Source organism: Hyaena hyaena, unplaced genomic scaffold, assembly GCF_003009895.1.
Source record: "Hyaena hyaena isolate Hyena2069 unplaced genomic scaffold, ASM300989v1 scaffold_157, whole genome shotgun sequence".
Lineage (NCBI taxonomy): Eukaryota > Metazoa > Chordata > Mammalia > Carnivora > Hyaenidae > Hyaena > Hyaena hyaena.
In genome coordinates this window covers 992467-1063952 of record NW_024080789.1, presented here as the reverse complement: position 1 = coordinate 1063952, position 71486 = coordinate 992467, and the positions used below count along the sequence as shown (strand labels likewise).

At 42.2% G+C, this 71486-nt stretch overlaps 3 protein-coding genes across 3 annotated transcripts in view; 1 reads left to right on the top strand and 2 right to left on the bottom strand.

Moving 5' to 3' along the window:
- The window catches only part of MYOZ3 (myozenin 3), a 12142-nt gene extending 4514 nt beyond the window's left edge, over positions 1-7628 (top strand). Inside the window, exons 2-6 of the mRNA XM_039239486.1 lie at positions 2227-2381; positions 3246-3314; positions 3427-3562; positions 3989-4151; positions 7460-7628. Coding sequence (XP_039095417.1) covers positions 2227-2381; positions 3246-3314; positions 3427-3562; positions 3989-4151; positions 7460-7628 — 692 coding nt within the window. The remainder of the gene's footprint in view (positions 1-2226; positions 2382-3245; positions 3315-3426; positions 3563-3988; positions 4152-7459) is intronic.
- Positions 7629-18767: 11139 nt separating this feature from the next.
- On the bottom strand, positions 18768-29192 carry RBM22 (RNA binding motif protein 22). Its single transcript, XM_039239485.1, has 11 exons — positions 29055-29192; positions 28560-28613; positions 27556-27585; positions 26576-26708; positions 25234-25334; positions 24960-25132; positions 23687-23887; positions 22029-22193; positions 21195-21283; positions 20861-20992; positions 18768-20011 (listed from the first exon to the last, which is right to left on the bottom strand). The coding sequence occupies exons 1-11, from the start codon at positions 29106-29108 to the stop codon at positions 19881-19883; spliced, it is 1263 nt and encodes a 420-aa protein (XP_039095416.1). The 5' UTR covers positions 29109-29192; the 3' UTR covers positions 18768-19880.
- Positions 29193-36469: 7277 nt separating this feature from the next.
- On the bottom strand, positions 36470-69714 carry DCTN4 (dynactin subunit 4). Its single transcript, XM_039239461.1, has 13 exons — positions 69555-69714; positions 66834-66904; positions 64106-64284; positions 58613-58656; positions 56244-56351; positions 54602-54675; positions 54283-54395; positions 53223-53332; positions 46942-47015; positions 44692-44746; positions 43593-43700; positions 41268-41365; positions 36470-39058 (listed from the first exon to the last, which is right to left on the bottom strand). Exons 1-13 carry the CDS (start codon positions 69687-69689, stop codon positions 38845-38847), a joined length of 1383 nt encoding a protein of 460 aa, XP_039095392.1. The 5' UTR covers positions 69690-69714; the 3' UTR covers positions 36470-38844.
- Between the last annotated feature and the right edge of the window lie 1772 nt (positions 69715-71486).

Here is a 71486-nt window from a genome sequence, read left to right as displayed (position 1 = left end):
GGCTTGAAATACCGTTTATAGAGCTGGGACACGGACCTCCGTGTATCCGATTTTAGAGATAGACAACTCTGGTCATTCTGTCCATCCATATCCCATGTCTTCACCTCTCTGTCACTCCTTCCCTCCAAAAGCCTTCCCTTGTTGGGAAATGTGTAACAATGTGTGTTTTGGCAGCAGGGAAGACACAAAGACTATGGATGGTCTTGGGGCGCCTGGGTGGCTCAGTCAGTTAAGCGTCCGACTTTGGCTCAGGTCATGATCTCATGGTCAGGGAGTTCAGTCCCCGCATTGGATCCTGTGCCGACAGCTCAGAGCCTGGAGCCTGCTTCAGATTCTGTGTCTCCCTCTCTCTCTGCTCATGCTCTGTCTCTCTCTCTCAAAAATGAATAAATGTTAAAAAAAATTTTTTTAAAGAATGTAGACGGGCTCTGAAACTAAGGATAGCCTGGAAACCCTCTACATGGCTGTAACAACTAGTCCTAACCTTGAGAAAGAAGTAAATGTAATAGTCTTCATCAAACAACAACAACAACAACAACAACAGCAAATACCATTTGTAGGCCCACGATGCCCCCATTTTTATCTCAGGTCAGTTTGTCCCATGAGCACTAGGCTCACATGTCTGGTGCCCTCCTCGGCTTCTCCACTTGGGTGTCTTCAAGGTTCTTCAAACCTTATATGCCCATTTCTGCAGGCAATTAAGGGGATTTGAATATGGATTGGGGATTGTATAAAACAAAACTGTGTTCACTTGCACAGGTGGAGATCTCTTTTATTATTATTAAATTCAAGTTACTCAACATATAGTGTAGTGTTGGGTTTCAGGAGTAGAACCCAGTGATTAATCACTTACAACACCCACCCACAACCTTCAGTTTGTTCTCCGTATTGAAGGGTCTCTTATGGCTTGCCTCCCTCTCTGTTTTTATCTTATTTTTCCTTCCCTTCCCCTATGTTCACCTGTTGTGTTTCTTAAATTCCACATATGAGTGAAATCATGATATTTATCTTTCTCAGACTGACCTATTTTGCTTAGCATAATACATTCTAGTTCCATCCATATTGTTGTAAATGGCAAGATTTTATTCTTTTTCATCACTGAGTAGTATTCCATTGTGTATATATAATCACATATCAATTTATCCATTGATGGACATTCGGGCTCCTTCAATAATTTGGCTATTGTTGATAGTGCTGCTATAAACATTGGGTGTGCATGTGCCCGTTTGAGTCAGCATTTTCTTATCCTTTGGATAAATGCCTAGTAGTGCAATTGCTGGGTCATAGAGTAGTTCTATTTTTAATTTTTTGAGGAGCCTCCATACACTGTTTTCCAGAGTGGCTGCACAAGTTTGCATTCCCACCAGCAGTGCAAAAGGATTCTCCTTTCTCCACATCCTCGCCAACATCTGTTGTTTCTTGAGTTGTTCATTTTAGCCATTCTGACAGGTGTGAGGTGGTATCTCATTACGGTTTTGATGTGTCTTTGATGATGAGTGATGGTGAGCGTCTTTTCATGTGTACACAGGTGGAGATCTGTAACTGATAAAAGCACGTCACAAAGCTTGTATAACTATGACTTCATTTTGGCTGGAAATCTCACATGAATAGATAGTGTTTTAAAAAGATGTGAATGGATATACACGAAGGTGTTAAAAGTAGAAATCTCCAGGTGATAGAAATGGTATTTTTCTCTTTCCTAACTTTCTTCAATGCACATATATGCTATTTTTATAATAATAAAAGTCTATTTTAAAACGGAAAGAACAGACGTCTCACCTTGAACTCCTGATCTTTCCCCTGCTCACCCTCTTCCTGCCCTCCCCATCTCAGTGAGTGGCGGCTCCTTCCTGCCAGTGGCTCAGGGCAGAAACCTCCCCCTCGCTACACACACACACACAGCTGACACCCATGGCTTACCATTAGGCAGTATCAAGAATCTGACCATTTCTCATGGCTCCCACCACTGTGAGCAACGAACTGTGGAGGAAATTCATGGAAAAACTACAAATGGCTAAGGAACATCTGAAAGAACTCCATTTCACTGAGTGTAAACACATGCAGATTAAACTCTGAGGTGTCACTTCCTGCCCACCAGGTGGGCAAAGATTCCGCGGAATGGTAGTGGCACGTGCTCGTGCTCAGAACAGGCCACCTTAGAGGCGGGCAGCCCTGAGGGCCCCGAGGGTCTGGTGGCAAGAGCTGTCTCTGACCTCTCTTGGGCAGTCCCTCTGCTGGACCTGGGGAAGAAGCTGAGCGTGCCCCAGGACCTGATGATGGAGGAGCTCTCGCTGCGCAACAACAGAGGGTCCCTCCTCTTCCAGAAGCGACAGCGCCGGGTACAGAGATTCACTTTTGAGTTTGCTGCCAGCCCGAGGGCGGTAAGTTAGTCCTCACTGTGCTTACAGGGGAACTGAGGCCCAGAGGGCCAGGGGTTAGCCCAAAGCCGAATCAGATGAAGACCTCTGGCCCCTGGGGAGTGACGGTCCCATCAGATTGAACCCCTGACTTGCTGTGTGATCCTAGAAAAGCGTTCTCTCTTTAGACATCTCTCCCCTGGTGCAAACCATAAAGCGGAATGCGCAGGGCGGGCGTTGGGGTGAGGAGGGCACTCTGGCTCCTACACAAAGTGCTCTGGGCTGACTTTGCAGTGAGCAGGATTTAGTTTAGACTTGAGAGAACACAGAACTCTTTCTCTTCCTGCCTCTGGAAGAAGGAAAAGGCCAGAAAACAGTCTGCTGGATGAGACAAGAATGGCTTATCCTCAGGCTTCAAAAGTCAGCAGGCTTTTTTCAGTTACTCAGGGCCATTCCAATCATACTCCACCTGGACTAGACAAGGGGTGACGAAGAGGTGACAATGTGGCAGGATGCACAATAGTAAAGATGACAAAATGCCTACCTTCGCGATGCCTTAGACAGTGCTAGTCATGCACTTCACATGTATCATCTCATTTAGTGCTCACAGGGCCTTGTTAGCTTGATATTATCAATACTACTCCCATCTCACAGATAAGGAAACAGACTCAAGAAGGTTATCTGCCCAGGGTCAATATTAGAATAGCAACTAACATATAGAGCCCATCTCTCTGTTCCAGTCACTGAGTTTAGCGTTCTACACTAATTCATCCCCCCGCCCCACTTCCCAGGGCTCACTAAGATTAGGCACCCGTCCCTTTTTTGGTGTTGGGAGAACCCTGGCTCCTTGCCCCACTGAGCCTCCCTGTGGTCTGTTTGTCCCCACAGATGGTGGATGGAAGCACCACGGGGAAGGTGACAGGGACGACAGGAGCAGCCGAGGCTGGCCCCCTTCATGCCCAGGGGAAGGTGAGCATGGAGGGAGCCCCAGTAAAAGGGGGAGCCCGGGGGAAGGAGCCAGGCAGCTTGGGCCAGCCTGCGGCCTCTGAGCGCCCGCCCCTGTGCACAGGTTGCCAACGGCCCTGAGGGGCAGAACTACAGCTCCGAGCTCCACATCTTCCAAGCCTCGCCTGGGGGCCCCCAGGACGCCCAGTCCTCAGCCTTCCCCGCAGAGCGTGCCAGCAGCCCCAGCGCCCTGGCGCCAGGTGAGTTCCTCTCCGGGTCCTGAGACCAGAGCTGGGGGGCCAGGGCATGGCAGTGCTCCACCGTGGGGCAGGGACAGTGCCCAGAGAGCTGCCTAGTCCACCTCCCCAACCCCCATGCCCTTCCACAGACCTAATACAAGCCCAGAGAGGTGCAGCAATATCCCCAAGGTCACAAAGCCAGCCAGAGTCTACGCCTCAACTCCAGACGCCCTCACCCTGGTCCTCCTTGCTTCCAGGGATGGAGAAGGATCCGTCCCCTTTGCTGGAGCAACTTTGGCATTACGCCTCCCTCCCCGACTCCTCTATCCCAGCTCCCGCTTCCCTCCGCCAACCATATCTGCGGTGTGGGCGGGAGTGGGGGCAGAGGGAAAAGAGCACCCGGGTGCCCCTCCTGCCTGCCTCCCATGAGCCCTGCTCCATATCCAGGCTATGCCCAGCCACTGAAGGGCGTCCCACCAGAGAAGTTCAACCACACGGCCATCCCCAAGGGCTACCGCTGCCCTTGGCAGGAGTTCATCGGCTACCGGGACTACCAGAGCGACGGCAGAAGTCACACCCCCAGCCTTGCCGAGTATCGAAATTTCAACAAGTAAGGGGGGGAGGCAGCTGGGGGAGAGGTCCCTAGGGTGTGCAGGTGCCTGTCACAACACAGTAGTGGCTGCATTTCCCAAGCCCTTGGACATGCCAAGCTCCATCTGAACACTCACACGTTGACTGAGCTCTTGCTGGAACTCAGTAGAACTCTTGCCTCGGCACATAGTAGGTCCTGCATAAATGCACAGGGGACGAATGGGTGAATGAATGTGACACACATCTTGGTTTCTCCGCACAGCAGGGCGGGGACGGGCTTCAGTGTTTCCTCTCCTGCCAGTGAAGATTCCCACTCAGGAACATTAACAACCTGCCTGCAGGCATGAGGCAAGGGAGCCGTGCAGGGCTGGAACCCGAGTCTGGGTTAGCCTGACTCCAGAGCCCAGTGTCATGTTCCTCTCACGCCTGGTGCCACCCCTTCGACGGACATCCTCCCTTGGTGGGGGCCCAGGATCTCACTTCTCCTAGATCAGCTCAGCCTTTTCCTCATGTCCATCAACGGTCTGGAAGAGGTCTAGGAATGGCGTTGAGGCTATCAAAGTGGGGGCTGGCAGTGAAACGTTGGACAGCAGAGGTGAGAGCTATAGAAGACTGGCTTGTACTGTTTAGAGCATGGGGCTCCACGCGGGCTTACATGCAGACTCCTTGCTTAGCTGTGTGACCTGGGGCAAGTGACTTAACTTCCCTGAGCCTCTGGTTCCCCATTTGTATCATTACAGTAGCTCTTCATAAGTTTGTTGTGTGGCGGGCATGAGAAGCCATAGGCAAAGTTTCTAGCAAGGAGTAAGCTGTCAATGAACGGTAGCTATTAGTATTAGTATTGGTATTAGGAGTAGTTACAGGCTGAAATAATGGTTGGAAAAGCTACTAGGAAGAACTGAAAGGGATAAATTTAGTGTTCTGCCCCAGGGGCCCAAAGACAAATCATAGGCGTCAAGACAGGAGCCTGGCACTGGTGGAGGCATTTCAACTGCAGTCGGCTTCCTCAGTCTGATGCTATTTCTGAAAAATGCTCCTCTGGCTTCGGCTGCATTGAGTGAGAAAGGGGAGGGTTCGCCGGAGGAGGCCGTGGTCCAGCTCTTCTGGCACGTGCTCAGACCACATTCAGAGACCCGTCTGACCACGGGGGGTGATCCGCACAGAGAAGAAACCGCTCAGAAGGGAGGTGACTGCCCTCAAACAGTTGATGGCCAGGAGGGCCCCTGCAGGAAGAACCATGCCCAACGGGCGCCGTGCAAGCCACAAGCCGTTGGCAGATGTTCTGGGGCTCCTGCCAGGCGAGGCTGTGCTCTCCCTCCTCCGGGGGCCCTCAGCTCCTGCCCGCCCAGCTATTTAAAACCATCAGCAGACACTGAGTCCCAGGCGCTGGCTTCCAGGCTGGCCAGCTCGAGTCTAGCCCCATCCATCTCACGCTGCAGCCCGGACAGGCTGGAGCACATTCCCATCAGTGGGGGCCCCGAGCCCAGGCCCCGTCTGAGACAGAAGGGCCAACCGAGCCTGAGAAGCGGGGAACAGCAGTGCCGGTGGCCAAGCTGCGCTCCAGATCCAGGGCTCTGGGCTTCCAGTCAAGAGCCGAATCGTGAGGCCTGTGCAGCCTGGACGCTGCCCAGCCTTTTCCCACGGGGCCTGGCTGTTGCCGCCACGGCCGGGGTGGTCCGAGCAGAGACGCTATACTGGCTGGAACCCAGGCCCTGGCCCGAGGCCCGCCTTCCTACCCCAAGGGCAAGCACTCCCCCATTGGTCCCAGGCTTCGAGGAAAACACTACACGAGCAATGCTTTTTAAATTTTCTTAAGATGAACAGTTTAAAAATAACATGCTTCTATTCTCTTACACACACACACACACACACACTATAAATAGAGGTCCCTTTGTTCACCGTCCTCCAGTCCCAGCTCCCTTCCCAAATAGAACACCGTTGTCAGGTTGGTGTCTATGTTTTCAGATCATTTTCTTTTCTTTTTTTTTAAATATTTTTTTTAATTTTTAATTTCTAGGAGAGAGAGAGAGAGGCAGCGCCAGCAGGGGAGGGTCAGAGAGAGAGGGAGATACAGACTCTGAAATAGGCTCCAGGCTCTGAGCCGGCAGTCAGCACAGAGCCCTACGGGGGGCTCGAACCCACGAACCGCGAGATCATGACCTAAGCAAAAGCCGGACGCTTAACCGACTAAGCCACCCAGGAGCCCCTCAGATCATTTTCTACCAGCAGCTACCTTCCTATAGGGGAAGGCATGGTTTTAAGTTTAGTGTGCATTTGTATACTTAGTATTTCACTGTGTAACTTGCTTGCCTTTTTGACTCAACAGTGTGCTTTTGGAATCTATCCTACATAATACATACAGATCTTTTCATGCCTTTTAAGCTGCTGTATGGTATTCCCCCATGTGAATAGACAACACATGTCTTGTCCATTTCTCTGCCCATGGATGTAGGGGCTGTTTCTGGTTTGTCACCAATCACTGCTTGTATCGTTTGTCTGTGCGTGTGCTTACCTAAGCTGTATGCTTACCGGTGCAATTGCACATTTTTAGGTTAAAAAGATCCTGCCAAATTGTCCTCCAAGGTAGCAGCACCAGTTTACCCTCCAATCAGCAGTGTCTGAGGGAAACTTTGCCCCATTATCAAATTATTTCTTAGTCTTATGGGTGACAAATGGCGTGTCTCTTTTATAATTTGCATTTCCTGATCCTCAGTGCTCTTTTTATAAAGTTTATTTATTTTGAGAGAGAGAATGCCTATGCACAAAAAGGGCAGAGAGAGAGAGAGAGAGAGAGAGAGAGATTGAGAGAGAATTCCAAGCAGGCTCTGCACTGGCAGTGTGGAGCCCAAAATGGAGCTTGAACTCATGAACCAGAAAATCATGACCTGAGCTGAAATCAAAAGTCAGTTGCTTAACCAACGGAGCTATCAGGTGCTTTTTCTCTCAGTGCTTTTTTCTAACCCTCTCTTCCCTCTCTAATTCTCCCTTGTCCTAAGGGGATAAGAGCAGAGAAAGGAAAAACCCCATTCCAGCTCTTCTGGCTTCTGGAGCTTACTTAAGGGGAACCCAGATTTTTGTCTGGGACAAGCCAATTCTAGGTTTGAAAATTCCATTCCTATGCAAAAAGCCATCCCCACTAGAAGCAGACTGGGGAATGGGCAGGGCCAGTGAAACCTGTTAAAGATAGTACAAAGCCTTCTTGTATAGGTGGGGAAACTGAGGCCCAGAGGGAGGCAGGGAGGGGGCCCCACAGGGTGACCCGCATGTCAGTGCTCTGCTGTCCCTCCCCCACACAGCCCGCCTCTTCTGCTGCTCTTCTCTCCCCAGGACCCCGGTGCCCTTTGGAGGACCCCTGACTGGGGAGACGGTTCCCAGGGCAGGCACCCCCTTCGTCCCGGAGCTCATCAGTGGCTTGGAACTCCTCCGTCTCAGACCCAACTTCAACAGAGTGGCCCAGGGCTGGGTCCGCAACCTCCCTGAATCCGAGGAGCTGTAGCCCCAGCCTGAATATTCAATTCCCCTAGCTTGGTGTTCCGGTGACATCTTGGAGCCAAGACTTCTGGACAGCGCTTCACAGTTTACTAAGGGTCTTCACACACGAAACCTTACTACAAATGGCCTCAAAGGCCACAAGGTTCATTAGTCCCCAAACTACTGCGTTTCAAAGTTTCCTGGGGATGATGTTTTGAATGCAGATTTCTGGCCTGCCGCAGCCTTGCAGCGTCACGAAGTCCCGAGTTGGGGAATCTCTATTAGTAACTAACACTCTCAGGGGATTCCAGTGAAGCTTGTCCGTGGTTTGTGTCTTTAGGAATCCAGGCCACCAATGAATTCACATCCCTGACACCACCCCTCCCTGCTGGTGACTCTAGCTTCACTCCCCCAGCGACAGGGAGCTTGCTAGCAGCCCATTTACCTGTGGATAACTCTGATCATTAGAAAGCTTTTCCTTTTATTGAGTTGCAGTCAGCCTTTATTCATGTTCTAAACATTTGCTAAGTGCCTACTGTGCGCTAGACGCCCTGCAGCCTCAGGGAGAGCGTGTGGCGAATAAGCCCAGGCCACGGCCTAGGGAAAGAGAGGACAGTCGGGAAGACAGATCTGTAAAGCAGTAAATCATGTTACTTCCCCTACAGCATGCTAACTGAGGAACAAAGTGCTATGACGCAGAGGAGGGGGTCCCTACCCCTGGGTGCGGGCTGGGATTCCAGGCAGCTTCTCAGAGACTTTGAGGGGACCCCAGAGGAGGAGTGAGAGCCATCACAGGAAGAGGGAGTGATGGGGAGAGCATTCCTGCCTAGTGGACCGGCAGGTGGAAGTGCGGGCTTGTGCGTGGCTGGAGGCGTTCTGGAGAAAGGAGGGGGCTGTGTTAGAGGGTGAGGGCCACTGTGGGGCGGACTCTGCTAAGGAGATGGGGGCGGTTTTTAAGCTGGGGAGTGATGGGTCTTGCTAAGTGGGACACAGATTGGAGAGGACTGAGGCCAGGAGCCAGGAAGCCTGCAGAGAACAAGGTCTGGACTAGGGAGGTGGCTGTGGGGATGGAAAGATGGGGCACACCTCTGGCCACCTTCTAGGATGGGCAACGCGGGGCACCTGTAAGGACTCCTTCTTTCTCTTCTCCTTCCGCTTACCATCCTGAGCAAGCCTCAGGGGAATAGTGTTCTAGTCTCCAGCAGGGGTAGCTCAGGGCTGTACTCTAGTTCATTAGGAAAAGGAGAGAAAGGAGTGCCTCTTAGTTCAAGTGATCAGGAGGACAATGGCGACGATGAGGCTGGTAGCTGCTCTTTACCGGGTGTCTCCATGCTTGGGCTGCTAGTAGATTCTTCACATATCCTATTTCTTCTTTTCAGTACAACCCTGGGGGAAAGGTATTGTCCCACTTTACAGATGTGGATATCCAGGCTCAAAAGAAGTGGCTTGTTCAGGGACCGAGCCAAAATGCGAATCTGTCTAATTCCAGGGGCCATCCCTTGTCACTGCACTGGCTGGCCAGGCCAATGCCCACTGACTCTGGAATCCTCTAAGCATGGTGTCCTGCCTTAGGGATTAGAGGTAAAAAGTGCAGACTGGGAAGTCAGACCTGATGGACTGCTACTGCTAGCTGCGTGAACTTGGACGAGCCTTTTCTCACTGGTGGGCCTGTCTCTCCATCTGTAACATTAGGGCACGACCTGAAACCCCCGTGTAGGGTTGTTGTGAGCGCAGGGATGGCCACATACCTAAGGAGCGCTTAGGTCATTATTAGATTTCATGCAGCCCCTGCTCTTGACTGGAAGAGAGGCTCTTGTCGCAGATGCACTTGAGAAGCTGGCTGCAAGAGGTCACTGGGGTCAGTAAAGCTTAAGCCTGAAGGAAAGCTTCTGATCACTATGGAGCTCCCTTTAAACCTGAATTACCTCCTTCCCCGCCTGCCTCCTTCTGCCTCTTCCCTGACTCCCTCCCTTGGGCAGGTGAGAAGGTGAGAAATTCAGCTAATTCTCAGGGTGCTTGGGACAGCGGCTGCATTTTGTTCTGGACTTTTACTGAACCCCACACATTCTCAAGGGGCTGCAGCCTATTAGGCTTGTTTGCCATTAATGTGCTGTCTTGAGTTTGGGGGCTCCTGTTTAAAGGCACGTGTGCATGAGCTGAAAACCCACCATTAAAGTGTCTGGCTCTGCTGTGTCTTGGACGGTGACAACCGCCACCAGCTATAGCAGACGGGAGCCTGGCGGAGCCTGCTGCTCCCAAGAGAATCCTCACTCTTCTTCTGACAGTATGACTTTCACTGATGTTGTTGAAAAAGAAAAAAGGAATGCTTGTTAAATAAATAAATAAATAAATAAATAAATAAATAAATAAATAAGTAAAATGTGAAAAGATTTGCCCACATAGCTCCTCCTACGCACACAGACAGGCTTTCTGAGCCTCCTGCATTCTGGTTCATTCCCACATAGCAGAGGTAACCACTGGTGACAGCTTGGACCTTGCAGTATTCTAGAATTATTTGAACTGGTAAATATGTATGTGTACTTATATGCACAGGTACAAAAATGTGTCTTTGTTTAATGGGATCATACTATATGTATTATTCTGTATTTTGCATCTTTATTCAACAGTAAGTAACATTTGGATCCTGAAAAAGCAGGCCATTTAACCTTTCATGTAATTTGGGGGCTTAGGAAGCCCTTCATATAAAATCCTATTCTTTGCTTGTTCATATAAAATTTGTGCTTTTGCCTGTTTTGTTCCTTACATAAATGAAATCACACAGTGATATGGAAGTGGCAAGGACTGATAATAGCCACAGTGTTGGGAAAACAGACATTAGATGTGGCAGCAGTGAACATAGGTGAGCTGCAGCTACAGGTAACAGTGCGGATACATCTTGGAAACAAAATGGCAAAAGCAAAGGAAGATACAAACATGTATGTTTGCTGATGCAAGGAGGTGTTCATGTAAAAGTCAGGATGGTGTTAACTTGGGACAGAAGAGAGGGCGGTGATTGTAAAGGGACATATAAAATGCTTCTGGGGAAAGCTGGGCAATTTCTGCTGCTAGATTTGGGTGATTGTTACATAGGTGTTCACTCTAGAATGTTTAGTTGTACGTCTGTGTTTTATACACCTTTTCCATACATGTGTTAGATTTTACCAAAACAATCCCTCCTTTTAAAAAGTTAATGGACAAGGGTGCCTGGGTGGCTCAGTGGTTGAGCTTCTTACTGATTTCGGTTCAGGTCATGATCTCATAGTTGAGATCAAGCCCCACATTGGGCTCCATGCTGACTGTGGAGTCTGCTTGAGATTCTCTCTCTCTGCCCTCTCCCTTGCTCATTTTTTTTTTCTCTCTCTCTCTCTCTCTCTCAAATAAAATGAAAAAAAAAAAGTTCATGGACATATCAATGATAGATCAGATGTACTGAAGAAAGAATTAGTGAACCAGAAGTGCCCATAATGTTTCATAGAGAGGTAAAGAGTTAGAAAGTATGAGAGAGAAAAGGCATGGAAAATAAAATGAAAATGTCCAACAATACTGACAGGAATTCCGGAAGATGTTTTAAAATGACTGGGGTTTTCCCAGATTTGATAAAAGACATAAATTCACATAATTCTCACCCTATCATGAGAAGGGATATTAAATCCACACTTAGGAACCATTGTGGGGCACCTGGGTGGCTCAGTCAATTAAATGTCCAACTCTTAATTTTGGCTCATGTCATGATCTCACAATCATGGGATTGAGCCCTATTTGGCATTGCACCATGGAGTCTGTTTAAGATTCTCTCTCTCTTTCTCTCTGCCCTTCCTCCCCCACTCTCTCTTAGGGGGATAAAAACCCATTGTATTAAGGGGCATCTAGCTGGCTCAGTTGTTGGAGCACATGACCCTTGATCCCAGGGTCATGAATTTGAGCTCCATGTTTGGGGTAAAAATTACTTAAAAATAAAATCTTTAAAAAAAAATAAAATAAAATCTTTAAAAAAAAGTTTTTTAAAGAATCATTGTAGTGAAATTACAGAACTCCAAAGTCAGAGAGAAATTTCAAAAAAGTTGATATTACCTACAAATTACCCAAACAAAAAAGCTAGATTACCTATAAAGGAGCATTTAAAATGACAGCAATAATAGAAAAATATCTTCAAGAAGTGAGAGCAAAATAAATTCATTTTTAGACAAATAAGTAGTAAGAGAATTTCCCACTAACCTCTGAAACAACAAAAGAATATGCTTTAGGAAAGATCCAGAATAAAAGTATAGAGTCTAAGAAGCAATGGTGAGCAGAGAAATCAATTCCTCAACAGCAGGAAGTATGAAAAAAAAAAAACAATTAAAGGGACATGAAATAAGGTGGTATAAATACATTGAAATATGTCAGTTATCACGATAAATGTAAATGTATAAAACTCACCAATTTAAAGATACAGTTTATGTATAAAAAGTAATTCTAGCTCTATGCTTTTTACAAACAGCACTCCTAAAAATATGACACAGTAGTAAGATAAAGAAATGGAAAAGGATAAACCAGTTAAATACTATCCCAAAAAATGTGTTCCAGCCATATGACATCAGACAAGGAGACTTTCAAAAAATATTACTGTGATAAAGAGGATCCTTACAGAAGGATACAACCATAGTCATAGTGGAAGATTTAGCACAGTTCTTTCAATTATTGATTGGTTATCAGACAAAGTAAGGATATAGGGTATTTGTACAATAAAATTAGAATGTAGAATCCTGCAATGCCAAATTAGAGAATACTCACTATTTTTAACTACTATGAAAAACTTTATAAAATGAACACACAAAATTTAAAACTTTTGTGTATCAAAAGACACTATCAAGATGTTGAAAAGAAAACCTACAGAGTAAACAATTATAAACTCAAAGAAAAAAGTAAATATCCACAAACTCACAATATACTATTGAATAAATAAATAAATGAGGAGAGAAAAGAGAAGCCCTCTTTCTTCCTCACAAAAGGCTTCCAAATAATGTATGTAGAAATCTGCCCCTCAGGAGGTGGAATGTAAATCCTATCCTATTGATTATAGATTGGCCTTACTGACTTGCTTCCAAGAAATTGAGCATAGGAAGGGGAAAACAGTAACTTTACAACGGAGAAACCTGGAAGACATCACCTTAACCAGGTGATCAAGGTTAACATCATCAATGATATTCAAATCCCTGACATAACATGATAAGGGCACTTCCCCTTAAGATATTTCCCCCCAGATCTATAACCCCAGGCTAATCATGACAAAACATCAGACAAATCCAAGTCAAGAGACAGTCTACAAAAGAGCTCACCAGTACTTTTCTGTAAGGTGGTAGACTGGGTTGGATTCTGGAACAGAAAAAGGATATTAGAGGGAAAAATGGTGAAATTCAAATAAAGACTTAGTTTAGTTAATAGTACTATACGAATGTTTATTTCCTAGATTTGACAAAGATACCATGGCCATGTAAGATATTAATTATTAGAGGAAGCTAGGTGAAGAGTAACAATTCTCTGTACATCTTTGCACCTTTTCTGTAAATCTCAAGTTATTCCAAAATAAAGTTTTAAAAGTAAAGAAAAAAAATCCCCAAAAGAAAACTCCAGGCCCAGATGGTTTCACTGGTGAATTGTATCAAATATTTAAGACAAAAATAATAGCAATGTTATACAAAGTTTTTGAAAATATAGAGGGAGAGGTAACATTTCCAAACATATTTTACAAGGCCAGAAGAAACTTGACAAAGACACTACAGAATTTTCAAGACCAATACTTCTCATGAACATAAACACAAAAAATAATTTATATAAATAGATACATATCATATATATATGTATATATATAATACATTATGACTGTGTTGGGTCATAGGGCTTCGAATGGTGAAGGTGGTCAAAAGGTACAAATTTCTTTTTTTTCTAATATAATTTATTGTCAAGTTAGCTAACATACAGTGTATATATTCTACTCTTGGATTTGGGAGTAGATTCCCATGATTCATCACTTACATACAACACCCAGTGCTCATCCCAACAAGTGCCCTCCTCAATGCACATCACCCATTGTCCCCTCCCCCCGCACCTCTCCCCCATCAGCCCTCAGTTTGTTCTCTGTATTTAAGAGTTTTTCATGGTTTGCTTCCCTCTCTGAAACTACTTTTCCCCTTCCCTTCCCCCTATGGTCTATTAAGTTTCTCAAATTCCACATATGAGTGAAAACATATGGTATCTGTTTTTCTCTGCCTGACTTATTTCACTTAGCATAATACCCTCCTGTTCCATCCACATTGCTGCAAATGGCAAGATTTTATCCTTTCTCAAAAGGTATACATTTCTTGTTACAAGATAAGCAAATTCTAAGGATGTAATGTGGCATGATGATTATAGTTAATGATACTATATAGCATATTTGAAAGTTGTTAAGAGAAAACATCTTAAAAGTTCTCATCACAAGGGGTGCCTGGGTGGCTTAGTCGGTTAAGCGTCCGACTTTCGCTTGGGTTATGATCTCATGGTTCCTGGGTTTGAGCCCCGTGTCGGGCTCTGTGCTGACTGCCAGCTCAGAGCCTGGAGCCTGTTTCAGTCTGTGACTCCCTCTGTCTCTGACCCTCCCCTGCTCACGCTGTCTTTCTCTCTCCTAGAAATAAATAAAAAACATTAAAAAAATTTAAAAAAAAAAGTTCTCATCACAAGAAAAAATGTGATTATGTGAGGTAATGGATATAAACTGGACTGATTTTTGGTAATTATTTTGCTATAAATATAAGTATCAAATCACATTGTACACCTTAAGCTGATACAATGCCAATTGTATCTCAATAAGAATGGAAAAAAGAAAATAAAAACATTTTTTTTAAGAAATAAATTATATCAAAGTTAGGTTTATCCCAGAAACACAAGGTTGTTTTAACATTTAAAAATCAATCAATGTCAGGGTACCTGAGTGATTCTGCTGGTTAGGCATCTGACTCTTAGTTTTGGCTCCGGTCATGATCTCACGGTTCATGGGTTCGTTCAAGCCCTGTGTCAGGCTCCACTCTTGCAGCACAGAGCCTGCTTGGGATTCTCTCCCTCTCTCTCTGCCCCTCCCTGGCTTGCTTACTCTCTCAAAATAAATAAATAAACCAAATTTTTAAAATTTAAAAATCAATGTAATTCGTCACATTAACATAGTGAAAGAGAAAACCATACAAAGGCACAAGAAGTACTGACAAAATTCAAACATCAGTTTACGGTGAAAATTCTCAGAGAATTTGGAGGGTAACTTCTTCAGTCTGATAAAAGGCAGCACGAAAGAAAATCTACAGCTAATACCATACTTAATGGTGAAATGCTGACCTATAGGCTAACGGTGTAAAATACTGCTGAACTTACAGAAGACTTCACGCAAAGGGGACACATGCCGTGCTTAGGCACTCGAAGACTCAATACTGTTAAGATGTCAATTCTTGTCAAATTGATCTACAAATTCAACACAATCCCAATCGTGGCCCTATATTTTTATAGAAATTGACAAACTGATTTTAAAATGTATATGGAAATGCAAAAGACCTAACAAAGGAAAAGCTTTTCAACAAAGAAGAAATGAAGTCAGTGGGGGTGGGTTTGAATCCAATGACTGGTGTCCTTATATAAAAGGGGAAATTTGGAAACAGAGCCGTATACACAGGGAGAAAACCATGTGAAAACGAGGGCAGATACAGGGGTGATATTTCCATAAGCCATGGAATGCCGAAGCTTGCCAGCAAACACCAGAAGCTAGAAGTGGGGCCTGGAACACACTCTCACACCCTTAAAAAGAATCAGCTCTACCAACACCTTGATCCTGGATGTCTAACCTCCACAAAGGTGAGACAATAAATTTCTGTTGGTTCAGCCACCTAGTTGATAAAACTTCATTAGAGCAGCCTTGTCCAACTAATACATATTTTTGTACGCTAGACAATAAATTAGACTTCATTAAATGAAAAATCTCTGCTCACCAAGAAAATTGCTTATCCTATTGCATCTGTGCAATAGGAAAGTTAATAGGCAAGCCACAGAGACGTGAAGAAAGTGTTTGCAAACATATATCTGACAGAGGACTAATATCTAGAACATACATATATTCTAAAAACTCCTGTAACTAGTCAATAAAAAGACAGACACCCCTAAGAATGGCCAAAATATTTGAACAGACGCTTCACAAAAGAAGATACATAAACGACCAAAAACTACTTAAAAAGGTGCTCAACTTCTTTGTCAAAATGGAAATGCAAACTGAAACCACAATGAAATGACTATGACCCATCAGAACAGCTAAAATTCAAAAGACTTTTTATATGAAACTTTGGTGATGTTGTGGAGCAACTGCAACTCTTGATGGGAATGTAAAATGGCACAACTATTTGGGGAAAAGGTCCATCGGTTTCTTTTAAATCTAAACAGGTACCAGCACCGTAACCCAGGAAGTCCAGTCTATTGATTGAAGAGAAATAAAAACATAAATTCACCAAAAAATGTGTACAAGGATATCCGTAGCAGCTTTAATTCATGATAGCAAAGAGTTGATAGGTAAGTGATGGTTTAATCATACAATGGAAGGTAAGTGACGGTATAATCATACAGTGGGATGCTACTCAACAATAAGAAGCAACTATACACATCGGGGATGACCCTCCAAAAACACCATGTAGTCGGAAAGGAGCCAAATACAAGGAGTTCACAATGCATGATTCCATTTACAGCAAGTTCTAAAAGAAGTAAAACCAATCTATGGTGAAAAAAAAATCAGAACAGTAGTTGCCTCTGGAGATTGATCGGGGGAGGGTATTGGCTGGAGAGAACAGGGGAACTTTCTCTGGAATGATGGTAAGGTTCTACATCTTGAAAGGGATTTGGGTCACATAGATGGGTACATTGCCAAAATGCTTGAAAGGCATATTCACTATCTGTGCATTTCAATCTATGTGCATTTTACCTAGAAAACCTACAAATATTGATCTCTAGTTAATTATATAGATGCTTAAGTGCTTCAAGGTGAAGTATACTGATGTTTTCATTTTACTCTGAAATGCAAAAAAAAATAGATTGGTGGATGCATGGAGGAATAGACAGGTATGTGTTGAAGCAAATATGCCTAAATGTTCATTGTAGATCTAGTTAGTGGATATGTCACTGCTCCCAGGAAAATTCAACCTTTCTGTTAGAAAAATTTTATAATACAATGTTAGGGAGAATGTAAAGACTTCAAGATTTCTGAGGGGGGTAGCTTTTTCTAATCTGAGAAAACCAGCTTGTCCTATGTTAGTGTTTCTGGGAGGCTGGTCTTCGCCTCACCAACTTCTGTAGACCCACTGAAGGAACTTAAATACTGAAGTTTATGAACTAATGTTCTATATCCCTCTCCTGAAGAATTTCACTCCACATCCAGAGTTTCAAATGCTACTCCATCACCAACTCCCAAGTCTTGGTCTTTCTTCAGCTCCAATTCCCTTTGGGCTGGAAATTTCCATTGGTCTTACAGTTAAACTTACCAAGCCCCACATTGGACTCATTTTCCTACCTCTCTTCCCAATCTCACTCTCTTCCTCTGCCCACCACTCTCCATCAGGAAAAGGCACTCTTTCAACCATCTGACCAACCAGGGACCTGGGTGGGGGGGGGAACCTAGACTCGTCTCCCACTTCCCCATTTATTTCAGGTTACAGCAGTGGCTCACTGACTTCTCTGACATCTGTTGCATCATTCTTCGCCCCATGGGCAGGCACTGCCTTAATTTAGTGGTCATGACACTGTCTGAGCCTTCTCCATGAGAAGAGGAGCTCAAAATACTACAGGCAACGAGAAGGCTCTGATGAGGCAGTATGACCAGTACAGAGAGGTTAAGTCATGTGCCCAAGGGCACGCAGCTGGGAGGTGCACTGAACTGAGTTGAATGCAGGTCATCTGGCTCCAGAGTCTGTTTGAACCATTACATGTTATAAACAAAAATGGGGTTTTTCTTTTCTTGTGGTGACATTCAACTACATCTCTGTTACTAAAGTAACACTAGCTGCTGTAACAGATAAATCTCCAGGTCTCAACAGTTCACTGTAACAAAAACTCCTTCCATTGTAATGCTCTCTCCTCAAAGCAGTGACAGAGACCCAGGCTCCCTCCATTGTGACTGTGCCTCTTCCTCCCTTCAGAGGAGGGACCATCCTCCTGTCTTTAGACAGATGGGAAAAGAATTCACGGGGTTAGGGGAAATGTTTTCACAGACCTGGTCTGGGAATGGCAAAGGCTACTTTTCACCAAGTGTACCCCCAGCTGTGGGCCCTAGAGGAAAAGGAAATGGAGTTGGTTAAGTACCTAAGAGTTTTTTGTCAATATCTAATTGCTCTTAATTCTGATTTACTCAAGAAAGGCAGCATCGCTTCTACACTTCGATTTATGCTGGCATATTATGCTTTTCAAAAAAAAAAAAAAATATATATATATCCATAGCCAGATAGCGCACAAAATTTAGAATCCTCTCCTTCTAAAAAAAGCAAGAATATACAATTGGAGTCATATATTTACATAAATATATGTACAGATATAAATAATCAAACTTGGCATTATTAAAACACTACATGTAATCCACATCTTATTCACAAATTGGCTACAAGTCTTTTACATGTTCAAAAGTAAGCCAAAAACAAAAACAAACCCAGTCTTACCCAAAATGGTGTCAAAATACTTGGAAGTACTCTCATTCACATTTGGTATTACTAGAAATTAAATCAAAATTTTTAAGTTCTTCTAGATCTTTGAAATCTTAAAAAAAAAAAAAAAAAAAAAGACAACCAAGAGGAAGCTCTCTGGAGGGGAAAAAAAATTCTCCAGAGAGAAGCTAATAAAGGGTATTATGGGTTATGTCCATCCCAGAGGTACTATTTTACACAAGTGACATGGAATTGGCTCCAGGAAAAATAGACTTTTGGATAGTTTTTGCTTGCTTTCCTTTAAAATGACTTGGCGAGTATGGCAGTGACTTAAAGCTCCCATTTATCAGCCACCACACGGCAGCTCTGTGCCGAGTGCCTTCTGCACATTATCTCGTCTCAGCCTCGCCCCTAACCACAAGTGCTTACAGAAAAGGCCGGGGCCATTTTCCCAGCATAGAATGGATACAGAGATAAAAATCAAAACACGCTAAAGGCAAAAATTTACGTTTATATAAAACTTGACTCTAACTTCTACTGACCTCAAGGTGAGCTACCGAAGGGATAAAGAACAAAAATCTAGAAATAAGCCTGTGACAACGTTTGGAAAATTGACCCGTTTTAATTTTTTAAAAACAAACAAACAAAAACCCTACAACACAACATCAAATTATTTTTACCATCTACAATTCAGTCATATCCAAACGTTCTAAGGCCAGACAGAGTCCTCTGCCCAGCATCAGGGGGGAAGGAGACGCCGAAGACACAGGAGGGTGAGTGCAACAGGACAGTCCCCGCATGTGGGCCGCAGCCGCCCACGCCCACGCACGCCAGCACGCACACTTCGCAGTTTGCTCATGTGTTTGACAGGAAGCTCTTTACAGTCGCTTCATCCCGGACACTAGATTTCTTCAACGACACAGAGCTCCATGAAATTGGTGTTTCCATCCGACTGATAGGGACTAAAAAGGCAATTTTTGTTTTCCTCTTGTTTTCGTAGTGCAGAGAAGTGAAGCTATCTGCCAGATGCCATTAGTAATCAACGAGGAGAGGAGAGGTAAAGAAGGACCTAGGCGGTGCTCGGTGCTGGCTTCTACTGGTCTCTTTGAGAATGTGACTTCCCAAGTGTTCAATCACACTCATGCCACTACAATGATTAGTACTAATAATCTTTTTTCAGATGATAAAAAGGAAAAGGACCCAATGGACATAAAAATGGTCAAAAAGATTTTACTGAAGGTCAATTCCCCTTGCCCCCCCGCAAAAGATACAAAATGAACGTACAATTGGGATGGTAACTCCGTTAGACATTCCAATTCATCCAGTTGCTTGTTCGCCACCCAAGTAAGGAGAACAGGCACGGAGTTTTATTAGTGATGTTATAGTAGTAACCAGATGTGTTAATGGCAGCTTATTGGAGGTCCATCAATCCTTGGAATACAGGTAGGAAAGCATGGCTGTCGTTCTCCGACTGCCCACATCTGACCACATTCAGCTACCATGGAAACTACAAAGGAAGGAAAAAATATATTTATTCCAAGATTCATTTACTGGGGCTTCTGAGCGCCCTTTCTTCCGTAAAGCCCTGGCGTGGTGATGATGCGCTAGGGACTGCTGTGTTTCCCAGCATGAGCCCCCATCCTCTGAGGGTCCTGAGAAGGATAGTGGATTGGTCCTGGAGCCCTCATGAAAGGAGGGGGTGGTCCCATTGGGTGGAACATGTGTGGCCCAAAACCTGCAGTTGGGAGAGGACAAATGTGTTAGGCTTGCCGTTTCCTTGACAACCTTTCAAACCTGTGAATCTTTCTAAGGTCAAAACCACCTAGTCATAAGTCAAATTGACAAGGGACTTCAGAAAATGTTGGTTCACAGACTTGCTTAGGAATGTCTGCCTATAGTACTTCCTTGGTTTTAGAAACCTTTCCTCTCAGACCAGGTTAAAAGCAAACTCCACAAGACTCAAAGGTATCTGCTAGTATGTCATGTGAGCCTTTGGTGCCTAACACGCCAAGACTACCAGACAGGATGCAATCAGGATCTGGGAAGTGAGGAAGAAATCAGGCTGGTGCAAGACTCTGTCAATGCCAACCTCAGTGCTTTATAGAAAGGAAGGTGTTCAGAGAACAGGACTTTGTTCAAAGGTAGGAACTCTGCCACGGGAGAACCAGCCTTTTGTGACTTGTCTACACTGTACAGATGGCCATTCACATTTTCTAGAGCAGCGCAACACAAAGTGCTGGTCCTGGAACTGTTTAGTACTGCCCCCGCCACCCCAAGATAAAGTCAAATGTCACTCGAGTCAAACAGGGGACAAACTGATGATAGATCACTATAATCCAGTAACTCCCATTCTGATTATACGTATCCTCGGATCTGTAGAGAACAGGCAACCTTCTCCTCCTTGGCAGGCCAGGAAAAAAAAAATGAAAGATCAGGGATCTGAACAAATCAGGCTTACTTGCAGACCTCTACAGGGCACTCTCAAAGCATTTAGCCGTGATAATGCAGTGTGAAGACAGGACTCTCACAAGGATTCTTCTGGGCTAAATCAGACCTATTTACTAAGAAGGAAGATGGACGTTACCTGGGGGTGGGGGCGGGGCAATACCAGGGGGCGGCGGCAGGGCTATGTTCACCACGGCTGGAGGACCACTTGGGGGCAGGTTGAAGTAGTTGGCAGAGGCTTCTTCTTCTGCTGCAGGAGGAGGCGGAAGAGCTGGAGAAGAGAAAACAGCCGGCAGTCAAAGAGGAGACAGCCGTGCAACGTTTCTACCTCCTGTAAGCCCTGGGCTCCTGCTCAGGGAAAAGAGTTGCTACAGGAGCCTGAGACCGGCCAGGGTCTCTCCTGACAGAACAGCAGGGCAGCGGGAGCACCTGAAGTTAGCAAGCTACCTGCTAGGCAGAACGTCTGCACTCACCTCCTGGGAGGCCCGGAACGGGCTCTAGCTTGATCCCAGAGTCTGTGGTTCCGTCCTTCTCTTTTTCTTTTCCTCTGGCTGCTTGGGACCTGGGAGACAGACACACACACAATGTCAGCACTTTGTCCCACTTTCCCTCACCCCTCTGCTTCTCACGCTTCCTAGTCTAGTAGAGGTCCTTTGCTCCTCGCCTCCTCTTCAGCAAATGGTCTTTTCCCCTAAATGCCACAGTGCAGAGGGGATAGAACCAAATGTTTTAAAGCCAGGAAGGCCTGAATTCAAAATCTGCTGGAAATGCTGTAAGGACCGGAAGCAGCGGCCCGCGCGTGTCTGGTGCAGCACACGGGAAGCACCGTGTAAGGGGCGCTGCTGTCAGTGATCTCCTTCCTGGTTCCAAGCTGCAAACATGTTCTCCCTTTGAACCTGCAGGGCATTTCACTGGAGTCTCTCTTATGCAATCATCACTTCCAAACTTCAATTAGCTATTCTTCTCCAGTGGCCAACCAGCCTCTAGAGGGCAGAAACCAGGTCTAATGCATTTGTAAACTCTCAAATCTAAACTTTCGTGCCCTGACGTTATACTTGGCCTGTAACAGCTGGTTGCAAAAAACAAGAACCTTCCAAGGGGGAGATTACTACAGCAAAGCTCTGAATACGTTTCCAAAGCAGATCCTCCCAGTGTCCACAGGACTGAAGTGTTAGAGAACGGAGAGTTCTTTTTTCACGGTCCCTACTGATTTAAACCTGTTCACCAAAAACATACTAGTCCCCAGATAATGATAACACTTTCTCGAAAATCTCAACAAAGATATTTTAAAATGGTCTAATTCTCACCTTCCCCATTTCACGTTGAGTCTGCGGCCATTGACAATCAACTTGTTAAAGGACTTCTCTGCGGCCACCTCTGCAGCCTGCCTCGTGGCAAACTGGATGAAGGCGCACTGCTGTCTCTGGACAACAGTGATCGTCCGGATTTCCCCGAACTGGTAGAAGTGATTTCTGAAGGGGCACAGGCAGAGAGACGGAGAGTCAACAACACTCCCAGGAGGCCGCAAGCGATTATTCACTCTTCCACTGACTCACAAGTGGCCCCATGGTTACCAGCCTGGCGACCTATAGGTAGTTCCCCCAGCACCCTGCCCTACGTGGCTGCTACTTACTGAGAGAGTATAAGAAAAATTGTGAGTAAATAAAGGTTTACAAACACCTCAGGGACTGTTCCATGAAGGAAAAGGGGCTCCAGCCCCCAGCAGGTTTCGTAGGGACCCTAAACCCTACATAAGGGGCTGGCAAACTACAGCTCCCATGGTACATGACTCAAGAACATTTAAAAAAAAATTATTTTTAATGTTTATTTATTTTTGAGAGACAGAGAGAGACAGAGCATGAGTGTTGGAGGGGCAGAGAGAGAGGGAGACACAGAATCCAAAGCCGGCTCCAGGCTCTGAGCTGTCAGTGCAGAGCCCAATGCGGCTCTGTGCAGAGCTCAACTCACAAACCCTGAGATCACGACCTGAGCCAAAGTCGGATGCTTAAGGGACTGAGCCACCCAGGAGCCCCTAAAAAAGTTTTTTAAGGTTGTAAAACAACAACAATGTAACAAAAGGGAGGAGCAGGGAAAACGCCTGCCAACCTAGGGACTGTCTGATCTGCCCACTGTAGGGACTGTCTAGCTCACTCAGACCAGGTTTAATGAAGACAGGCTACCAAGGACAGGTCATACGCTTATAGGAGATTCTTTACTATTTTATCTCTTTGGAAGAGGTAATTTCCATCACTATCTGTCTAAATGCCTCATCTAGCCAAGCAAAAGATAAGCCAAGAATAATACAAACACACCAAATACCAATCTCTTTATAAAGCCAACAATTTAAACCATAAGAGTTTTATAACTGCAAAGTTCTCCCTCCTTGACATAATTAATCATACTTGGATATGTGTCACATTTAAAAAATTCTATTTGGCGGGGCGCCTGGGTGGCTTAGTCGGTTAAGCGTCCGACTTTCGCTTAGGTCATGATCTCGCGGTTCGTGGGTTCGAGCCCCGCGTCGGGCTCTGTGCTGACTGCCAGCTCAGAGCCTGGAGCCTGTTTCAGTCTGTGACTCCCTCTCTCTCTGACCCTCCCCTGCTCAAGCTGTCTCTCTCTCTCTCCTAGAAATAAATAAAAACATTAAAAAAAAAAAAATTTAAAAAAAAATAAATAAATAAAAAATTCTATTTGGCTCTTAGGTCAAATAGAATCTCATGTGATTATTATCACATGCAAGGAAGCATCAGGTAAGCTCTGTGAAGCACTGTTGATGAAAGTCACTACTCCGGCATCAGAAAGGACTTTTATAAAAACGCTCGTTAGCATGAATAGTTAGCGTAACTATAGAGTGGCTAAGGAAACATGCACTTGGTACAGAATTGTCCTGTTTGCCTGTGTTTTGCCCAAGAAAGTACTGCAGGGCAGTTACAAGCAGAGACCTCATAAAATCTTATTTACGAACCTTAGATCGGTCTCAGTAATGGTATCGCCCAGACCACCGACATACAGCGTGGTGATAGTCTTGTCTTCTGGCGGGTCCAGACGAGGCATTGTGGAAGCCCGCTTTAGAAGCTTGTCTGCCACAGGGTCATTGATACCATAATATCGGTCTTTAATGTTCTGATCAGCAAGGGGGTCGTCTGGATCTGTTGGCTTCTCGTGCCTGTGGTTTAAGAAAGAACAGCACATAAAGGTGAAACGAAGGAGAATTTACAGGTCTCACCCGGTAGTAGCCACGTACATATATCCTGTGATGCCTCCTGAGCGCGAAACTAGGGCTACACCAAAACATGAGTATGGCAACACAGCTAACACCAAAAGGATTTACTGCATCACACAAACATTTATCAGCCTCCTAAAAGCTGTTTAAATGGCCATCTACAGTAGCAGATGGTGGCAGATTTCTTTATAAAGAAATGCTTTGGGCACAATCTGCTTCAAAACAAGAAGGAACCAAAACGTGGTTACCCTTCTCCAGGTCCATGGTTCTTATGTATCTGAAGTCCTGCATTCCACTGACAGTCTCGTTAAGGCTATGGGCAGCCCCAGAAAAAAGTACGGATCATTGTTTTGGTGTGTGGGGTTACCCGATGCCAAACCAAGAACTTCAAATCCAGACATTGGCAGTCTTGACTGAAACATACTCATACACCCGTTAGAAGTCTGGCCTTCATTTGACTTCAACCCTACACTGAGATTTAGGCCAGGACAGTGATGACTTACTTCTCAGATATTGACTTTCAGAAGTCAATATCGTATTACATGGCCTAAGAACTTAGTTTCCCAAGGCTTGGTTATGAGTAAACGTCCCATTACAAATAAAAACAACAATTTAATCGACTTCTAAATTTAACAGCCCTAAGACATGAGATATACCATACTAGTTGCATAAACTTGTCAGTTTTATTAAAATATTTTTAATGTTTATTTTTGAGTGAGAGACAGAGAGAGACAGAGACAGAGAGTAAGTAGGGGAGGGGCAGAGAGAGAGGGAGTCACAGAATCTGAAACAAGCTCCAGGCTCTGAGCTGTCAGCACAGAGCCCGAAGTGGGGCTTGAATCCACGAATCACAAGATCGTGACGGGAGCCGAAGTTGGATACTTAACCGACTGAGCCACCTAGGGACCCCTAAACTTGAAGATTTTAAAGCAGAAATAGTTTAAGCTAGCATCTCCCATTCCTTAGATGACCAATTATCTAAAAGCAAATAATAAAAATGCAATTCAGCTCTTGCCTGTAGGGACACTCCTCTCCTCTCTTACATTCTCCTTTTACCCAGAAGGAGCAAATGTGGGGTCGATTCCTTTTGTAGTAGGGTGTGGTCCGGGCCAGTTTGAGTAGCATGTCACTGGTGGATGTGGCTTTCCCCAACATGCCAACCGGCCGTGTTCCGTCAGAGTTAGAAATCTACAGAAGGATGACAAGTTCAAAAGATAAATCACATAGACTATATCAATCCACTAGGATTCTACCAAATATAAAGTTACATCAAGAAAGTGGCAGCGAACCTCTCTCTCCATGTTCTGTGTGTAGTACTCTTTGTTGACATCTGACTTTGGCATGTCATCCTTAAAAGACAATCCTGCATCACGAACCTGGATGGGCAGACCTAGTACAAAGGAAAAGAGGAAAAAACCCCAAGACATATTTTAAAACAAACCCACATTGAACATGCACATGGAATACAACATCATTGTTCCCTCCTCCAGCTTTCTAGGTATCAGAGACTTGCTTTATTATTTTGTTTATGTACTTATTTTGAGAGAGAGAGAAAGAGAGAGAGAGAGAGAGCAAGCAGGGGGAGGGGTAGAGAGAGGGGAGAGGGAAAAGCCCAACCTGATGTGGGGCTCAATCCCATGAACCATGAGATCCTGACCTGAAGTTAAGAGTCCAACGCTCAACTGAATAAGCCACCCAGGCACCCCCAGAGGCTTTATTTTTATTCAAAATCTTTATCACCATTAGGCCACAACTACCAAAGAGCATTCTATGAAAACTGTTAAAATTCCTAAGCTGTCATGAAACCTGAAATGAAGGTTTTAGAAAATCTTTTAGATGAACAAACTTTGGTTATGGTCAGATCTGACCTGTAATTAATGAAGTATCTAGCTTTTATTTGAACAGGATTTATTTAAAATAAATGTAAAAAGTGAGTTATTTTTAGGCTGCTCTTCTAGATTCTTTGGATAGTCACAGTCCATAAGAGTCATTATACTCCAGAACCAGAACACTTCTTTTAACAAACATGTAAGTAAATAATATTAAACAATATATGACTGGGACTCTGATTAGCAGCTAACTTTCTTAACATACATAAACTTGTATTTTCCCTTTTATTTTATTAGTAGAAACTCTTGTTGAAAAAGTATTTTTCTCATAAACAAAAAATCACTTGTAGTTAAAAAATCACTCCCAAGTTACTCTTAAAATAGTAGCAGTTACAGCACATCAGTTCCCAAAACACAAAAATCTAAAGCACAATTAGCCTATGCTTCTGGTAGGGATTGTGGGAAAGAGCTTTGGATTTTGAAAGAAGCCCAAGGTAAAGAAATTATCTATCACAGGAGGAAGGCCTTTGCCTCACTTTGGCTGCACATATATACATGAGAGAGGTTTGGGCCAGTCCTGATTAATCCCCAACTTTTCCTGAAGTTCCTCCCCTTGTCCAGAAGGGCTCTAAGATGGCCTTGCATGATTCTCCTCTCCCTAGGAAAAGCAGAGTACAACAGGCGCTCCAAAGTGGGGTCAGAACCAAAGGTGGGGTGAGAAGTAGGAAACAAAAAGACTAGTTTGTTGTCTAGGGAACCTCCATCTGCATCCTTTTAGATCTGTTAGACAGGACAAACATACCATATTCTAGGTCCAAGAGGCAAGTCTGACAGACATTCTTCAATTTACTGCAGGTTTGGCATACTTCAGTCTTCTTGAAACGCATGCGGACCCCGGGGCACCAGCGAAATACTGTGAATGGCCTGGCACAGATCTGGAAAACACAATAAGAGCCACAGAGTATAAACGGTGCTGATGTTGCTAATCAAGCCAGGAGACTTAGTAAGAATGGGGGATTTAAAGAAAGGATCCTTAGATCTAGGATTTAGAAGAGATCTTAGCAATCAGGTAGTCTAAACACCATCCGATATTTCAATTCTATTTAGAACACCCTTCCCTAGGAGTTAAAAAATTAACATAGTACAGAAATGAAATACTCAAAGGTCAAAAGTCCTCCCCACACTAGAGGTAACCACTATTAACATATGACCCTTAACCTTTTTGGGGGAGGACAGTGGGGAACTCCATATACTCCTTTAAGAAACTTATGACAGCTGTGACCTTCCTTCTCTGCTAAAATCCTCATGTGGGAGCACCTGGGTGGCTCAGTCGGTCAAGAGTCTGACTTTGGCTCAGGTCATGATCTCACTGTTCGTGTGTTCAAGCCCCGTCTCGAGCTCTGTGCTGACCGCTCAGAGCCTGGAACCTGCTTCAGATTCTGTGTCTTCCTCTTTCTCTGCCCCACCCAAGTTTGTGCTCTGTCTCTCAAATATAAATTAACTTTAAAAAAAAATTAAATCCCCACGTACATAGTCAGACAACACTCAACACTCAGTATACTATCTCTGAGGGTTCAATTCACAGACACCAGGTTAAGAACCTTTACATTCAAGGGCTCATTTTCTTACCTCTCACACTAAACAGTTAACAGTCAATGAGTATATAAATGATATATGAAAGTCTGTGAAGCATTGACTTTTACTGGAGAAGCTCAAAGCCCAGCAAATGGAAAAGAAATGGAAAATCAAATCAAATCATTACTCTTTAACAGACATGCTTACTTTGCATTCCTTCCCATACTTTTCTTTGGTCTGAAACAGAAAAAAATAGAAAAGAGCAAGTTACAGAAAGAAAAAAAACTAGATGTCTGCTCCTTCCCTAAATACAACCTAAGAACATGTCCGGAGACCCCTGGCATCCTAATGAGGTGTGTATGTATGTGTGTGTTGGGGGGGGGGGGGTGAACCACCTCTTTGGGCAGGGCAGAGGGATGGGACAGAGATATATTCTACCTACCTACTATGACTTATAGCCTCTTAAGAATCTTATAGATCTAACACCGGGTAAATATGTATGTTTCCACTGCCACAACTCTTTGGGTCACTTCTGGCTCCCAAGTTCTCTCTTAAAAACTAAAATTCCTAGTAGTTTCCACAGTCCCCAAATCATGGAGGAGTAGCCATGGCTAGCTCATTTTACAAATTTTCGTCAGAGGTAACTACCATAGGTCTCTCCTGTGCAGATAGTCTGTATACAGTCAATAAATATCTCTGAGATCACAACACAGTCTCATTCTAATGATTAAATGTTAGCTGCTGGTGATTTTACCCTTATTTATAAGCATGAGGGTACTTCCACTAAGGAGACTACAAGGTGCAGAGGCCAAAAGGCCTTGGATTAGGAACCAGGGCATCGAGTTTCTAGTCCAGGTTCTTTTCCTTCCTTGCTAAGGTCCCTGGAGTCAGCCTATCTGAATTTAAAATCCAAGCTCTGCTCCTTACTTGCATATTGAAAAGACATAAACTGTCTGCTTGGTTAATACACATCACTCTTAGGTAACTGCTCAACAAATATTAGCTGTTATTATGACTCCTGCATCTCAGGAAAGCCGCTGTGTTCCAAAGACAGAATAAGCATGACAGTCCTTTGCAAATCGTCCTGTTTTGGGTTAGTAAAGGAGCATCATTACTTCGTCCTGGTTAAGAGAAGCATTTCATGGACAGCATGCAAGTAACACAACAATGACAGAACCTGAATAACTCCCGTTTCACACGCGATTACTCACCATTCGAATATATGGGTTTTCTCCAAGACACGTCTGGCACAGAATGGGGAAGTCCTGGTGAAAGTGGGGAATCCGGTTGAGAGCTGGGCTCGGAAGACCCTGCCATCTCAGCCACGCTCGTGGGGACAGGGGGGAGGGGAGGCGAGGAGCTGGGGTTGGGGACAGGGTAGGGCAGGAACCCGAGGTTCGGCACGGGCCCGGTTGCGGGAGGGGGCGCTGTCTGCACTTCCGGCAAGCAGCGGGAAAAAAAAGACCAGCTCGAAATGAGAGGAGAGGGCAGGGGTAGGAAGGGGGCCGGTCCCGGACCCCGGCAAAGCCCCCTCCCTCCAAGCCCGGAGGAGGGCCGCCCTCCAGCCTCCCGCTTTGGCCGAGCTAGGCCGCAGCGCTGGATCCTTCCCGGAATTCCTTCGGCCGATCCACAGCCACGGCTCTGCCCGGCCCAAGGACGCCCGGCTTCGCCGCCTCTCTCCGACCTCCTCCGACAGGCACACTCACCGCATCCTCCCAGTTCTGCCTGTTGTAGGTGTTGGAACCCAGAGAAGTCGCCATCTTGAGAGCGTCTGGAGGCAGTGGCCGCTTCCGAGTTGGGAGAGAGGACCGCCACAATCCCGTCAGGCCCCGAGGCTGGGTCCCGGCCCGTTGACGTCTTATTTGTGCGTCTTGGCCGCCCTTGGGGGGGGGGGCCTTGTGCGTCATGACGTCACCGGGAATTTCTTTGCTGAGCAATTGGGAGTGCGGGTGTCTTGTACCCCGGTCTTTTCTTGGAGTTGGTACGTGCTTGGAAAGAAGAGCCACAGTACAATAGACTTATTTTAAAATTGAGCGAAAGAATTGAGGAACCAGTAAGGAATGAGGGGATGGGATTAAAACAGCGTTAGTTCCCGTGGAGCGCTTGCTGTGCCAAACGCTGGGCGAACGTCTTGACGTGCTAGTGTCTTAATTCTCACAATAAACTTTCTGTAAAGTTGGCAGCTTTAACAAGCAAAAACACAGAACATCTAGTTAAAGTTGAATTTCAGATTCAACAACAGATCATATTTTGGTATAAATATGTCCCAAATATATTTATGCTATAATAACGACTCGTTTATCTTAAAGTCAAATTTAGCTGGATGTCCTTTATTTTATCTGGCAAACCACTACCCTCCAGGCAGGTGTGATTGTCCCTGTTTTTTAGAAAAGCAGTCAGGTTTAGAGCCAGTAAGTAACTTGCTTCTTCTGGTCGTGTAGCTAATAAATGGTAAAGCCACAAATCCAAAGACAATAGTACCGTTTTCCCACTTGAAATTAAAAGTGTCTTAGGATCAACACATGCATAGTTACATTGTTTTTCTTTTCTTTTAATTATTTTTTAATGTTTTTTTATTTCTGAGAGAGAGAACGTGAGCAGCGGAGGTTCAGAGAGAGGGAGACACAGAATCCGAAACAGGCTCCAGGCTCTGAGCTGTCAGCACAGAGCCCACGAGGTGCTCGAACCCACGAACCGCGAAATCATGACCTGAGCCAAAGCCAGACACTTAATCGACTGAGCCACCCGGGCGCCCCATTTACATCGTTTTTCGAACACCTCACGACTGCACTGCTAGTATTTTAGGAATTCAATCATTCTGTACGCTAACATAATTTTTTAACATATCATTAAACTTCCTATCATGTTTGTTTAAGCCAGCACAGTTTTTTTTTTAAAAAATGTTTATTTATTTCTAGGAGAGAGAGAGAGAGAGACAGCGTGAGGAGGGGAAGGTCAGAGAGAGAGGGAGACACAGACTCCGAAACAGGCTCCAGGCTCTGAGCTGGCAGTCAGCACAGAGCCCGACGCGGGGCTCGAACCCACGAACCGCGAGATCATGACCTAAGCGAAAGTTGGACGCTTAACCGACTAAGCCACCCAGGCGCCCCTAAGCCAGCACAGTTTTTTTAAAAAACTCGGTTGAGTTTATGTACAATAAAAGTTGACCTTTTAGTTGTATAGTTATGAATTTTTACATATATTCACTACAAATTTAGTTCCATCACCCCAAAAGGTTTCCTTGTGACCGAGTAAATTCTCTCCCCACATACAGTCCTGACAACCACTGATGTGTTCTGTTCCTATAGTTTTGCTCTTTCCAGAAAATCGTAAGTGGAGTCCTATATAGCCTTTTGGTTCTGATTTCTTTTTTCTTCCAATACTGTATTTGAAATTCATCCATACTGTTACATGTATCAGCAATTTGTTCTTTTTGTTGCTGAGGTTCTTGGATGTACCAGGAGGGCTAAAAAATATTCATATACTAGTTGATGGTCATTTGAGTTGTTCCAGATTTCAGTGAATATAAATAAAGCCATTATAAACATTCACGTACATGCTGTTGCATGGACATAGGTTTTCACTTGTAAGTACCAATGAGTGGGATCATATGGTAAGTATATATTTTCCTGTAAGACAGTGCTTGGATTTAGCTGAGCTTCTTTAATCTATGGTTTGTTATCTTTTTTTTTTTTAAAGATGTGAAAAAAATTTTTTGACGTAAACTCTATGCCCAGCATGGGGCTCGAACCCACAACCCAGAGATCAAGAGCCGCGTGCTGTTAACAACTGAACCAGCCAGGGGTCCCTATGGTTTGTTGTCTTTTGCTCTGTTTCCAAATCCTTAGCCATTATTTCTTTATGTTTCTGCCTCGTTTCTTCTCCATCTGGGACTCCAGTTACACGTATCAGATTATGTGACATTGTCCCATAGCTGTTGAATACTGTAGTGTTGTTTTCCCCTCTTCTGGGGAGGAAGAGCTTCAATTTGGATAATTCCTGTTGACCTCTCTCCAAGCTTCCTAATTATTTCCCTCAGCTATGACAATTCTGCTGATGAGCCCATAAAAGATATTCTTCATCTCTGATCCTTTTTTTTTTTTTTTTTTATGTTTTATTTATTTCTAGGAGAGAGAGAGACAGCGTGAGCAGGGGAGGGTCAGAGAGGGAGTCACAGACTGAAACAGGCTCCAGGCTTCGAGCGGGCAGTCAGCACAGAGCCCGACGCGGGGCTCGAACTCACGAACCGCGAGATCATGACCTAAGTCAAAGTCGGACGCTCAACCGACTAAGCCACCCAGGCGCCCCTGATCTGTTTTTTTTTTTTTTTTTAATTTCAATTTGTCTCTTTCTTGTAGTTTCCACCTCTCTGCTGAAGTATGTTCATACATATTATCTATATTTTGAACTAGATTTTTCAACATGTCAGTTTGAGTCTGTGATAGCTCCAACATCTGGGTCATATCTATATATAGTCTTACTGTTTTGTCTGTGAAAAATGAGTTGTTTTTTCTTGCTTCTTTGTGTAACTCCGTTGTTTTTTTTAAACTGAATGCCAGTCATTGCTTATGTAACAGTAGACTGAGGTAGATAGTATTAATGCTTGGAAGTGGGCAGATCTGTCAGGCCGTGGGGGGTGGTTGGGGGGGTTGGTCAATCCAGTCAGAAATTGAACTGGGTTTAGGTTTTGTTGTTGCTATGGTTGCCTTGTGTGCGGTACAGATTTCATATCCTCCAGCACTACTTTGTGCTTTAGGATGGGGTCGAAGAACTTTTCTCGTGTTCATATTTTATCCTTAGCTTTCAGCTGTCCTGCATGCCTGAACCGTAGCGGTCTCTATGGCCTTGCCTTTCCCCCAGCAGCTGTTGTTACCGACCTTGCTAGGCAGTAGTTGGGGATGTGTTGGCGGTTCTTTGTTCCAGTTCAACTTCCGTCTTTAGTGGGTCCTTTGTGTTCAGGCCTTGGGAATGGGTTTTTTTCCCCCTCAACATTCCTGCCCTTACTGTCTGTGACAGCCAAACTGTGACTTGTATCTCTAGCCAGCCTTGTCGGGGAGAGTTTCCTGCCCTTCCTGCAGTGGTAGAATTTTACTGGTATTGGTTGGTATAGACTTCTGGGGCTCAGGACTGAATCTTGTCCTCTGCCCCCAAGAGTAGAGGTTTGTTTCTTACCATGTCCCAGCAGCAATGGGTGTTTACCTGTGCCCTGGGAAGACACGATTTTCTGTTCCTCTCCCAGGGGTCTCTTTGCTCCTTACGAGAAAGGGGCCTGGACAGGAGGAGGCAGGTGCTCAGGCCTTTCCTACCTGTGCAGATGTCTCCAGCACCCTCCCCTCCCTATGGGTCTTTCTCATGAATACCTGGTGGAGATTTTGGAAAGAGCTTGTGTCCAAGCTCCCTTAGTGTCTTAGGTTCCCAGGGATTTTATACTGTCATGTTAGCCCAAATATGACCTTTTAAACAATTCTTTAAGATTTTTGCAGATTTCCTCTTACCTGCTTATAATGGTGGTCAACGCTTCTTCCTCCCATGCTGTGCTACAGGTGAGCCAGTCTACATGTCTCATCTCTACTTGGAGGGGTCTGTCCCCCCTTGAAATGCAAGCTATTTGGCTCCTCTGTCACATCAGCTCTCGGATAGAGCCAGTAAAATTTATAATTTTATCATTTATCGACCTTTTCTTTTTGAGTGGGGGGTGACACCCTTTCCAGATACCCATATCATAGGCAGAAGTAGAACTCCTGAGTGACTTCATTTTGAAATATAGGTTTTTCTAAAATTTTTTAACGTTTTATTTATTTCTGAGAGAGAGAGAGAGACAGTGAGAGACAGTGTGAGCAGGGGAGGGTCAGAGAAAGAGGGAGATACAGAATCTGAAACAAGATCCAGGCTCTGAGCTAGCTGTCAGCACAGAGCCCTACGCGGGGCTCAAATCCACGAACCGTGAGATCATGTCCTGAGCAGAAGTCGGACACTTAACCGACTGAGTCACCCAGGCGCCCCTGAAATATAGTTTTTTGAGGAAACTTTTTATCACTTCTATAAATGGAAAATTAGTATCACATATTTAGATGTTACCTTAAAAACAAATACAATGAAAATGAAACAGTCTTTTCTTAGTAAGTAGTTACTGTTGTCTGCCAAAGGCTCTGAACTAGAAGTGTAGATTTTAAAAAAGAGGAAGTGTTAGATGTTACAAACATGAGTATTGATGCTTTTTTCCTTGATTTAACCAGAAGGTTAGGGATAAAAACACGAGAAAAATATTTTGTCGCTGGTTGATTCCTATTGTTTAATGTTACTTTTTAAAAAATATTTATTTATTGAGAGAGAGAAAGAGAGAGAGCCCACACAAGTGGGGGACAAGCAGAAAAAGGGAGACAGAGGATCCCAAGCAGGCTCCTCACTGTCAGTGCAGAGCTCAATGTGGGGCTTGAACTCACAAACTGTGAGATCATGACCTGAGCCAAAACCAAGAGTTGGATGCTTAACGGACTGAGCCACCCAGGTGCACATATGTTGTTCTTTTTTAAAAAATTTTTATTTATATTGAGAGAGAAAGGAGAGGAATAGAGGGAGAGGGAGAGACTTATAAGCAGGCTCCACACTGTTAGCGCAGAGCTCAGCACGGGGCTTGATCCCATGAACCATTAGATCATGACCTGAGCCAAGAACAAGAGTCAGATGCTTAACCAGCTGATCCACCCAGGCGTGCTTAATGTTACTTTTATTTAATACCTAAAGTCATTATCTTGTGTGGGTGTCTCACACTGTAAAACATATTTTGCTATAGATGTCCCTGAACACCAGAGAATGAAGACAAAGTATAGCAATTGGACAAGCAACTCAGCTCTAAGTGTTTTTTAAGTTTGATGAAATAAAAGAAAAACAGATGAGAAGGGTGCCTAAATTTGGCTCTGAAGAAGTCTGCAATCCAGTAACTGAGCTACGCACATACAAATCCCCATAAAGAAGGAAGACATAAATGCCCTGTGGAGATACAGTGCTCTGGATCAAGGTCACAGTAGATGAGGGAAGGGAGAGATGGGAGAGCAGGGAAGTAATCCTGAAGAAGGCACAGAGAGAAGGAAGAGTATTCTAGGTAAAGAAAACGCCAGAACAAGAATGTTCAAGGCAAGCACAATATTTGGCTTATGACAAAAAAGAGGCATAGGCATACTAAAAAAAAAAAAAAAACCTAAAAGATTAACAGCTACATACATAAAGAAAAGGATAACATTAATATATTCAACTAATTAAGGTGCCTACTGTTTGTCAGGTATTGTAGGCTCTGCAGATACAGCAATTAAAAAAAGAAAAAGACAAAATCCCTGCATTACAGAGCTTATGTTCTAGTGTCATGTGTCAGACAATAAAGTATATATTATGCTGGTGTTTAGTGCTGTGGAACAAAAAAAGCAAGCAAGCAGCCAAGGGGATAGGGAATGTGCTTAGGGAGGGCAATTCCTCCACCATTAAACAGGCTGGTCAGGGAAAGCCTCACTAAGAAGGAAATATTTGAGCAAAGGCCTGATTGTGAGGACGGTGTAAGTTAATACAGGTATCTGGGAGAACAGCTTTCCAGGCAGATGGAACAGCCAATGCAGAGGTCCTGAGGAGACCCCTGCCTGGGTGACTCAGGAACAGCAGCAACTGGTTGGGTGGAGGGAGCGTGGGGAAGTGACAGATGAATTCAGGGAGGTAGTGACGGGGTTTCACATCACGTAGGACCTCATAAGCCATTGTAAGAAGTTTGTACTTGTTTTGTCAAAAGCCTGAGAGTGTGAAGTGGAAGAATGCCTTATTCACTGGCAGCTGTGTTGAACATGGACTGATGGGCGGGGCCAGGGGCCAGGGTGGTCTCGAGACCAGTTTAGATGCTACTGCAACACCCTAGGATCCTATAGAGCCTCTGGTGATTTGGCCCAGGAAGGTGCTGGAGAGGGTGTCCCGGTTTGAAGACAGAGCTGGTAGGATTTGCTGACTTACTGCAAGTGGCATGGAAAGAGTCAAGGTTGATGCTGAGGTTTTTGCTGTGGGCAACTGAAAGGATACGCTTGGTGTTTAGTTAGAGGCGAATGCGGGAGAGGCAGATGCGCTGAGACAATCCGCTGTGATTTTGAACTTTCAGAGACTATTCTAGAGTTGGTATGTAAATGTAATAGACAGTTTGAAGGTGGTGAGATCAGTAAGAGCGAGTGGAGAAAAGCGTTAAGTAATGAGACCTGGCACACTCCAAGTCTGGGACGACGGGAAAGGGCTAGCAAAGGATATGGGAGAAAAGTTGCTGGTCAGGTGGAAGCAAAACCAGGAGCTCTGTGTTCTGGAAACCAAGAGAAAACAGTTTTTCAGGAAGGGAGAGCTCAGCTGAGATGCTGGTGAAAGACTGGGTAGATGAGTTTGGAGAATTAGCCGTGCATTCAACAGTGTGGATTGGTGGAGAACTTGGCAAGGGCGGTTCTGGTGACGCGCCGTGGTGGCAGCCTCGGCACACCGGGTTCGGGAGGGGGTACAGGAGGAGACGAACTCAAAGTGTTTGAAGGAGTTCTGCTGAAAAGGGAGAGAGATGGGGTGGCAGCGGAACAGGGGCGTGAGGTCTGGCCCTCAGCCGAGCGGGGTCCCGGCATGTGCGTGGCAAGGATGCAGGAGAGCGGAGGGCGTACTGCTGAAGGGGCGCCTGGGGCCGGGAGAGAGGACGAGACCGACTGCCGGGTGGCGGGGCCGGCTGTAGACAGGGGCGCCAACGGGCCACCCACAGTACTGTGGGAAAGGCTGGGCTCCAGGAGTCCGGGTGAAGGTGGAGTGGCAGCCACCTACTGGGGACGGGCCATTCCGGGCATCTCAAAGTAACCTTCGGGAGCTCTGATGCAGGGTAAGAGCTGACTGAGCATGACATTTATATAATGGTCCTGAGAAGATGTCGGTAAGGGGCTCAGGCAACATCTCCCTGTATGTTACGGTGAACGGACTCACACAGGGTTTAGCTTCGTTCGCTGAGAGAAATGGAAGAGGGAGCGTGCCCCACCACCTCTCAGACTAACTCTCTTCACTCCAAGCCGGTCTTCAGACTCGGAGCCAGGCTATTCCAATCCGCCCTCGTGAAAGCAAACAGAAGACATGCTCAAGCTTTGTCCGCTTTATTTCACTATATTAAGTTAAGCTATAAGGCAAAACAGGAACCTGTGATTCACGAAGATCAAGGAGTGCCTCTCATCCCCAAAAGGGACCAAAAAGGATGTTTCTTCACAAATATGCATGACATTTATTTAGCTCATTACACCTATAAGCACTTTGAACAAAAGAAACCTTTGGTGGGCTAATCAAACCACAGATCCAAATTAACCTAACCTTAAGTTTCCAAAACTGTAGTTTCTGGTGCCGATGCCCTCTTCCTCGCCTGCAGTGGTGCACACCGCCTACACACTGACAGCACTGCACCCGACCTAATATAAAAAGTAACAAATGAAATTCCCAATCACCAGCTGCAGGTGTTGAACAGTTTCTATTAACACACAGAAGACTGGCTTGCACTGAAAACTATCTTGAGGAAACATTAACACAATGGCTGTTATTCACCATGTTAATTTGACTTCTAAAGGAAAAAAAATCTGTGATCGTAAGTATTTTTGTGTTTCTGTGTCACCTGGGGGTGATGAGACCCATTACTTCAACACTGTCACGTTTGGGAATGAACACTAGCTACATGCCGTAAACGCACAATATACAACTGTGTACAATCTGCAGACGTGTAAACGCAGGAAGCCATTCTCTGCTCTGGTGTCCAGGTTGTGCACCGGCAAATACGGGGCAGTGGCGTCAGAGCAGGCTCTAGCAGGTAGTGAAATAAAAATTACTTTGACACTCTTGGGGTCACAAAAAATTAAACTATTATCTACAGTCTGCAAATCTGTCATTATACACCCCCCTGCCCCACCTCCTAAGAGGCTACACCTTACTTACTATTGTCATAATATTAGAGATATGTGTATTTTTTTCTTATACAGCAGCATATATATTACTCTGGGGGATATTGTTTCATAAAGTCAGCTTGAGCTTTAGAGTACAATTTAGTGTCTTTCAGAGGCTTCCTAAGTGTTTTTATCTTCCAGAGGGAGCTAATAAGTTACTATGTCCTGTCTATGTTCTAGATTACTATCTAAATTTTTTTTTTAACTAAAGGTTTGAACTTAAAAACAAAACGAGGATAAACAGGAAATTTCTCTTTTCCCCAAAAATGTGTTGGCCACTTGCTAACAATACATTTACAGAAAATGTGGTGCAGCTGGTGGTCTACTTGGTCAAGTCTCGTTTCAGAAAACAGCACAGGAATCAAGGTGAGCAGCCCAACTCCAGGACACCAGGAGGAAACCGCACGTGTGCTGTCGGGCAAGTGTCCTGGGGCGCTAGCTGGACTCATGGTTTACAGTCAAAGTGGTCTTATTTGATACACCATATGATAAAGTCTTAAACTCAGCAAGGGGAAAGGCTCCTCATCTTAATATCCAGTTTGGGATTCAAGAGATTTTAATCATTATGTTAGCCTTCAAATCAGTGGAAAGAACATTAGTTTTGGATCATGCTAAAAATCTGCATTCCAGAAGTGAACTTGTCCACCAAGTTTTCTTTGGGCTCTTTCCAGGTGCCAAATATTCAAAACAACTTACTGAGTTAAAGAGGCAGGGCAGAGAGGAGGGGAAGGGCTGCCTCCCAACAACAACGCTAACCCCTGGATACTGTGGCAACATTTAAAATGAATGGAATCTGCCACCCCTTGACATGACATGTGATTGCTTGCTTCTCCAATTCTTCATAAAAGGAAAAGTTCCCTGTTCTAACAAGAAAGAAACTTTAAGAGGAACCGATAAATAAGCATCCTGTATTCACTCAGAAGAGGGCAAATCAGAGTGCCTTGAGAATCTCATGGGTTTTTTCAAACACCACAAAACTAGACAATGTCACAATTCTATTTTTCGGTCAAATGGAAACCTAAGCAAGATTGGAGCCATGGCGACAAGTGAAGAGATATGTTCAGAGTGCTAGCTCATAGTGAACTGGGATGCAGACAGCAGACCAATGCTGGATCATTAACAGCAGATCTACCTTTTGGTTGTCATTTGAAGTTTCATCTGGGAGACTGATCCCTTGTGAGATCAGACTGGGAGATAGTAAGGTCAGAGTTTCTCAGGTGGTGAATCTAATGCCACTCCAAAGAAGAGCAACCCCCATTCTTGGGAGGGAACTATGCTGCTGTTTTTCGACGTGCGGGGTTCAGGTAGGGAGACAGGGTCCCTGGCATTAGCAGAAGTGAGCGCGAGAGGAACAGGAGTTACCCTGTGTCCCCAGTGCTTGGCCTGTGCCCCCACCTTCCTAGGACTAGGATTCAGTAGTGCACGGGTACATCATGACGAACAAGGCTTAACGAAGCAGTGGCTTCCACATTTTAGCGTGGGGTCGTGGTGGTACTGTCCTTTGGGATCACCCCACCAGTGGCACCTTTTAAGGAAGAAGTGGGCCCAAGCTGAGTTCCACATGCTGGGTGAGCCAGATGACTTCTGTGCCCTGGTCACTTTCTTCGATGGGGCGGATGGGGGCTGCCAGGTTTTTAAAATCATGCTTCATCTTAAAGCACACGGTCACTTCGCCCTCCTCACGTTGTGGGGTCACTTTGATGAAAATACCCACTTTGTTGGCCTTTCTGAAGGCTATAATGCTATGAAAAAAAAATAAGTACAGTATTAGTCAGCCAAGCCACTAAGACTTACATTTTATCTGATGACAAGTTATGACCACCATTTCGTTTATTAGCAATGAAGAGTTTTTTCAGCAAAACGTCAATCTATCTTTTCAATATTATAAAAGTAAAAATCAAATGGGAAAAAGTAAGTTTTCTCTCATTTTCCCCTTCAGCACACAGAGAAAATCTACAAACACTTTGGTTGTTAACCTATCAGATATTTTTCTATAAGCTTACACTTTCCTGCTTTTCACACCAACACAAACGGGGCACACTACTCTGTTAACTTGGGTTTTCCTCTCAGCATATCACAAACCCCTTTCCATACCGGTAGGTAGAGATCTTCTCCATTCTGCTTAATAGCTGCATAGTATTCTCTTATAGCGTTACCTTAATTAACATTTACTGATGTTATTGCCAATTTTCTTCTGTTACGAACAATGGTGCTATGACTTTCCCTTCACATTTATCTTTGTGTGCGTGTGGCAGTATCTCTATAGGACATAGACTGATACTCAGAGCTAGAATGGAATTTCTGGAACCCAATAAATTAATGTGTTTTTGTAAATAAGCTATGTAAATCAGAAATTTTTAGCATAGAGAAATAATCTCTTTAGTTGAGGTTTCCATTTTGATCTTCTGTGACATGCACTTGAAGTTTGTGCTTTAACAACTCAGCTTCAAACAAAAAGCTAAAGGGCAATGAAACAGAATTTGATCTACTATCAAATAATACTCTAAGAAAACTTATTGGATTTAAACATTTACATATTTACATAATATTATATAGTGTTAATTTCCAAATACCTGAAAGTTCTAAAAGTGCAATGTGAATACAATTCAATTTTTTATTAAATCTGCCATGTAACCTGACTAGAATTTGTTATCTCAGATGATCTTTTCAGAAACTGACCTTGGTTTAACAAATTTCTCTTACCTAGTTAATGTCATTTAAGGACCCACATAGAGCAAGAATTACTAGAGTGAATTTGGATTGTACTAACTCAATTGTACTAACACTTTGTACTGTAGTAAATAACTGAACTCTTGATTTGTATTGGATTCATTAAAAAAAAAACTCAGTTAAAAATAGTAAAAAGGAAAAAATTAGTGTCTTTCTAGCCTGATTTCACAGGCAACGGCTGATATCTGGGAAGCTTTTAAAAAACAAATCAGATTTCTGGTGCCCCCCCTAGCCCTGCAGAGCCCCCCAGAGAGTATCTGGGTCAGGGGTGGGACTCTACACAATCAAACGAAACATAACACAGCCCTGGTGCTTTCTAAGGTTCACTCAAGTCAGCTAACCACCGTACTAATCTCATCTTTGCCCACCCCCATCCCATGTTTTCTTTTTTCTAACATCTTACTGAGGGAGCTTTGGATCGTTCTGTTAAAAAAAGCTTACATGTTCCTTGTGCCAGTATATTTAGTTATTTTTTAGCTCCGAGCCCACCTTCTGCATCCTGCTCTGTGACACGGGATTCTGCTGTCCATGTTTCTGCTTTGTAGGCTGGCTCCCTGACAGGGAGCCTAGGAGGGCTCTAAACGACACTACAAGTCTTAAGGGGGAAGGGGCTTACTCCTGCCTATGAGCTTCCTGTTTGTGCGTGGTTCCTGTGGGCATCATTCCAGCAACGATTCCCTCAGGAAGGAGCAGTTTCCGGCTGCAGTTTTACTGGAACCTGAATGATGTACTTCTCATCCAGGGAAAGGTCTGGTTGTTACTGCTCAGTTATTACGTTTAAGAGAGTAAAATCTATGGTCAAAGGGCAGGGGATGAGTGTTAAGTGGACAAATCCAATGATAAAACTATAGGGAGAGAATACTGGATCCTGTCCACACTATTAAAAATCATGCACTTGAAAATTTTTATTAACAGGGACAAGTATATTTAAGTGGAAAAAAAGGTTAAAACACAGCTTACAAAAATGATCCCAATGATGGAAGAAATCTATGGAAGGACAAAGACCAAAATGTTAATGGTGCTTTTCTCTGGTAGAAGGATTTTATTTTCTTCTTCATGACTGTATATATATTCAACAAATTTCTATAGTAATTATTTTTATCACAGGAAAAAAGTATCTTAAAAAATCAGGACACAAGAAAACTGGGATGTGTAAGTGTGGCTCCCGCATTAGCCAGCTGTGGTGTGGGGGGCGGGGGGCGTCACTAAGCGATCACTCACTCAGGATCATCCTGGAAGTCCTGGGGCTCTGCCAGCTCGTCATACTCGGCTGCCGCATCCTTGCCAGCTAAGACGAGCGCTTTGGGAGGCACCGCCACCTGCAGATTGAAACAGACATTCTCCTCAGAACAGGCCAGTGAGCTGCAGGACATTCATTCGACAAAATACAACACAGCATTACACTGACCTAAACATACAGAAGCTTCAAGTTTCAAGAAATATACAACATTACTTCACTGTTTATACGGAGTTTTGAAAACATACTGTTTATATGGAGTTTGAAAATATACTGTTTAGGAACGAAGCTGTTTCTAGTAAAAGTACAAAAACAAAGAACAGTTGAGCATTCTTCAGATTCAGCCTTATGCTGTAACTAGGCCTCAACTTTGCTAAGTCAGAGGTTAGCAGATAACAATGTCAACCATATTTGCAATTATGGATACAAATGAGTCTGGGGAGGTATAAAGAGAGACAGCAAATCTACAAGCTGGGTGTACACATCACATACTTCTTTCTCACAGGTTATTAGTATCACTAAAAAAAAACAAAAACAAGTTGCAACAATGTGGATGGAACTGGAGTGCATTCTGCTAAGTGAAATAAGTCAGAGAAAAACAAGTATCATATGATTTCACTCAAAAGTGAAATTTAAGAAACACAACAGATTAACATGGGGGAAGGGAAGGAAAAATAAGATAAAAACAGAGGAGATGAACCATAAGAGACTCCTAAATACAGAGAACAAACTGAAGGTTGCTGGAGGGGAGGTAGGGGGATGGGCTAGATGGGTGATGGGCATTAAGGAGGGCACCTGGTGGGATGAGCACTGGGTATTGTATGTAAGTGATGAATCACTGGGTTTCACCCATGAAACCAATACTACACTGTATGTTAACTTACTTGAATTTAAATAAATAAATTTTTAAAAACCATAAACTTTTAAAAAGAGTAGGGACAAACGAATGTCCTCTCTCTTTGAAAATAATATGCTAGTAAGTGAAATCATTAAAAAGCAGAATGAAAGGGGTGCCTGGGTAGCTCAAATGGTTAAGCTTCTGACTTCGGCTCAGGTCATGATCTCACGATTCATGGGTTCATGTTGTGGGTTCTGTGCTGACGCCAGCACTGGGCTCTGTGCTCAGAGCTCAGAGCCCAGAGTCTGCTTCGGATTCTGTGTTGCCCTCTCTCTTTGCCCCTCCCCTGCTTGCGTTCTCTCTCAAAAATAAACACTAAAAAAAAAAAAAAAAATTAAAGGGTGTCTGGGTAGCTCAGTCAGTTAAGTGCCCAACTTCAGCTCAGGTCATGCACAGCTTGTGAGTTCAAGCCCCATATCAGGCTCTGTGCTGACAGCTCAGAGCCTGGAGCTTACTTTGGATTCTGTGCCTCCCTCTCTGTCTGCCCCTGCCCTGCTCAAGCTCTATCTATCTCAAAAATTTAAAAAAAACAAAAACAAAAACCCACACACATAAAATTTTTTTAAAAACGGTATCAAGAAATTTTCTAATAAGTATTCTTTGAATAACAGCTAACCAAATATATAGGCATCATTTCTATCAATTTCTGTTACGAGTATCATTGCTGAATTGTGAGTCCGTAATAGACTGCCCACTGAGTAAAGGTTTTGATGTAAAATTTTAAGTACTAGATGAATTGCTAAGTAGCAAAACAAAGAAAGGCCACATTTTATTCATTTGACTAACATTTACGGAAAGTCAAAATCAGCTGTTTTAGTATTTAGTTAGTGTTGTGTATACTGTGTAAGCTGAGGGCCTCTAGAGGAGGCACACCATCTTTTAAAAGCACAGGTTATTTCCCATCAGTCTTGAAGACTGAGTGTGCGTTAGACTGAAAGAGAGGTGTGGGCATGAACGTAGGGGAATGGCACCCTAGGTAAAAAGAACAGTATATACAATTCTCCAGCATGAAAGTTCATAACAGGAAGGTCATCGTGGAAGAAGAGACAGAGGGAAGGCCATTAAGAAGCTCTTCTGCTATGCCAAGGAATCTGGATTTCTTCCCCAAGTTGGAGGGAGCATGCCACGATCAGTTAGATTTTAGAAAGATCACGTTGGTGGTAAGACAGAAGATGGGCTAGAATGGAAATAGGGGTGGACTCAAAACAGGTGAGGGAGGACGTTACTGTCATAGTGCACGTAAGAAACGAAGTGACCTTCAAACAGAGCCAACGGGAGGGTGACTGTGCATAAAGTAAAAAAACCTCAGGAGGTAAATTCAAAAGAACTTGATGACAACTTGGATATGGAAATGGAGGACAGCGTGCAGTCCAGGAAAAGGGTCCATCAGGATGAGGCAAAGTGCTCCTACCTTAGCAGTGCTGTTGATATTATCCGGGTCTCCCTCCTCACACTCCACCAGGGTCACGTGGGTGAGGTTCTCTACTGGATTCGTAAGCGTCAGGAGGACCTGGCTCTCCTAGGGAACAGGAAAAGCCTCTCTCAGACATGTTCTACTACTGCCACCTAGGTCCACTTTCTAAGTTGCTATACCAAGCATTTCACAAAATTCTCACCTTCCTCACAATCCCCCATCACTCCTGAGCAGTTAACACCCACCTATACTTCTACATCACTGGGTCCTCAAAGTGCTCACTGATTCCTATTCTATTATTTATATACCAGGCAACATATACTCTGGAGTTGCTATCACAAGAGGAAATACGACAGAGTCCATAGAAAGGGCCAGTTACTAGATCCAGAAACTCTAAGGACTGTACATTATCTAAGTGATTAAAGTTTACAACTCTTTTTCCACCCAATCCTTCACTTAGGGGCTGAAAAGGAAGTCCTCATAAATATCAAAGTCACAGGGTAATGGGACATAGAAAAAAATTATTCATCAAGACTTAAAAGATTTTTATGATTTCTTAAACCATAATTTGCCCTTGTCTGGCACTTTGCTAAGATTAGCAAAATCTTTCAAGTGAACGTGGACTACATAAACATCTTCATACGCAGCATGGAAGGAAAGAACTAAAGAGGCTGCTGCAGAATATTCTACAATGCGTAGTGGGGAGTGGGAGAAGGGGGCATAGATAAGGACCTCAAAGAAGAGGAGGGCTGTGGTAAAGAAGAAATCCAGTTGATTCCTGATACCTGATACACACACAGGCATGAGATGATGGAGTCACGTGGCTAAAGAAGAGCTAAAGATGCTTGTGGAGTAAAACATCTTTCCCCACCATGATTCCATCTTTACATAATGTACATGCTACTCCTTGTAAATGTACGTCAAAGACGCTGTGCCAAGAATCCCAGCTTAAAGAAATTAAAAATCTCAATTCCTTTATGATTCCAAACTTTCTTTTCTATCCCTTGCTCTTGAATCTCATACAGCCACCCACATACATACATGCACACATCTCTGATCAATCCTTTGTATTCCTGTTAATACATAAAGTACTAACCTTCATGTAGCGAAGGTTGGGAATTGACATGATTCTCACTTCTGGAATATAATTGCTATGCATAAATAAAAAAATACATTAATATTCATTCAAGTCTCTTAAAATTATTGTTATTTTTTTAAGTGAGTACACCAAAGATTTCTTCAATTAGAACATGTCACAGAAAAAGAATTTTAAAGAATCATATGATACCATCATAAGAACTTAAGACATGAAACCAACTGCTAAGAAGTGCTTTCTTAAATCTGAGACACATTTCTAGTTTAGGGTCTATGTATCTGTGTGCATCATGGTAGATATCTTCCTTTAACCGCTGCTAGACATACTTTTTGAGATTTTATTAATTCATTTCTGTAAATTTAAAAAGCAACTGGTTATAGACCCAAGACTGACTTAATAATACCACCGAGGGGTATAAAAACACCACCACATTACTTACCAAATACTTTCACAAAGTACTATGTGTGCCAGGCATTGTTTTAGACACTTAAAAAATTAACTTACATACTCTTCACTGTAACAGCATGAGACAAGTGTCGTCATCATCATCCTCATTACTGAGATGAAGAAAACTAGGCTTAGGAGGAGAAGTGACTTACTGGTGAGTGGCCAGCATTCAGACTCAGACAGTGTACTCCAGGGTCCTTGCCTTGAAACCACTATGTTTTGCTGCCCGTTTTTTGTTTTTAGTGTAAATGTTTATTTTTGAGAGAGAGAGAGAAAGAGAGTGTGTATGAGACCAGGGATGGGGCAGAAAGAGGGAAACAGGATCAGGGGGCTCTGTGATGACAGCAGAGAACCCAACATGGGGCTCGAACTCATCAACCAGGAGATCATGACCTGAGCCAAAGTCGAATGCTTAACCGACTGAGCCACCCAGTCACCCATTTACTGCCTAAGTAAGAAAACAGAATATTATACTCATGTGTGCTTAGTCTGAACTCAAAACTGCCAAGAGTCAAATCCCAGCTTAGTGTTTATACACCTGTTCTCAACGTTTTTGACTTCTGAGGTGGCTTATGTTTAATTGCCGCATAATATTCTATAGCTTGAGTGTACCTCCATTTAATCAGCATTTGCTAATGGTTAACTGGCTTGACACTGTAAGTCTTTCTAACTTTTTGCCATTACAATGTTACAGAACACATCCTTACACCAACATCTTTAGATATCAGTGCTTTTGCCTCAACAGAATAGATTCCTGACAGGGCTGGGGCACCTGGGTGGCTCAGTCGGTTAAGAATAGATTCCTGAGACAGTACTGCTCAGTTCAGTCTGTGTAATTTTGTCTGGCTTTTCCAGACCACTCTCCAAAAAGACTCTAGCAATCTACAAGCCTACCAACAATGTATGCATCTGTTTCTCCACATTCTCATGAGCACTCAATGATACTTTACCATTTTAAACTTTTCCTAACAAGTCTCAGTATCTTTCCATGTATTCAATAACCATTTGAAATTCCTGTTCTATAAGCTGCTGTTCAAATCCTTTGTCCTACTCCCATTTAATTCTTTCCAAATTGTGGGCATTCTGTCTTCCAGGGACATCAAACTTTTATCTGTCATGGAGTAGCAAATACTCTTCCCTACTCTACTGTCTCTCCCAGGACTTTGTTGTCTTTTTTTGGTTTGTTTTTTTATTTTTTGGCTAAGGGCGAAGTTGTCTATTTTCTTCTTAAGTGGTTTTTGGGTTTCCTACCTTACTTCGGAAGGGCTGTCTTGCCCTCAAATCAAGACAATATTTTCCTAATTTTTCAAAACACTCTTCTGGCTTGAAAGGTGCTTTTCATACACAAAATTCCCTTCTGCTGACAAGTCCCAGTGAATTAACATCTATAATCACTTTTATCCCACTCAAAGACTGTTATCAGAACATAATTAAGATAAACCCTGTTAGAGAGATACTCTTCAATTTGCCATACTTTATTATTTTTTACTTTAATACTCTGGATCAATACCAAAATGAAACACTTTAAAAATTGTAATGAGTGACCGACCAGTGACTCTCTATCCAATACCCAAGAAAGCAATCTCTGCCGCAGACGACACTACCCGTGTCCCCAGTAGAAACACCCTGGATTCTAGGGCTATAATTTGTATTTACTTCATGACATGTAGTTCAAAACCTCAACAGAAGAAATAGCAAGATTACTCTGATGTCATTTTCTTCTTGTAAGCCCAGAGTAAATACATTTCATGTTGAAAAAAGCCAAAAACCAGTAACTATAAACACCAATCCCAAAATACTCACACAGCAACCAGTTGGATTTTGAATTTGATAGATGTTGGATTAAACTCTGGCTTGCTCAAATTATGTTCACATTTCTAAAAAGAGAAAATTCTAATATGTATCAGAGGAAAACAAGAACACCCCTGCTGGATCCCCAGCTAACTTCAGAAGGACAGCATTGACTCAAGTGTTGTTTTATTCTGCTACAAGACCACATATATTTTGATATAGTGTGTATGCTACTGATTACCACAATCTACAAAAGATGATGTTTTGGACTTGTGCATATAAGACCACACTATCAAATATTATCATGCCTCTGTGATGCCTAACGACTGCTGCAATAATAACTAACACATACTGTGTGTGTCTGAACAATGTCCTCCTTAGTTTAAGTGGATTTAAACATCATATCAGCTTTATGAGGGAAGTTAGGTACCATAACTATATTGTCCTCATTTTACAGTTGATGAAAATGGGGCAAGGGAAGAGTACCTTATACTACTTCACAGACCTAATAAGAACTGAAACTGGGATTTAAATCTAAATAGTGTGCTTTCAGATCCCATGCTTTAAAATACAGTAACAATTGTTTACTTACTTTTCGAATTGGTACTACATACATCTGGTTAAAATAATTTCTTAACAGTATAAAAAAAGTACCTTGTCCCCTTGCCCCACTCCCCAGAGCCCAACCAGTTTCTCCTGTGTTTTGTCACAAACAGCCTACGCACATACAAGTAGATACATACATCATCTTTTTTACACAAAAGGGAGCACTTTATATACTCCGCTCTTTGTTTTTACTTCCCTGTCTTGGAATTCCTGTCGGCACAGAGGTACCTCTGTATGCTACTGTCACCATTTCTGTGCCCAAATTGATGGATATCATGATTTTGCTACTGTAAATAATGCAGCAGTGAGGATTCTCGTACAGTCATTTCCCACGTGTTACCTTTTGCCAACTTGATAACTATCAAATGGCACCTCACTGCATTTTTAATAGACATTTCTTGGATTAGTGTAGGAGTATCTTTCATGTTTATTGGCTATTGGGATTTCCTCTGCCATGACTTCATGTTATCATTTATTGGGTATTTTTATACTAGTGTTATTTTTTTTTTAATTTTTTTTTTAATGTTTTATTTATTTCTAGGAGAGAGAGAGAGAGACAGTGTGAGCAGGGGAGGGTCAGAGAGAGAGGGAGTCACAGACTGAAACAGGCTCCAGGCTCTGAGCTGGCAGTCAGCACAGAGCCCGACGTGGGGCTCGAACCCACGAATCGTGAGATCATAACCTAAGCAAAAGTCGGACGCTTAACCAACTAAGCCACCCAGGCACCCCAATACTGGTGTTATTTTTCCTTACTAATTTACTAAAGTTCTTTATATATTCTAGACACAAATTTTTTTTTTTTTAATGTTTATTTATTGGGGCTCCTGGGTGGCTCAGTCAGTTGAGTGTCTAACTCTTGGTTTCAGCTCAGGTCATGATTTCAGTTTGTGGGTTCAAGCCCCACACTGGGCTGTGCACTGGCAATGTGGAGCCTGTTGAGATTTTCTCTTTCCCCTTTCTCTCTGCCCCTCCTGCACTCTCTCTCAAAATAAATAAACTTAAAAAAAAATTTTTTTAATGTTTATTTTGAGAGAAGAGAGACAGAGTACAAGTGGGGGGAGGGAAAGAGAGAGAATCCCAAGCAGGTTCTGTACTCCCAGCAGACAGCCCACATGGTGCTCAATCCCATGAACTGTGAGATCATAAACTGAGCCAAAATCAAGAGTCAAATGCTTAACTGAATGAGCCACCCAGGCACCCCTCCCTTTCTTTTCTTTTGGCAGATAATCTTTATCAAGTAGAGAAAGTTCTCTATTCTGGTTTTTGACAGGTTTTTTCTTTTTTTTTTAAAAATCATGAATAGGTGTTTGATTTTGTCAAATGCCTTTTCTGCCATCTATCAGTATGATCATGTAATTTTTTTTTAAGTCCGCTAACGTGATAGATTACACTGACTTTCAAATAATAAACCAGCCTTGCCTCCCAGGGATAAATTCCACTTGGTTATGGTGTTTAATTCTTTTAATACTTTTTTGGTTTTGATTTGCTAATATTCTGTTAAGAATTTTTGTACATATGTTCATGAGGGATACTGCTCTGTGGTTTTCTTGTAATGTCTTCCTGGTTGATATCAGGGTAATACTGGCCTCATAGAATGAATTAGGATGTATTCCCTTTGCTTCTACTTCTGAAAGCTGTGATAAAAATTGGTTTAAGTGGGGAGGCTGGGTAGCTCAGTCCATTAACCATCTGACTTTGGCTCAGGTCATGATTCCACGGTTCATGGGTTCGAGCCCTGTGTCCAACTCTGTGCTGACAGCTCAGAGCTTGAAGCTGACTTCAGATTCTGTGTCTCCCTCTCTCTGCCCCTCCCCGGCTCACGCTCTGTCTGTCTCTCCTTCAAAAATAAGTAAACATTAAAAAAAAAAAAAAAATTGGGGGGTGCCTGGGTGGGTTAGTCGGTTAAGCGTCCGACTTTCGCTTAGGTCATGATCTTGCGGTTCGTGGGTTCGAGCCCCGCGTTGGGCTCTGTGCTGACTGCCAGCTCAGAGTCTGGAGCCTATTTCAGAGTCTGTGTCTCCCTCTCTTTCTGACCCTCCCCTGCTCACGCTGTCTCTGTCTCCTAGAAATAAATAAAAATATTAAAAAAAAAAAAAAAATTGGGGGGCGCCTGCGTGGCTTAGTCGGTTAAGCGTCCGACTTTCGCTTAAGTCATGACCTCGCGGTTCGTGGGTTTGAGCCCCGCGTCGGGCTCTGTGCTGACTGCCAGCTCAGAGCCTGGAGCCTATTTCAGTCTGTGACTCCCTCTCTCTCTGACCCTCCCCTGCTCACGCTCTCTCTCTCTCCTAGAAATAAATAAAAAACATTAAAAAAAAATTGGTATAACTAACTATGTGGTAGAATTCACCAGTAAATACATGTGAGCCTGGGACTTTGTTTTGGAAGGTTATTAATTGTTGATTCAATTTATTATTTAATAGCCATAAGCCTATTCAGATCACACATTTCTTCTTGTATGAAATTTGGCAGATTGGGTCTTTCAAAAACAGTCCATTTTCTCTAGGCTATCAGATTTGTGGACACTAGAGTTGTTCATAGTGTTTCTTTATTATCCTTTTGATTTTCATGGATCTCTTTGGGATGGGGAAAAGGATGTCCCTTTTTTCATCTGACTAGTAATTCGTGCCCTCTTTTTTCCCTAGGTTGGCCTGGAAAAAGGCTTTTCAATTTTATTGGTCTTTTAAAAGAATCAACTTCTGGTTTTGCTTATTTTTCTACTGATTTCCTTTTTTCAATGTCATTGGCTTCTGCTTACTGTGGATTTAATTTGCTCTTCTTTTTCCAGGTTTCCTAAGGTGAAAACTTAGATGACTGATATTAGATCTCTCCTCTTTTTCTAATCTATCAATGTAATACCATAAATTTCCCTCTAAGCATGGCTTTCACAGCACTGAACAAATTTTGAGAAGTAGTTTCTATTTTTATTTGGCTTAAAATATTTTTAAATTTCTCTTGAGACTTCTTCTTTGACACAAGCTATTTAAAAATGTGTTGTTTAATCTCCACATATTTGAGAACTTTCTAGTTTTCTCTTACTTCCTTGTTTAATCCCATGGTGGCCTGAGAGTAGACACTGTATGGTTTCTATTCTTTGAAATCTGCTGTGGTGGGTTTGTTTTCTGTTCTTTATAGCCTAGAATGTGGACTGCCTTGGTGAATGTTCCAGGTGAGCCAGAGAAGGTATATTCTGCTGTCATTAGTTGAAGCAGTCACCAAATGTCAATCTTATCCAGCGATGGATGGGGTTGTTGAGTTCAGCTATGTCCTTACTGAGTTTCTGCCTGTTGAATCTGTCCATTTCTGAGAAAGGGGTGACTAAATGTCCAACTAGGAGAGTGGATTCATCCTTTTCTCCTTGCAGCTCTCTCAGGTTTTGCCTCACGTAGTTTGACACTACTGTTAGGCATATACATGTTGAGAACTATTGTGTCTTCCTAGAAAATTAACCCCTTTATCATGTGATGCCCTTCTTTATCCCTGTTAACTTTTTTACTTTGAAATCTGCTCTGTCTGAAACTAATAAAGTTATACTTGCTTTCTACTGATTAGTGTTTGCATGGTTTACCTGTCTACATCTATTTACTTTTAATCTATACATGCCTTTATACTTAAAATGGGCTTTTCCTTTCTTATGTTTTAAAATTTGTTGAGTATAGTTGACACACAATGTTACATTAATTTCAAGGGTACAACATTGTGATTCAACATCCCTATATGCTAGCACTGCTAGGAATTTACCCAAGGGATACAGGAGTGCTGATGCATAGGGGCACATGTACCCCAATGTTCATAGCACCATTCTCAACAATAGCTAAAACATGGAAAGAGCCTAAGTGTCCATCAACCGACGGATGGATCAAGAAGGTGTGGTTTATCTATACAATGGAATACTACATGGCAATGAGAAAGAATGAAATCTGGCCATTTGTAGCAACGTGGATGGAACTTGAAGGTGTTACGCTGAGCGAAATAAGTCAGGCAGAGAAGGACAGATACCATATGTTTGCACGTATCGGTGGATTAGGAGGAACTTAATGGAGGACCATGGGGGAGGAGAAGGGGAAAAATAGTTGGAGAGAGGGAGGGAGGCAAATCATGGCAAACCATGAGAGACTCTTGAACAAACTGAGGGCTGATGGGGGTGGAAGAGAGGGGATGGGGGGTGATGGACATGGAGGAGGGCACTTGTGGGGATGAGCACTGGGTGTTATATGGAAACCAACTTGACAATAAACTATTTTTAAAAAATCCCTATATGCTATGCTGTGCCCGCCACAAACGTAGCTAACCATCTGTCACCATACAACGCTATTATAGTGTCACTGACTACATTCCTTATGCTGTGCCTTTTATTCCTGTGACTTATTCATTCCAACTAGAAGCCTGTATCTTTTCCTTTTTTTTAATCTTTTAAATGTTTTATTTATTTTTTGAAACAGAGAGAGCACAAGCAGGAGAGTGGCAGACACAGGATCTGAAGCGGGCTCTGTGCTGAGACCAGACAGGCAGATGTGGGGCTAGAACTCACAAACTGATAGATCACGACCTGAGCCAAGGTTGGACACTTAACCAACTGAGCCACCTTTCCTTCTTTTTTCAAGAGCTTTTCCATTACAGAAATTTTCTTATATGTGCAAAATACAGAAGAGCAGTAGAAATTCCTAGGTACATGTCACCCAGCCTCAATAAATTAGCAACCTGTTAGCAACAATGAGCAATCTGGTTTCATCTATACTCTCACCCATTCATCATGCTAATTTGATACATGATATTTGAAACAAGTATCAGACATTATGTCATTTCATCCATGAATATTTTGGTATGTATCTCTGAAAGATATTTTTAAAAATAATATTATTTTTATCCCTTAAAAATGTGAAAAATTCTTTTAATAGCATCAAAAATCCAGCTAGTGTTTAAATTTCCCCAAAGGTTTCATAGATGTTTCTTCCCTTCCTCCCTCCTCCCTGGCCCCTTTCTTATGTTTTGTTGGAAATGGGACTTAAATGAAGTCTACCTGCTATGTCTGGTTGATACTGCCTTACAGGTCTCTTCTAGAGCTGTGCTGTTAATAGCAGTCACACGTGGTTATCTGAGCGATTTAGCACCTCAGCCACATTTCAAGTGCTAAACAGCAACATGTGACTTGTGGCTACCATGTGGGACTGTGCATATACAGAACATTTGCATCATCCGAGAAGGTTCTGCTGAATAGCAGTGACCTAAAAGGTTTCTTTCCCTTTTTTTTGTTTTGTTTTCTTTTATAATTTATTTATTGAAGAAATTCAGTTGTTTGTTTTATGAATTCCCAGAGGATGGATTTTGCTGATGTCTCTTCTTTCTTGCTTTCTTTTAAATTATGTTATTACTCCTTTTTCTTACCTCTTTACTAACCTAGAAGTTATATATTCTTTCATGATTCTCTTAGGGGTTAGTGCTAAGATTTTATTAACCTCAGTTTCTACATCTATAAAACAGGTGTAACAATAGTATCCATGTCTCATAGTTGTGAGAATTTTTATCTTGAAAGCATTTAAAATGGTGCCTGGACACCTAGTACATTCTCTATAAGCATTTTTTATTCTTACTACATTCCCAGAAGTTTCAGTATTGGCCAGATACCAATGTTTAACTTATTTTTGCTTTTCTCTTGTACAAATGACAACTCTACAAAATTGAATAATTACCCGACAGCGCAGGGACCGCTTGATCAGAAGATGTTTGTGACGAGGGTAGAGCTGTGAGGCACAGACTGGCTGGAAGTCAGGCTGCAAGAGGCGCTGCTGAAGGGTGGTCACTAGCATGAAAGGCAGAAACCAGGCTTAGTTTACAATGACTTGCTCAATTCAGACTTCACACAAAACAACACTTCCTTTGTGAATAGTTCTTCAAAAAACTACAATATTGAAATTTGACATTTTAAAGTTCCTCGGGGGTGCCTGGGAGACTCAGTCAGTTAAGCATCCAACTTCAGCTCAAGTCATGGTCTCACAGTTTGCGAGTCTTGAGCCCCAAGTCAGACTCCACTGACTGCTCAGAGCCTGGAGTCTGCTCTGGATTCTGTCTCATTCTCTAACCCTTCCCCACTCATACTCTGTCTCTCTCTCAAAAAACATAACAAACATTAAAAATAAAATTTTTTAAAAAATTCTTCAAATGATTATATCTATTTCACTTGCTACCTGATTTATTTTACTACTAACAGCTATGAAAATTAAAATGAAATTAAAAATTTCAAAACTGGGGCACCGGGGTGGCTCAGTCGGTTAAGCGTCCAACTTCAGCTCAGGTCATGATCTCACAGTTTGTGAGTTTGAGCCCCATGTTGGGGTCTGTGCTGACAGCTTAGAGCATGGAATCTGCTATGTCTCCCTTTTTCTCTGCCCCTCCCTTGCTCAGGCTCTGTCTCTCTCAAAAATAAATACACGTTTAAGAGAAAAAAAGAAAAAAATCTCAAAACCCAGGGGTCCCTGGGTGGCTCAGTTGGTTAAGCGACCAACTTCGACTCAGGTCATGATCTCAGGATTCATGGGTTTGAGCGCTGCGTCGACCTCTGTGCTGACAGCTCAGAGCCTAGATCCTGCTTCAGCTTCTGTATCTCTATCTGCCCCTCCCGAGCTCACACTCTGTCTCTATCTCAAAAAAATAAAGATTAAAAAAAAAAAAATCTCAAAACCCAGGGTACTGAGGAACAAAAGCAGAATTAGATGTAAAATAGAAACAAAGTAGAATAATGTAAAATACTACCTTCTGTTAAATTTACTGGTCTTGTATAGTAATCTTCAGGTAGAGGTTCTACTTCATCTACGGCCTGAGCTGGCTCAATCTTTATCTCTTTTTGGTCCTCTCCTTCTTTAAGGCTAAAAGATAAAAAGCACTCATTTCTCAAAGGTCCACCTGATTATATTCAAAGTCTATGATATCAGTAACTAAAGTATTCTTCTATTGTAGAACATTCTTTCTCTGTTCAGGTCTTCCCCACTAGCAAATGTTTTATGTCACATTCCTTCAGTATTCATTTTGATATCTGCTTTCCTCCTCCAAGCCACTTAATGTCCAAACTTACGACAGTCCAGCAAGGGTACTGATGGCTGCACCAGCTCGTGGTCGCTGAAGCCTCGTTCCAAGACCATATTTGTCCTAAAGAGAGTTCAGAAATCCCTATTACGAATCCCATATTTATACATCCTATTTACCAAAAGAAAGATTTTTGGGAGGGACAGCATGAGAAGCTCAGGGAAATAAGCAAAAAAAAAAAAAAAAAAAAAAAAGCTAATTTGAAAGTTCCTTTAAAAGAAAGTAATTTGTAGCCCCACATCATTTTATTCTTAAAAGAATAATAAGCACCAACCATGGAGACTGAAACTATATTAGTAAGGAAAACTGAACTAAATGTGAGGGGTTTTTTTGTTTTGTTTTGTTTTTCACTACTAATCTATAAGTCCCTAAGCCTTGGCCCTAGGGCTTAGGCCAGAACTATGTGGTGTGTCTAAGATACACGAGGAATGTCTTCCCGGAACACCAGTGATCACGTGCTAACTTCTTTAGGGTTAGCAAGCATCGTAGAAGGGAACTTACCACTACGTGAATAGTGTGTTGCTGTAGGCCCCCAAAGAGCAGCAGGTTGCAACAGAGACAAAAAAATGCAGCATAAGACAGAAGCAAACTCATACAGCAGGCAGGTTATAAGGGAAGCTGGAAGAATAATGCTTTTAATGCAAATTCCTCTCCTAAATACAGTAGTGCATATGCTTTTTACATCACTGAACTATTCCCAAAATTTTCATTCAGACTTCATTAAAGTCTCTGGCAAATGTAGATGCTTTGCATGTCTTGATGTTTTATTAAATACTAAATATATTTATATGGACCTTACTTATCCTTAGGGTTTCAGTGACTTAAACTAATGGTCACACAGAGGCAGTATGATAAGGTACATTTCCTCAACTGTCAAACCACCCTACAGGATTTTTGTAAGAATTAAGTAAAATGGGGAAAGCATTTTACTTTGTGCCTGACACATCACTGTCCTTCAATAAATGTTATTTATTAAATGTCAACCTGCTGGACCCCCAGCAAGCACAGAGAAAAGAAATCGTTCTGTGACAGCAAATAAAACTTGGGGGACAATAACATAAGTACCAAATCCTAACCTTTTGCTCCTGGATTGGTAGTACACAAACTAGTAGAGAGTGACTTCTGTAACTAATTCCTATCAATTACATGTACATAGATGACTATTTATTTAACCACACAAATGCACTGGGTAAAAAGTCAGTGTTCTTCGCACTGGAGAAGCATAGGAAGGTGCCAGAAATAACCATTAGAGCTGTAAGACCATTACTACAGGATGTCAATGGTGGGCTACCGGGTAATGTGAATAAAATCTACCACTTGCCCACCTTCTTCTGACTTTCTGTTTAAGAGTTCTGTGATGCCTACAAAATTAAACATGAGCCCTGAGGAATAATCAGGAGAGAGAGGGCAGTGATGCAAAAAGGAACACAGATGTCCTTAACACCCAAAGAAGTCAAAGAGAACTCGTGATATGGCAAAAGCATAGCTGCTGGACTTAGACACTATGATTCTCTGCTACCCATCGTTCAGAAATCTAAGGACAGTGGCCAACTTCCAAAAAGGTCACTGTTCTCATGCCACACAGGTCTCCATCCATGAAATGCACACTCCTGTTTGGACCAAGTCCTCACCGAAAAAGCCAAAGGCATATAGTTTCTACGTCGTGCTAATTTCTTGCGATCTCGTTCAACCTTCTCTTTCTGAGCAAGCTGCTGGTAATATTCAATCAGTTTGTTCATCTGTAAGAAATCAAAGATGCAGTATTTGTTTCATAAAAAGCTAACAGGAAATATGCAAAATTAATCAACAACACTGGACACATAAAGAACAAAGAAGACAAATCACTCAGTAGGCAAGTTTACTCTTCAAAGAGAATTTCTCTTCATTACATTCCTCTTAATTATTTGCAGAATTAAAATGGAAACTAACAATGGGAAGAAATGGGCAACAAAAGACTTGGGAATTTCATGCCCTCTTTTCACTGTTCTTTTACTTCTTTACTTATTTCCCCTCACAACTGCTCTCATTTTTTCTGCATGGCCACAGGCCCATCTATTTCCAAGACTGGGACAGCTTGTACTCTGTCTTCTCCCCCACTCATACATTTTCATTTTTAAAATATATTTTAAACCTAAAAGCAATATATGTTAATTGTGAAAAGTTCAAACAATATTTAACATAAAGAATAAAAAGCAACACTTCTCTTTTCTCCTGTGCCCAAGTCCACCCTTCCCCTCACCAAAGGCATCCACAATTATCAGCTTAGATCACGTTCTTACACACTTAGACATGGGTGAGATAATATCACATCTTGCATACATTAAAACAAAAACCCTGTGTATACATACTTAGCTTTTATATGTCTGAAAAGACTTTTCATATAGGAGAAAAAAATTTTAACTTTTTAATTGACTAGAAGTATTAGGAACTTTTCATCTAGTCAATAGATCTACCTCATTCTTTTCTTCAAGGCTGTATATTACTACGTAGCACAGATGTCTGTAAGGTATTTAAGCACTTCCTATGGTACGACTTTAATGGTTTCCTGGTATTCACTTTCAGTTCAGCAGCAATTAGTTCTTAGAAACACTAATATGATCTTATCAGCACTTAGTTTACAAGTATTTCAAACTTCTCAAACTCCCTGACCTGGATCATGTGGTCCCGCGTGGTATAAGCCCACATACTTCTGTCCATCTGTGTGATACTGTGCTGTGCTCTGGTTACACTCCCCTTCTCATCTACCACTTGCTTTGCTTCTTCCATTTACGAGCTCTCTGTATATGCTATTGCTCTGCCTTGAATTCTTTCCCTTCTGTGCCTGCTGTCCTGAGTGCTCAGTGCAGTCCTCAGACATACACTTATCTGGTTGAAATCCTCCTAATAAATGTTCACAAGGGAGGGGCCCAGGTGGCTCAGTTGGTTGAGTGTCTGACTCTTGGTTTGGCACAGGTCATGATCTCAGGGTCGTGGGATCAAGCCCTGCGTCAGGCTCTGAACTGAGCATGGAGCCTGTTTTAGATTCTCTTTCTTTTCCTCTGCCCCTGTCCCCTGTTCTCTCTCTAAAATAAATAAAGATTAAAAAAAAAAAAATTCACGTCACATATCACTATTTCTCCTTTATCTGGGGATTATTTGATCCAGTTTTGTTTCCTCACTGGACTTCAGCTCTATAAAGAAAGGGACCATGTATCCCCACTGTTCAGCATGGGACATGATAAGCGCTTGATAAATATTTGGTGAATGAATATACATATCTCTGTGCGTAAGTGCAAGGACTCCCGTAGGTCACAGTTCACAAGATAGATACTATAGAGAGCTCAAGAAATCTATACTGATTTACACTAATAACAGTATATGTGAAAAGTCCAATTCCCCACACTCTCACCCATGGTATCTCTAACTTTTACTGATATCACAGGTAAGTGATTAGAAGTCACTGTTTAATGTATGGTGTGACTGCACGTCCTTCATTTCACTAGCACGTCATCTTCTTTTTCATATTCAAGTTTCAGAGGCAAGAAAATCAGCTCAAGTACATACCCAACAGATCAATTCACTTTCAACTGTTAAAGAATGCTCAAGTCATGCTTCCATAAGCAACCACTACTTAGTCCAAAGGCATCTTAAAGTGTGTGGTGTTTCCAGTGCAGACATCTCTATGTCCATGGGATTTCCAAGAGTATTTGGGAACAAACGTAACCTTAACTTAGTGAGCGGATGCATAAAAAACAGAAATAAACACATGCCATGTCCTTATTCTGATTCTATACAACTAAAGCTACAGCTACATTTTTCTATTAATTCAGACTGGGAAGCACAGCCACTGTGATTTAATGTCTTATGAGGAGCACTTTCTGTGCATAACAGACACCAAAACACACATCACAGATTTCTAAGCATATGCCATATGCCATATCCATATTCTGTAAAATGGAAGAGCTCAGTTTTTTCTCCATCTTTTCTTAGTTCGTCCTCTCTCTGATGACGCTTGACTTACCCGCTGCGTGTGAGGATTTTCAGGTTCCTGCCAACCACCACTGGCTGCAAGGCAAAGGAACATTAAACACATTTTTATAATTTGGTATTTATATTTTCATAAAAACAGGTCATCTGTAGGCCACAAAATGAAACTGAAAAACATATAATCACAGAACTTCTATGAAATAGTCCAGAACACTCAGAACGAAATTTTCACTAAAAATAATGATGGTGATAAAGAAAGTGCTCCCACTACAATGAACACATGCACAGCTTCTGTGCCAGGTATTTGAAATGGATTACATTTTCCTTTCATACTCATAATAACCCTCTTAGGTGGGCATTCTTATGATTAGTCTTTTACAAATGAAGAAACTGAAACTCAGCGCCACATAGATAGTAAGTGGTGAAGCTAGGATTCAAACTCAAGCAGTCTGATTCTTAAGACCCTGCTTTTATCGATAGCACTGTGCAATTCCTATGTTCTATGACCTTGATTTAGAGAAGAATTTCTTACATAAGAAACAAGCGGCACACATCATAATGGAAAAGATGATTCCAGAAAACTAAAAGTAAAACCATAATGAATACAGCTGACCCTTGAACAACATGGGTTTGAACTGCATGGGTCTACTTATATGTGGATTTTTTTCAACAAATACAATAATGTAAATGTATTTTTTCTCAAGCTTACTTTGTTATAAGAATATACATGTATACAATATATATAACGTGCAAAATACGTGTTCATCAACTGTTCATGTTACCAGCAAGGCTTCCAGTCAACAGTATGCTATGAGTAGTTGTTCTTCTGGAGTTAAAAGTTATAGCAGATTTTTGACTGCATGGTAAGGAGGGGGGTCAATGTCTCTAACCTCTGCACTGCTCAAGAGTCCACTATTAACTGTATATCTCAATAAAACCAATAAAAAAAAAGGTGAAAAGTAAACCATAATGAGCTATCACTTTGCAAACATCAGTTTGGAAAAATGTGAAAGAAGTCCAACAATACTAGAGCTGCCAAGGATCGGGAGCAATGGGTAGTCCTCCCTTATTACTAGCAAGAGCAAAAACTGTTAAGCCATTTGGAGCACTAAACATGTACACAGCTCAAGTAATTTTACCTTCAGTTTTATGTAGAGAAACCTTTACTCTTGTGACTCAGGAAATACGTACAAGAATGTTTCTAACAGCGCTGTTGTCAAAAGCCAAAAAACTGGGGGCACCTGGGTGGCTTAGTCGGTTAAGCGTCCAACTTTCGCTTAGGTCATGATCTCGTGGTTCGTGGGTTCGAGCCCCGCATCGGGCTCTGTGCTGACTGCCAGCTCAGAGCCTGGAGCCTTTTTCAGTCTGTGACTCCCTCTCTCTCTGACCCTTCCCTGCTCACACTGTCTCTCTCTCTCTCTCCTAGAAATAAATAAAACATTAAAAAAAAAAATTAAAAATAAAAAGCCAAAAAATGAAAAGAGCCTAAGTGTCCATCAGAAGAGACTGAGTGGGTCAATGTGGTATGTCAACTACGAATCAGGAACATTAACACTGACTACAGAGAACTGCTGTAGCAGAATACATGCAGTGGGCTTCCAGCTGTTGCAAGTTGAAAACCATTTTGTAGTGGCTGTATATGTGTGGAGAAGTATAAAGACAGGCATGGACACTGATAAACTCTAAATTCAGCACTGAGATGACTACCTCTCTCTAGGAGGCAGAGGAAGGGGGAATGCGGTGGGGAAAGGCCACACAAGAGCTTAAACTGTTTCGATTCTGCTTAATTTCTGCAGCTGGAAGATAAATACACAAATGAATTATTTTTGTATAACTAAAAATAACCTTTTTTCAAAACAAAAAGGACATGTCTTGAAGATGACACCATATCTTCTTGCAAAAGACTCTAACAATAACATCCTTTAGTACTATATTTGTATTTTAAAGGTTTCCTTACTTGAGACAATCATGAAAAACAATTATGTGAAAGAAACGTTTTAGTTGTACACTTTTGAAAAATCTGGATGTTTTTACCTAATTGCTTCTTTAGAACTGGTAATTTATTCTGAAGAGCAATTTGGGAAACCTCACAATCTCATTTCTCTGCACAGTACTGACACAATGGCTTACTTATCAATAAACAAATAGTTCTAAAGTGGTTTCAGAGCTTCTCAGACACCAGTGACATCCTGAAAGAAAAAATTATCTGTACTCTTAAAAGCTCCGAGTATTCAATTATCATTGTCAAGATACCCTAGAGAAGATAGATTTCTGAAGGAAACACAGGTTTTAAGTTCTGAAATATAAATTTTCCAACCCTAATGGCCCATAATCTAAAAAGCATAAAACATTCTCTTACAGGGTAACACTGAGAAATCTATTTGGACTTCTGGGCTTTGTTTCTCGACTTTGATAACAAGAGACAAAACACAAACATATAAAAAATAAAATTTCAACTTACTGGGGCATATGTACCATGCCGCTGTGAGGCTGCTTTTCATAATTAACTTAAATTTGTAAGCAAATACAAACTTACTTGCCACACTGACATTAAAACACACACAAACAGGGGCACCCAGGTGGCTCAGTCGTTTAAGTGTCTGACTTCAGGTCATGATCGCACGTGAGATCAAGCCCCATGTTGGGCTCTGCACTCACAGCACAGAAGCTGCTTGGGTCTCTCAGCCCCTCCCTGGCTCACACTCTTCTCTCTCAAAATAAATAAATGAACTTGAAAAAACTAAAAAAGGGGCGCCTGGGTGGCTTACTCAGTTAAGCGACTTTCGCTTAGGTCATGATCTCGCGGTTCTTGGGTTCGAGCCCCGCGTTGGGCTCTGTGCTGACTGCCAGCTCAGAGCCTGGAGCCTGTTTCAGAGTCTGTATCTCCCTCTCTCTCTGACCCTCCCCTGCTCATGCTGTCTCTCTCTCTCTCTCTCCTAGAAATAAATAAAAATATATAAAAAAAAGAAAAAACTGTAAAAAAAACCCAAACACAAACAAACATTTACTAACAATCTAAAAAGATGCTATAGGATCTAACACAAATCACATTTCAGGAAATATCTATCCACTGATGAGCATTCTTAAGAACTAAAGATACACTTGTTAACTTCTGTTTTTGAGGAGTATTTTATCAATCTCATCTACAAAGTCAGAAAACCACCAAGAGCCCAAGCGTTCTAAACGAAAGAGCAAACAGAACAGACTTAAATCTTAAAAATTTCAAGAACAGAGTTGAATCTAAAGAAACTTCACCCATATTCACTTCTAAAGTGTGTAAAAATCGGTAAGAAGTTTACAGTGCCCCGGTGCCTCAGTTGGCTAAGTGTCCAACTCTTGATTTTGACTAAGGTCATGATCTCACCATAGTGAGATAGAGCCCTGCTTGGAGCCTGCTTAAGATTCTCTCTCCTTCCCCCCTTCGCCCCACCTCAATGTCCACACGCACACACACATGCTCTCTCACAGACACAAAAAAGTTTTTAGTTAAAGTCCATTTTCATTTTAGTTATGTCAACTGACTTAATGAGTTTGTTATGGGCTTCATCACAGACTAGTAAGCCGAAATTTTAATGAAAACCCCAAAATAAAAATTTTTAACAAATCTAAAGTTTCAGAAAATTGAATAAAATTTCAGAAATAAGACAATGAAGAGTTAGCAATACTACTATTTTTATAAAAAATAAATAGCAACTCAAGATTTTGAACTGACATACATAGTTTCTACTTTCTGATGTTAACCATGGAGTACAGAAAATGTAAAAATAAAGGAAGTTTCCTTTATTAAAGGTAAGTCCAATCTCTGCTTTGAAATGCTCAAATGATGGAGAGGTAATTAGGGCCTTAGGTCTTTAGGTCCAAACAAACACAATTTTTCTGTTTCACTGATAAACATTTATGTATGCACATGGACTTTTGAGGATGTATTTGAATGCTCCAGGGTATTTGGATATGGAATTGTTAGGCAGAAGGATAAAAGCAATTTTAATAAACTGTGAAGGTGGAGCCCCTGGGTGGCTCAGTCGGCTAAGCGTCTGACTCAGGTCACGGTCTCACAGTTTGTGGCTTCCAGCTCTGCATCAAGCTCTGTGATAACAGCTCAGAGCCTGGAGCCTGCTTCAAATTCTGTGTCTCCCACTCTCTCTGCACCTCCACTCACATTCAGTCTCTCTCTCAAAAATAAATAAACATTAAAAACATTGTTTTCAAGTAAATAAATAAATGGCGAAGGAGATTTAAAAGCACACTACAATGATGAACGCTGAATAATATATAGTTGTTGAATCACTATACTGTAAACCTGAAACTAATGTAATACTGTATGTTAATTGTACTGGAGTTAAATAAACAAAATGTCATTTATCTTATTAAACTAAAAATAAATATAGAGGTTGGCTCAGTTGGAGGAACATGTGACTCTTTATTTTAGGGTTGTGAGTTCAAGTCTCATGTTGGGTATAGAGATCCTTAAATAAATACATTTTTTTCTAATAAAAATTTAAAAAATAAATTTAATAAACGCTATCAAACCACTCTCCAAGGTAGTAGTACATGAAATGACTATTTTCCCATATTCTTGCCAACCCTTAATATTACCAGATTTAAAAATTTTGCCAAATCAATGAAGTTTTCATTTGCATTTCACTGATTACTGGTAAAGTTAAACATACTTTTTTGCATCTTTATTGACTTAAAAAATATTTACCTTACCAACTTGTGTGTGAAAACAAAAATCTAATCAACTGAACAGTAAAAACTAAATAAAAATTCAGACATTCAAAAAAAGTCTTTGCTTCAAAGAAACTCCTAGTAGTACTGAAAAACGCATATGTAAAGAATATTAATAGTGCAAGGCAGTTTATGATACTCAAAGTAGAAATAAAAACAAAGGGCTACAAATTTCAAGGGGAAGGAAACACGAGGGGTAGGACTTGATTATAATTTCATGGAAGGTTAAGGTCTTTCCGTGGAGTCTGCAAGGTTATTGGGGAGTCTGCAGTGAAGACGAAGGATCATTTTAACCCTACTGTGGGTCCTTCCATGTATACACTTTGGTCATTGATCATTTTTATTTCCACTTCTGAGAGCTGCTATTCTTATTCTTTGCCCAGTGTTTCTTTGGGGTCTCTTTCTCGATTTACAGGGGTTCTTCTTTTTTGGGTATTTATCTTTAGTCTGTTATAATATGACCCGCATATTTTTCTTAGTCTGTCACTTTTATCTTTTAGATTTGCTCATGATGCCTTTCATCATCAGGAGTGTTTCTTTTTTATAAAGAGCATTAATATTTTGATTCCAAGAAAAGTGTCAGATTTATGAATGCTGTGTCACCAACTCGAAGAAAACTAAATAGTTTACCCAGTTTTAGATGAAATACGATAGCCCATAAATGTGAGAATTTGGGAACACAGAAGATTTAGCTCGGAATTTAGCTCCTACCTTCCAACAGGTAACAGAAATGATAATCTGTGGGCAATTACAGCACTGCCAATTTCGCAAAACCTCATTCCGAGTCCACCTGACTTACCCACAGACTTGTCTGCCATGCCTACATCTCTAGATGTCCAGCGACAAAATCCACAGGCCAAGTAATAGGCTTTCTTCATGGTGGTCTTGGCTGGGTCATCTGGAAGCTGTGTGGAGATGCTTGTTGCCCGAGTGGAGAGAGTGTGCATACAGCCGGGACAGTCAAAGCAGTTGGCACACCTATAACACAACAAACAGGACTCTTCATTCATCTGACAAATATTTATCAAGCACCTGCTATGTGCCACACATTGTTCTAGGTGTTAGGAATTCAAGAGAGAACTATAAGGAAGGAGTGTCTCTCAAACAATAAATAAAGTATTAAAACTTTGTTTTTAAATTTTAAAAATGGGACACCTGGGTGGCTCAGTTGGTTAAGCACCCAACTTTAGCTCAGGTCATGATCTGGTGCTTCGTGAGTTCAAGCCCCGCACTGGGCTCTGTGCTGACAGCTCAGAGCCTCGAAACTGCTTCAGATTCTGTGTCTCCCTCTATCTCTGCCTCTCCTCTGCTCACACTCTTTCTCTCTTTCTCAAAAATAAATAAAAAACAATGAATGCTGAGAATAAACGGATGGCAGATGAGGGTGAGGGGGAGGGGAAGGGGTTGATGGGCATGGAGGAGGGCACTTGTGGGGATGAGCAGTGGGTGTTATATGGAAACCAACTTGATAATAAACTATTAAAAAAATTAGAAAAATATTTTTTATAATTTTTAAATACAACATTTTTATAATAATAATGTTCATTATTTTTGGAAAAAAATGTAGTCATCACCAAAGTTCCTAAAGAATTAAGAGCCTAACCCAATCCTACTCCAGAGGGAATCCCTGTTAAACAGTCTGGAGTTAACTATGTATCTGTATGCTTTTTAGGCTCGTACAGATCAGGAAGGCTTCTGAGGAAGACAAATACCACAGTTTATGCCTTTAGAGAGGACAGAGCAGTTGACAATGGAAACCTGGGAGGCAACAACACAATAAGCTGTGAGACTGGGTGTGGAAAATAACTGCTCGTGTGCTGTGCCAGAGCTGGTCCAGCAGCCAAACAGCACCATCAGGAGTTCAGCAGTTCAGGAGCAGGGCTTTCTGCTCTCTCCTTAGGCACTACTCTTCCCAGTGCTCAGCCAACATTTCTCCTCCAGGGGCCCCTCGGCCTTGTTGCTTTTCATTTTCACCATCTGAGATTATTAAGATCTCACTTCCAGTCCTGGATTCGCTCTGAAGTCCTGTTCCATAACTCTTAATTATCCATGATATTTTGCCATCTGGATAACCTCTGCATATAAGGACGATAATAGGACCTGCCCACTGTTTACTGCCCAACGATATTTTGAGGATTAAATGATAAAAATTAATATGTGGACAGCATACAAAAAAACAGTATCTGGATAATGAGGAGCTATTTCTTGGGTTCAGGAAGGACAAGTAATAGTGGTTCGCATCCATGGAGGTGTAAAGGTCTGCTTGGTAGCTAAGCTACAATCCAAATGGCACCCTGTAGCAATGAGCATACCTACTACCCAGATCTTGGTTTTCAATACCAGTTTTCCAATAAAAGGCACCAGGGCTCTTTAAAGAAATGGCTAATTCAAGGACTGAGGCAGAGTCCTGGGATGAGCCTGGATTATCTGGTAATACCAGAAAGTCAGAAAATGCTCAAACAAAAGAACAACCTCCCATCCTCCCTGCCCATGCAATGATGGGGGAGGGGTGAGGGGGTAAAAGGGACAGTGGAATCTACAGAAGGAGCTCCTGAATGCCAAAGCTGAACAATTTGAGAAGAAAGAAAGAAGGAAGTATTGGATTATATCCTAAGGTTTATGAAATCAATATTCATGCTTTAAGTAAATGATTAAATAAATAAATTTGGGAGGAGAGAAAAATCTTCCATGCAAAAGAATTCCAAATAATCGATGTAGATACCCTCACAGAGGGGAAGCATAACTCCCCACTATTTAAGTATTGACTGTAATAGTGGTTTTCCTTCCAAAGACTGCAGTACAAAAAAAGGAGAAAAAGAGTAACTCTACATCAGAGAAACCTGAAAAATACTAGCTCAAGCCAGGTCATCAAGGTTAACATCAACAGTGCTAAGTCCTATTGCTAGCATGTACCCCTGATGTGATGTAACGAAAGGCGCACTGTACCTTTGCTGTCTTCCTCCCTATAACACACTTCCCCAGCTGACGAGAAAACAATCAAATTCCGATTAAAAGACATTCTACAAAACATCTCATCAGTACTCCTCAAAACCTTTAAGGTCATCAAAACCAAGGAAAGTTTAAGAAAATGTCACAGCAATTAGAGCCTAGGGAGACATCACTATTAAATATAATGTGGGTATGCTAAATAGAATCCTGGAACCCAAAAAGGAGATTAGGGGAAAACTGAGGAAATCTGAATAAAATGTAGCATTTATTTAATAATAAAGTATTAATGTTCATTAATTTGAGGCAAATATACCATACTAATGCAAGATATTAACAACAGAGGAGTCTGTGTATGAAGTATATAGAAGTCTCTGTACCATTTTCACAACAATTTTTAAGTTTAAAACTGTCCTAAAATAGAAAGGTAATTTAAAAAAAAAAAATCCCAGGACATTTCACCTTTAGCAAAGGTGATGCTAAAAAATGAAAACCAGCTAGTTAAAAATGAGAGTTAATTCCATGTGTTTTGTTAAAAAAAATAGTTGAGGAAAACAGAAAAAAATGGATCGCAGTCTTACCTATTCTTTTTCAGTTTGGCTTCAGCCGATGGCATATTTTCTAAACAACTGGGACAATAATGGGAGTCCACCTAGAAAGAAACAAGAAATCAAAAACCAGAGAAAAAGGCACTGGGTTATCTAGCTTATATATAGGTCTATGCCAAATAGTGAATTCTAAAATACATTGCAGTAGACAGTGAGAAACCACTGATCTGCCAAAGGACCTAGACTGTTTTCAGCTTAGGGTTTATTCTTCAACGATGTTTTTTATCCCCTGGATTTCGTAAAACCCTTCCATTTTTCCTTTCTGATCTTTCCTGTTCCCCTTTATCAGGGTATCATGTATTAGACGCATTAAAAGTTGTCTCTGTAAAAGAACTCTATAGTAATCTAGTGAACAGATTAATGAAATAAAATAACCCAATTTGTGAAGCTGTGATTAAATATCCTTCCATTCAGTTTAGCTTTAATGGACTGTAATAACTTGACCACACTTAAATTGCTAAGGAAGACTTAAAAGTTTTCTCATTACTGAAGTATTACACATTCACAGAAGTATAAATTAAGATTTACAAAATCAGCCATAGCCAACTATGGAAATATTTAAATGGCAAATTAAACTGCTAAGCCAACAAGATAGTCTTACTGTGTTTAACTCAAAAACATAGAGTAGAAAATTAAATTTCAGGGGCGCCTGGGTGGCTTAGTCGGTTAAGCGTCTGACTTTCGCTTAGGTCATGATCTCGCGGTTCTTGGGTTCGAGCCCCGCGTCGGGCTCTGTGCTGACTGCCGGCTCAGAGCCTGGAGCCAATTTCAGAGCCTGTGTCTCCCTCTCTCTCTGACCCTCCCCTGCTCGCGCTGTCTCTCTCTCTCTGTCCTAGAAATAAATAAAAATATTAAAAAAAAAAAAAAAGAAAATTAAATTTCAGTGTATTTTTTAAGATCTGAATAATTATTTTCTTTAATATAGGTAGATCCTGTTTGATAATTCTAGAACTCTAATCACCTTCAGATGTAAAGATAAGATTTACTGGAGCATAAATACGACGAGAGAAATTGGCTTCTTCTTTCATCATCTGCTACACACAGGACTACCTTTGAAAAAATAAAGTTGCCGCTCAAATACTCTCCAGGAACATAAAATACAGTATTGCTAACTAATATTTGCACTTATTCATCGTAAAAGGCAAACTATAATTTGTTCCCTCTGTGGCTGTTTTCAAAGTATGTCTGTCCCTTCACTTGTAGCTCCAATCCCAAGTTCTGTGGAAGAACTTTCTGGGCTCCTCCAGCCTTCAATGGCCTCATCCTTCTCCAAACTAAATGCCCAGGTACACACCAGTATGTAAAAGATGTGGTCACAGACAGAATCTCTAATAGATCCATAGAAATAATGGAGACTGATCTCTCTGATGACCACCAAATGAGACTCTAATCCAATAACTTCTGGAGGTGAAGCTGGAACAGGAAAGCATCTAAAAGACAAAGGATCTGCTTAAGAGATATACAAAGATAAAATCCTAATGGAGAAAAAAATACAAGAACTATTGCATGTATAATATGGCACTGATTTTTCTCTTGTATTATTTAACCACTTTCTCTAACTACTCTTAATATTATGAAAAATATAGCTAATAATTATTATGAATAATAATGTGTAAAATGGCTTATAATATAGACACATTTTCATATGCACTTTGAAGAGTCTGAGAATCTTCAACGGCGTTCTCTGAATCGGGTTTCAAATCCTGATCCTCCATGCCACCCCCAAATTTTTGGCTGTGTGATGTAGGGCACACATCGTGCCTGTTGCTTAACTACAAACTAGTTTTTAAAAAAGGTATTCATTTTATTGGCCTTAGGTAAACCACAGGGTATATAGAAAGAACTGAAAAAACACTGTAACTGTTAGCAGTAGCTTTTCCTTAACCAGACCATGAGTCACTCAACAGCGGGATTTATGTCTTACTCGTCTTTTAATTTCCAACGCTTACTGAATGAACAAGATGTGCCAAGTGCTGCAGAAGTCTGGGAATTTATTTGATAATTTTTTTTTTAAAAAATGGAATGGGTGTTTTACATTCTGAGCAATCCCATTTCCAACCCCACTTGTGCCTGCGAAGGACAGACTGCACCGTACCCTGTGGAGAAGCGCCATGAATAGAACACTTTGAGCTTCTTACACGACAGACCTTATTCTAAGCGCTTTGCCCTCAACCTGCCTCAACCAACCCAACCTCTTCCTTGCTGCAAGCCTAGGCCTGAGCCAGAACACAGCACCGGCAGACCCGGGAAGGCCCAGTTTCTGTCCAAAGTAGGGGCAGAACTTCCAGGATGGGAGGGGCATGAGACTGCCTGCCGGCTCCACCCCAGTATCAGCACGGGAAAGACGGAATCTCGCCCCTCAAGTGGCCTGAACAAACACCCTTACACCTTCCTCCCCAAGACACCCAATTACTACCCCCCCACCCCGCCCAGGAGACGGCCAGGGTCCCCAAAGTCAAGCGTATCCAATCAGAAGGGGCTCTATAACCAGACGATCTGCTCAGCCCCACCCAAGGCCGCTCCTTCTTTCCAAATGACAAATCATAAGCAAATTAAATCGCAAGCACAGATGAGTGACGGAAGACACAGCCAATCAGCAAGCCAGGAAAATAACTACCCGCCAGTCGTGGTGACTAGGACGAACTCTTCTCCCCTCCCCCAACACACACACTCTTCATGGGACGACTCCGTTACCTCGTGAGACACACATTCCAGCGACCGCAGCTCGCTACAGTAGCGGCAGAAATAAAGCTGCGAGAGCGGGGCCCGAACCTTCTTTTCTCCCTGGACTAGGTACAGGACCCGCTCCGACTGCAGCAGGGACGCCATCTTGGAGGGGGAGGAGCCAACGACGCTCTCGTCGCGTCACGTGACCCAAGAGCCTGCGTTTTCCACGCAGCTTTTCTTACGTCTTTCGTAGGAGACTGCGTAAGCTTTCCGTCTAGTGGGGCCCGGCGCTCGGCGAAAGTTACAGTGCGCGTGCGCAGCTGAGAACCTCCGTTTCTCCCCCAGCGTTTCTAGGAGCGTTTGCTGTCTGGACGGAAGTCTGACCTTTCAATCGTTAAGTACGCAATCATAGCTCAAACCCAGGCTGGCCCAGTCCTCTCCTTTTCCTTATTTCTCCAGAAAGAAAGGCTGCTCTTTTGTTTAATTTACATCTGCCTCTCCTGCTCTCACCTTCCAGGCCGACATCCAGAAGGTAGATGGAGGATCTCAGAGACAGAATGCCCTAGAACAGGAAAGTTAAGAGTCACACCACCGCTTTATCTTGACAGTCTTGCCACTGACCTGTAGGAAATCTTCATAGACATTATCTCGTTTGAAATTTCTTAGACCGTGAGCTCCTTCACACACAAGCCATATCTCGTTCATTTCCAGGTTTCGCATACTTAGGACTAGCTCCACGTTGTGGGCGTTCAATAAGTATCACTAATGAAAGAATTAAATCAATGAATGGACATTGTTGCTAGGTATCGGTTACATTTTTTTCTAATGCATAAAATGAGGCTTAGGTATGTAAAATGACGACTTAGAGACTGGAACCCAGCCATTTGCGTGCTTTTCTCATTGTGCTGATGTATTATTTATCTGTCTGACATTATAGTTGGTGATTGAGAGGAAATGGAACTGAATGTTCGTATTAGCTAACATCTATTGAACCCTTATTAAGTACAAGACGCTGACAAAACGACGTACGTTGTCTCGTTTAATTTTCACAAAAACTCCAAAAGGCAGGCACCATCATTTCTATTTAGCAGCATGGGAAACTGAGGCTCAGAAAATTGAAAGATCTCATAAATAGCAGACAGAATTCTGTTCTGTCTGGCTCCAGAGCTTGCATGCGTCACTCCTATGCATCCTGCCTCCAGCATATTTTCCTTCCTTTTTTTCCAGCTTTACTGACGTATAATTGACAACTTAAAATTGTATGTATTTAAGGTGTACACCTTGATGATTTGATATACATTGTGAAATAATGAACTCAAACAATCTAACATATCCATCAGCTCACATAGTTACCACTTTTTTCTTTTTTTTTTCTCCAATGAGAACACTTAAGATCTACACTTTTAGCAAATTCCAAGGATATAATATACAGTGTTAACTACGGTCACATTGTTACACACTAAATCTCTAGAAGTTATTCACCTTGGGTAACTGCAACTTTGTAGCCCTTGGCCAATATTTCTTCATTTCCTCCTTCCCCCAGCCATTGGTAACAACCATTCTCTCTGCTTCTATGAGTTTGACTTTGAGACTCCAAATATTTGAGATCATGCAATATTTGTCTTCTTTTAGCATAATGTCCCTCAGGTTCATCCATGTTGCTACAAATGACAGGGTGTCTATATCTATGTATTATATTTATACTACAGTTATTGTATTATATTGTGTATATATCTATATATCACATTTTCTTTATTCATCTGTTGGCATTTATGTTGTTTCCATATCTTGGCTATTGTGAATAATGCTGAGGTGATCATGGGTTTGCAGCTATCTTTTTAAGATTCTGAGTTCATTTCTTTTGACTATATACCCATAAATGGGATTGCTGGATCATAAGAGAGATCTATTGTTAATTTTTGAAGAACCTCCATACTGCTTTGCGTAGTGGCTGTACCA

Excerpts from the sequence above, each read along its gene's own strand:
- RBM22 (XM_039239485.1), bottom strand. The coding sequence starts at position 29,108 with ATGGCGACTTCTCTGGGTTCCAACACCTACAACAGGCAGAACTGGGAG. Across the intron at positions 26,709-27,555 it reads AGTATGGGAAGGAATGCAAA|ATCTGTGCCAGGCCATTCAC; the intron begins GTAAGCATGTCT and ends TGTGTTTTCCAG. Across the intron at positions 23,888-24,959 it reads GGAGAGGAGTGTCCCTACAG|GCACGAGAAGCCAACAGATC; the intron begins GCAAGAGCTGAA and ends CTTAAACCACAG.
- DCTN4 (XM_039239461.1), bottom strand. The coding sequence starts at position 69,689 with ATGGCGTCCCTGCTGCAGTCGGAGCGGGTCCTGTACCTAGTCCAGGGA. Across the intron at positions 54,396-54,601 it reads AGTACCCTTGCTGGACTGTC|CCTTAAAGAAGGAGAGGACC; the intron begins GTAAGTTTGGAC and ends TTTATCTTTTAG. Across the intron at positions 44,747-46,941 it reads AAAATCCAACTGGTTGCTGT|CAATTATATTCCAGAAGTGA; the intron begins GTGAGTATTTTG and ends ATTTATGCATAG.